The sequence below is a fragment of the Nelumbo lutea genome, chromosome 1, assembly GCF_056320005.1.
Source record: "Nelumbo lutea isolate HS-2025 chromosome 1, American lotus-T2T, whole genome shotgun sequence".
In the NCBI taxonomy this organism is placed as follows: Eukaryota; Viridiplantae; Streptophyta; class Magnoliopsida; order Proteales; family Nelumbonaceae; genus Nelumbo; species Nelumbo lutea.
Genome location: NC_142684.1, coordinates 182,816,331 through 182,888,419, shown reverse-complemented (window position 1 = coordinate 182,888,419; position 72,089 = coordinate 182,816,331). Strand labels below are relative to the sequence as shown.

The 72,089-nt window shown below is 39.6% G+C and overlaps 3 protein-coding genes and 1 long non-coding RNA gene across 14 annotated transcripts; 3 read left to right on the top strand and 1 right to left on the bottom strand.

Annotated features, from left to right (window-relative positions):
• Positions 1 to 6,364: 6,364 nt before the first annotated feature.
• On the bottom strand, positions 6,365 to 7,084 carry LOC148879677 (uncharacterized). The gene has a single exon (XM_088975012.1). It carries the CDS (start codon positions 7,082 to 7,084, stop codon positions 6,365 to 6,367), a length of 720 nt encoding a protein of 239 aa, XP_088831138.1.
• A 16,295-nt stretch (positions 7,085 to 23,379) lies between these two features.
• LOC148879676 (uncharacterized) lies at positions 23,380 to 24,596 on the top strand. Its single transcript, XR_016105888.1, has 3 exons — positions 23,380 to 24,012; positions 24,098 to 24,337; positions 24,441 to 24,596. It is a non-coding gene; the product is annotated as an uncharacterized LOC148879676 (long non-coding RNA).
• A 7,264-nt stretch (positions 24,597 to 31,860) lies between these two features.
• Positions 31,861 to 32,355, top strand: LOC148879675 (uncharacterized). Its single transcript, XM_088975000.1, has one exon. It carries the CDS (start codon positions 31,861 to 31,863, stop codon positions 32,353 to 32,355), a length of 495 nt encoding a protein of 164 aa, XP_088831126.1.
• A 28,715-nt stretch (positions 32,356 to 61,070) lies between these two features.
• Positions 61,071 to 65,976, top strand: LOC148879674 (jasmonoyl--L-amino acid synthetase JAR6-like). 11 transcript variants are annotated; one of them, XM_088961293.1, is made up of 7 exons: positions 61,319 to 61,381; positions 61,880 to 62,067; positions 62,153 to 62,287; positions 62,805 to 63,152; positions 63,266 to 63,367; positions 63,550 to 64,373; positions 65,306 to 65,976. In XM_088961293.1, exons 4-7 carry the CDS (start codon positions 62,860 to 62,862, stop codon positions 65,848 to 65,850), a joined length of 1,764 nt encoding a protein of 587 aa, XP_088817419.1. In that variant the 5' UTR covers positions 61,319 to 61,381; positions 61,880 to 62,067; positions 62,153 to 62,287; positions 62,805 to 62,859; the 3' UTR covers positions 65,851 to 65,976. The 11 variants fall into 11 exon arrangements, with proteins under 11 accessions (XP_088817420.1, XP_088817411.1, XP_088817419.1 ...); XM_088961288.1 differs by lacking the exon at positions 61,319 to 61,381 and adding an exon at positions 62,364 to 62,402 and having other exon boundaries at positions 61,951 to 62,067; positions 62,153 to 62,276; XM_088961286.1 differs by lacking the exon at positions 61,319 to 61,381 and adding an exon at positions 62,364 to 62,402 and having other exon boundaries at positions 61,951 to 62,067; positions 62,697 to 63,152.
• The last annotated feature ends 6,113 nt before the right edge of the window (positions 65,977 to 72,089 follow it).

Sequence of the window (72,089 nt, the reverse complement as noted above, 5' to 3'; positions counted from 1 at the left end):
TTGATAGCACTCTGGATGTGGACTAGGTTAAGGCTTTGGCCAGGTGGTTCCACATACCTCGGTCTTACACACTTAGGGTGCCCGATATTGGTGACTAGTCGTGGACCCCTGAGGAAGGGAAGATTTGCGTCTACCAACACTTCTTAGAGTTCGACCTTAGATTTCCCCTTCATCCCTTGGTCTCGGAGTTACTACAGTGGTATGGGATCACCATCAACCAACTTGTCCCCAATGCCCTTAGGACCATAATAGCCATGTTGGTGTTGTCTCGGCTTTGGGACGTGGAGTTAATGCTAAAGCTATTTTGCGCCATTTTCGTGCCGAGGAAGCACTCCTCCGAGGCCGGCTTGTACTACCTTCAGCCGCAGAGGGGTAAACCCGTTGATAACCCCTCGTCCGTTCATAACTGGAAGGGCAAGTTCTTTTTCATTTCCTACCCTGAAGGTTGGTCGTTCAGGTTGAGGTGGGGGGAGGCCTATATGACAGCTGAGAGGTGTCCCCCTGCTTTAGGACAAGGAGGCCGCTGCCATAGCCCACATACTCGTGTTGGGGAGAGTTCGGGCCAAGCCCTTGGTGGAGGTGGATCTCCTTTTGGTGTTCACGGGGCTCAACCCTGCACCCCTTGGTAGGAGAGGTCTCATAGTCTCTTAGCATGTTTCTCTTCGTCTTCGACTTACTAACTTTTCTTTTGTTTGCTTGCAGAGGTCCCCATGGACGCAAAGAATATGCTTTTGGAGAGTGTTCGCATGCGAGCGAAAGCCCAAGGTGACTGTACATCCAATGGGCAGATGCCAAGGAGCCCTATCGAAGAAGCGACAAGGGGAGAGCGAGCGCTTTCTCCCCCTGCGGTGGTTCAACAACAAGTCCCATGGCAACAAGTCCTTGCCGGCCGAGGGGACCAAAGGAAGAGGTTGACTGAGGAGAGCGGAAGAAAGAGGCCAGCTGATGTGGAGCATGGGCATCCACTAAAGAAGTAGGCACACAAGGAATGTCTGGCCAAGGGTGCGGGGAAGAAGAGGCTCACAACAAAGGGTGGTCCTGTTGGTCCTTCATCTGCCCCGGTGTCTGCACAAAATACAGCCGAGGAGGGAGAGCTCCTCACCCGGGTATTCCATCCCCGGTGGTAGGTCCAAGAGGGGGACTCTATTAGCAAGGAAGGGGTTGGCAAGGCCCTGATGAGCGGGGTGGTCCCTCCGAGGGACCGATACGACATAATGTAGACTGACCCCTTGCTCATTCGCAACGATGGACTCACCTACTTGGCCGATGCAAGTTTCTTATCTTGTACTTCATTCTTTCTCGAGTTCTGCTTGCTTCATTGATGATGCTTGGTGCAAGTCTACCGTCACTTCATCGGTCTAGGGGACCGAATTGAGCTCCTTCGTGATCGTGTCGTGAAGCTTGAGAGATTGAATGTGAAGCTCCAACTGAGGATTGGCATGGCAGAGAGCAGCCAAGGTGAGGCCTAGGTGGCCCTGAAGGAGGAGAAGCAACTTTGGTAGACGTTGGAGGACCACATGAAGTCAGAGCAGGCTTGGCTCGCCTAGGGGTGCCCATGGTTCGGTTAACTGAACCGTGAGGTATTTATTCAAACCGAACCAACCTGATCGTTTTTTTAAATATCCAAACCAAAACCAAACCGATGTAATCAGTTAACCGGTTAACTACAGTTCAGGTTTTTGGTTTTTTATTCACTTAAAATAAAAAAAAAAAACTAAAATTTCGGTGACTCGGTGGTTGCTTTCTGTGTCGATGGTTGCTGTCGGAAGTCTGGCAGAGAAACCAAGAGGAGAGGTGAGAAAGAGAGAAGAGAGATGGAAGTCTATTTAACGGACTTGGTGCTGCCGTTGGTGCTTGCTTGCCGGTGAGGCAATGACTGGCGTTGCTGCTTGGTGTTGCGGCTGCTGCCGTGCTGTTGGTTGGCACACCGTTTGGAGTGGGGATTAGGAAAAAGAATAGAAGCTTTGCATCTACATCCTCCCATCCCCGTACGACCTAGATCTGTAATCGGCCATGAATAAACAAAAATACCTAAAGATTGGAGCGTTGAACTATGGAGGCGATACTAGGGAGAAAGAAGATAAGGAAGTCGAAGAAAAAATTAGAAGAAAAAGAAGAGGTAGGGGTGGCTTTTCTGTGAGTCTTTGTATTGTTTCATTGGGGAATATGAAAAGTAAAGTTAGTAAACAGATGGGAAATTAAAGAAGATTGTCACACTGCCCAACTTTCAATTGAAAGTTTACTTTTTCAAAAAAAAAAAAAACAATTGAAATTTTCAAATTGGCAATGCCAAACTGTGACACTCAAGACTGGCAGTCTGGCACTGTCAGACTGGCAATGCCAACAGTTTCTCAGACTGTCAAACTCCTTTAATCGAATTTCAAAAAAAAAAAAAAAAAAAAAAATATATATATATATATATATATATATATATATATATATATATATATATATATATATATATATATATATATATCGATCGGTTCGGTTAACCGCTGGTTTTTTTAAATGGTTAACCGAAACTATCAATTTCTTAAGACTATCAAACCGAAACCAAACTGATCGGTTCGGTTAATCGATTTTTTGGTTCTGTTTCAGTCGATTTTTTTGGTCGGTTTAGTTTTTCAGTTTTTTTTGCTCACCCCTAGGCTCACCTCAATAGGATTGCTATGGAGGCTCAGAAGCGGGCAATGGATGCTGAGGCACAGGTGGCAGAGGCCGTGGAGATCTAGAAGCAGATGATAGAGTACCAGAAGTGCCTCGCCGACTATGCATTCGAGTCATACCTTGAAGGCATTGCCGACACTAAGAAGGCCATCCTGAAGATGATGCCAAACTTCAAGGTGGATGAGATGGAGGTGTACTCGGATTCCCCCACCCCAGAAGAGACTGCCAAGGTCCCCCACCAGGTTGCTGATGGAGTCGAGGACTCTACTGCCCCTCCCTCGTGGCGAAGCGTAGTTGTTTTTATTTTGTTCTATTTTGAAGTGTATGTACTCGACCTTTGAGGCCAAAGAAAAACTGAACCTTTTGTAAATGCATATTGTCAAATGAATGAAATGAAGAGCATTTTTTGTACATAGTGTTCTCTCCCTTCTCTCTCTCTCTCTCTCTCTCTCTCTCTCTCTCTCTCTCTTTATCGAGGGGTCCCTGCCCCTCCCTTCGAAGAGATCACATGGCAAAAAATAGCTCGCAATGGCTCGTTACACGCTTGTTTAAGGTGACTGGGGGGGAGAGGCCGAGGCAGAGTTATGCAACCGAGGTGCAGCTCGCTTGGCTCACTTCCTTCCCAAGTACTTGCTTCAGCGAGGCCGAGGTGACCGGGGGTCTTAGGCCAAGGCAAACTGCCGAGTTAGTTGGGGTAGTCACTTTCCTTTCATCGCTGTGTGGAACCAAGAGGTCATCCGCCATCGAGGCGGGTGGTGAGGTGTGCGATGCCTCGGCCGTCCTGGTAAACTTACATTTGGCGAGGTGTTGAAGTTGGGTGTTCGTTACTAGCCCGAAGGGGGCCATGTGCCCTGGCAACGATTCGACACAAGCGCATGGTCCTCAGAGGGGGCTGTGTGCATTGGATGATTGCGGAGCCGAGGGGTACTGGGGACTTAGTGAGAACATACACTAGTCACTGAGCCAAAGAGGAACTTTGCATTATTCATTTATTGTTTGTCCATCAAAGTTTACAATTACTAGTAATGCATCCGGAGATTCTCCGAGTTTCACGTCCGAGGGACGGGTCTCCCATTTAAGTGCTCCAGGCGAAAGGTGTTGGGGCCGATGACTTGCTTGACTTTGTAGGGACCTTCCCAATTGGGGCTAAGCTTGCCTACACCAGGCTCGAAGACCATGACCTTCCTGAAGACAAGGTCTCCTTCTCGATAGTGTTTCTCCTTCACCCTTGAGTTGTAGTAGCGGGCCACCCGTTGTTGGTAGGCAGCCACCCTGATTTGCGCCTATTCTTGGGCTTCTTCCAGCAGGTCTAGGTTTGCTCTAAGTGCTTCATTATTATTGGTTTCGTCGTACGCTTCGATACAAAGCGTCGGCTGGCTGATTTCTGTTGGGATAACTGCTTCGGTCCCGTAGGTTAGGCCGAACGGGGTTTCTCCCGTGGCCATCCGAGGTGTGGTCTGATATGTCCATATGACGTTGCTCAGTTCGTTAGCCCATAGGTCTTTGGCCTGGTCGAGCCTGGTCTTTAGTCCGTCTAAGATAGTGCTGTTAGTGACCTCAGTTAGGTCGTTTGTCTAGGGATAGCCCATCGAGGTATACTACTGCTTGATGACGAGGGAAGCACACCATTCCCGGAACCTAGCGTCATCAAACTGCTTTCCATTGTTAGTGACTAACATGTGGGGGAGGCTAAAGCGGCAGATGATATTCTTCAAAGAGAAGCTTTGAATTGCTCGAGCTGTGATGGTAGCCAAGGGTTCAATTTCTACCCACTTAGTGAAGTAGTCTATTGCGACGATGAGGTATTTCCTACCTCCCATTGCCTGAGGGAAGGGGCCGAGGAGGTCCATTCCCCATTTGGTGAAGGGCTAGGGGTTGCTGAGGGTTGAGAGTGTGGTTGCTGGTCGATGGCATAAGGTGGCATGCCTCTGGCACTTATCACATCTCTGTACCATCTCAACTGTGTCCTTCTGGAACGTCGGCCAAAAATACCCCTACCTTAGTGCTTTTTGAGCCAGGATTTGGCCGTCAATGTGGTTGCCGCAGATGCCTTCGTGAATTTCTCAAAGTACATACTCACCCTCTTCCGGACGGAGGCATTGGAGGTAGGGTAGGGTGAACGATTTTCTATACAATTTTCCTTCGAGGAGAGTGCAATATGCTGCCTGACGTCAGATTCTCTTGGCTTTGTTTCTGTCATCGAGCAGTTACTCAATTAAGAGGAAATTGATGATGGGGTCCATCCACAATGGCTTGGCTTCCAATGGTAAGACCTGTGCTTCTTCTATGGATGGCCAAGGTAGCTTCTCTACGCGGGTGGTGCAGTTGAGGGCTGCATCCGAGGTGCTTTCCATCATAGAAAGGGCATCGGCTCTTGCATTCTCGGCTCGTGGGACCTGCTGAATGAGCGGAGCTCGCTAACAGAGTGAACGAACTCGTCGTTGACTTGATTCACAACCAGTTGTGAGTCACTGAAGACTTCGATATGCTGTAAGCCGAGTTCCTTGGTGATCTGCAATTTAGCGAGGAGGGCTTCATACTCGGCTTCATTTTTAGAAGCCGGGAAGTCGAACTTCAGCGCATACTCTACTATGGCATTATCTGGGGTGAGGAGGATGAGGCTTCCTCCACTTCCCTTGGCATTGGACGACCCATCAACAAAGAGCTTCCATACGGGTTGAGCTTCCTCGTTCGACAAATTCCCTTCTTCTGCTTCATTTTTCGAGGCTCGGCGAAGGGCTCAGCTAAAGGTGCATTCTGCTACAAAGTCTGCCAAGGCATGTGCTTTGATTGTGGGCCTCTACTGGTACTTGAGGTTAAACTCTGAGATCTCAATGGCCCACTTAGTCAAGCGTCCTGAGGTCCTGGGTTTGGTGAGGACAACTTTAAGGGGTTGGTTCGTTAGGACCATAATGGTGTGAGCTTGAAAGTACGGCCTGAGCTTTCTGGCCGAGACTACGAGTGTGAAGGCCAACTTCTCTACTTCGGGGTATCTGGTCTCGTTATTGCAAAGGACCTTACTGACATAGTATATCGGTCTTTGTATCCTGTCATCTTTTACCAAGGCCGAGCTAACGACCTCATCCCCGATCGATAGGTACAAGTACAAGATCTCTCTTGGTGTAGGCCAAGCAAGGAGGGGAGGTGAGGTAAGGTATACCTTCAGCTCGTCAAAAGCGCGCTAGCATTCCTCCGTCCACTAAAAATCTTTTAGTTTCTTAATGGCGCGGAAGAAGGGAAGGTAGCGGTCAGTCGACTTTGACATGAAGCGGTTGAGGGTAGCCATCCGGCCGCTGTCTCTGAGTCTCCTTCACCGACCGAGGGGGTGCCATATCCAGTATGCCCTATATTTTGTCAAGGTTAACCTCTATGCCTCTTTGAGTGATGAGGAAGCCTAAGAACTTGCCCGAGGTGAAGCCGAAGGCACACTTGCTGGGGTTGAGTTTCATGTTGAACTTTTGCAAGGTGTCAAATGTCTCGGCCAGGTCCAAGGTGTGCGCTTCGGCTCACAGGCTTTTTACTACCATATCATCCACGGAGGCTTCGACGTTCCTCCCCATTTGATTTTTGAACACTTTGTTGATGAGGTGTTGGTAGGTAGCCCCTGCGTTCTTAAGGCTGAAGGGCATCACTTTGTAGTAGTAAGTTCCGTGCTCGGTGATGAACGAGGTCTTCTCCTCATCTTCGGGGTGCATCTTTATCTGGTTATATCCGAAAAGACATCCATAAAGTTGAGGAGCTCGTATCCTATAGTGGCACTGACGAGGTGGTCTATTCTCAGCAAAGGAAAATTGTCCTTAGGGCAGACTTGGTTAAGGTCAGTGAAGTCAATACAGATTCGCCACTTCCCATTAGCTTTCTTTATCAAAACTACATTTGACAACCAGTTAAGGTAATGTGCCTCTCGGATGAAGCCGACATCAAGTAATTTACCAACTTCCTCTCCTATGGTCTTCCAACATTCTGGTGCAAAGTTTATCTTCTTTTGCTGAATTGGCTTAGAGCTCGGGTTCACACTTAGCCTGTGAATGATGATCGAAGGGTCAATTCCAGGCATATCGACGGAGGACCAAGCAAAGATGTCGACATTAGTTTTGAGGAAACTTACCAGTTTGGATAGGCGTTCTGGGGGAAGGCTGAACCAGACGCGGACTGTCTTCTTGGGCTCGGCCTCGTCCAGGGGAACTGAGACAAGGTCCTCGGCCGGTTGGCCTCGGCTTGCTGGCTCCTCCCTGAGGTCAAGGCTCTCCAGCGATAGTGTTTCCTTGTTCTTGCCCTTCAGTGTTGCCACATAGTACTGGAAGGTGACTTGTTGGTCCCCTTGAACGACTTCGATGCCATGCTCGGTGGGAAACTTGAGGGCGAGGTGGTAGGAGGACATGGTTTCTTTGAGTGCGTGGAGGGTCGATCTCCCCATGATGGCATTGTAGGGCGAGCCGATCCTCACAACTAGAAATTCATTCATCCTCGTCACCTGTTGTGGCTCGGTTCCTACCGTGACGAGTAGGGTGATTCTACCCTCTGATTTGACAAGTAGGGTGATTATACCCTCCGGTTGGAGGTGCTCGGGCGTTATCTTCATTTTCTCAAACGCTTCGTAGAAGAGAATGTCGACCGAGGAGCCATTATTGACAACGATCCTCTTTACTACGAAGTTGGTGATGATGGCTGAGATCATGAGGGCATAATCATGGGGGATTGTGACCCCTTTCAGGTTCTCGTCCGTGAAGGCGAGGGTTTCCTAATGCTTCAGCTTCTTGGGGGCAGGTCCATGGATGTTCAACTGTTTGGCATAAGTCTTGCGGGCCGAGGCCGAGACTCCACCCGAGGTCGTGTCCCCAGCGATGACGCTGGCTACTTACTGGTGTTGCTGCTGCTGGGAGGATGAGGCATTGGGCTCACTTCTGACGAACTACTTAAGGTGCCCCCGTTGGATGAGGGACTCTATCTCATTCTTTAATTCGTAGCAATTCTCAGTATCGTGGCCGGTGCCACGATCGTACTTGAAGGGATGAGAGATCCATCATATGGATGGCCGAACCTTGCAGGAAGGTAGGGCGAAATTTCAAAATTTCTCTCTCTCCCATGTGAGAATCACATTCCCTATTTTAGAAAATCTGCATTTTCAAGGATCAATCTTGACCCAAGAACTGAACCAGATCTGAAACCAAAAGGTAGGAGAGGTAGGTACCTGATACGAAGAAACAATATATCCCAATGAAGGTGTTCACACCCAAGGAAAACTCCAAAGACTGCTCTCACTGAAGATAACACAGCATAGGGTGGAGCAGAATCAACAGGTTCTTCACAAGAACTGAATCCTTTAGTAAGAATTCGATGGAGGGTATGTGAGCTCAACTTCATATCAGTTTTCTCCAAAAACCGATATCAAGAACACTTATTGATCGCTCCTACAATGGAGATCAAACTGGCAATGGTGGCAGTAAGAGGAGGGCGCAAGAGCAGAAGATGACACAGTCTTACTGTAGCTGTCTTCTCTCTTTCTGTGATCTAAGATAAGTTGTGTTGAGATGAATGGAGGTTCGCCCTCCTCCTCCTTTTATAACCTTAACGAGAGCTCCTAATCTCATTAGGAGTTTCCTGATCCAATTATGTATTTGGATCAGGACTTCTCTTTAAGAGATAAGCATAAGCCCTTATCTTATCTGTAGATTAGATCAGCCCTCCTAATCTTATTAGGAGTTTCCAAATCCAAATCTGTATTTGGATTTGGACTCTCTGAGTGGATAGGGATAACTCCCTATCCTATCTGCTGATCCAAATCCCAGATCCGCCCATTCTTTAACTAATCAAAATAGACCAGTTCAAATTGGGCTTTAGGCCCATTAAGTTCATGTGCTCACTAATCTTCCAAACTGCTACCCAGTTGGGTTTTCTTGTATGGTGTGGGACCCAAACATTGATCTACACATCAGCCACATGGGTTCAGCCTAGCCTCTGTTACAAGGCCTGGCCGAATTCACTGTTATGGACAGTGAACCCCAGAGCCCATCACCATGGGCTATTAATGGGCCCAACACTTACACTAAGTGGTCCCTAGGCCAAGCCACCTTATAAAAACCCAGGGACTGTGGGCAGATGCAAGATTAGCCCATCAGGTATTATTCTAAATGGTCTTACACTTAACTTCTTAGCCCATAATGATCAAACACTGTCCGACAAGAGAGGACCTCTCCCTCGGCTGCAAGGAATAGTGCTGCATTCTCCGCTCACATGGATCCCGGGAATTAAAACCCTTTGCAAACATTTTGAAACCGTAATATATATATATATATATATATATATATATATATATATATATCTTTATATAAATATATTTTGCAAAAACAAATTTCAACGATTGAAATCGGCTGCCAACGGCTTTGGTTTCCATAAGAGAGAGTGCATCCCCGATCATTACATTTGTCTGACAAAGGGGCTGATCTTGTCACTATGATGACTCACTCAGATTAATTCTTGGACTCTCCCAACATACCTAGGTTTTGACCCCCTCTAAGGATCTTACTGATTGGCATATCAAAGGCAACCCAATCCGACACCTAATGCAGTATCATAATCGAGTCTAGGGGTCAGGTGTAACATTCCAGTTTCGCCCACTAATCACCAAGGTCCAGGGCAATACTGAAATTCTGGTCCGGTTCATGGTTTCAAGTAAACCTACACTACATGTACCTCGGGTCTCAACCTAGCAGCTGAGACAGGCTACCCCAACCAACTTGGCGGCACATCAGTGTCAGCCTTATCAGGATAAAACTCCCTAGATCTATCCAACGACTGTGAATATTCTAAACTAACACGAGTCTCATATGTGTCCAGTTTAAGGGTATTACACAGAAACACACCATAATAACATGATTCAAATATGTACTTTATTCATTTACAATAAATGTCACAAGGTACATCATTCTGATTGGAGTTAAGGGCATACACTGTCTAATAGTACTTGTAGTATTTTTTTGGACTTCCCCTCTTGGGGTTCCTCTTCATCTTCTCTAGCCACTTCATGTATTTCTCCTCACCGACTTGCATTAGTATTTTGGTTTGGGTGGAGTTGAGTGGTATGCACTGACTATAGGCCAGGGCTGAGACCGGTGGCTTCTTGTTGTCCTTGTTGTTGTGGTTGCGGTGGTCTCCTCTCTTCCTCTTCTTCTCTGGGGGCCTGTTGTTACGCTCGGCTTCCCTTTCTTGGTTGTCTCCGGCCGAAGCCTCCTCGGCCACGATGTACTTCTGGGCCTCCTTGAGGAATTCCATCTTTGTCTTTGGCAGGGTCTTATCGACCGTGCACTAATAACTCTGTAGTTTGATGCCTTAAAGACATCATTTCATGGGTATTTTAGGCCTTAGAATAGTCAAAATGTCTCATTTTCTCGGTTAAATTCAATATTGTGACCTTTGAGGGTCTCTATGCAAATATTGGGGAAAACTGGGGAAGTTTTAAGGCTGAAAATATAGTTTTGGGGAAGTTGGTGTGAATTCCAGCTGAGAGAGTGGGTGTTTTTGTGAAAAACTGAGCACAGGAGGGCGCCTCCTATCTGCTAAACTCAGAATAGTACCCGTCCTACTGTATTAGCACACTCCTCTCTCCCTAGCAAATCCTAGGGCGCCTCTCCACTCATTCTTTTAATCTCTAACAAACCCTAGCCGCCCCTAACTGCTAAATCCTCACCTTCCATCCCTTCCTAACATCTAATCTCCACCCCCCATTCTAGGGCACCCTCTTTCGAGTACATTCTAACCCTAGGGCGCCACCTAACTTCTAATCCTCACCATTTAGCCTTTAGCCACTAGATCTCAACCCTCTATTTCACTATCTATCTCAACCATTCACTCTAGGGTGCCGCCCACTCCTTTTAATCTCCACCTTTCAGCCCTAGGCGCCTAAATCTTCACCATCCAATCTTAAGAGCCCAAATCTCAGCCATACATATTGGACACCCTCTCCTTCTATTCTCAGTATTAAGATCACCTTAGAACAATTCTAACCCTCCATTCTCAACCCTAGGGCACCCATATTTCTACAAAAACTCAGTTGTTGCCCCCCTCTTTCTCTCTAATCCCAATTTTATCTACTTTTCTCTATAAAAAGGACCCCAAGGGCCCTGGAGAGGGGGTTGGTCAATTCACCCAGTTCACAAGGCTAAGGTTTCTTGAGGAGTTCAAGGGTTGTAGAAGGGAAGGACGCCTAACTCTTATCAGGAGGGGTTCTTGCAAGCAGTCCAACCAATCTACAGCTACCGCCATTAGAACTGATCAACCATCCTTTTATTTTCTTTATTTTCTTTCATGTTATTTTTATTTCAGCAATCTTTTAGATTTAATTTCCGTTCGTTTGTGTGTTTTGTAGATTCGAATTCGTCCGCTTCAAGGCTAAGGTGTCTCGAGGGATTCGAGGGTTAAAGAAGGGAAGGATGCCTAGATCTTGTCAGGAGGAATTCCTACAAGCCGTCCAGCCAATCTACAGCTACTACCACTAGATCCGAATTTTGGATCACTTTTATTTATTCCTTTTGTTGATTTTAGTGCTCTTTTATTTTTGAATTTTGATTATTGTCTTGTTTAATTCTGAACCTTTAATTTTAACATTAATAATTTTTTGTTCTTATTTTTTGCAATCCCCAATTCCATTTTCTTTTATTTATCCGGAATGAGAAAGTAATAATTTTTCCCTCGCTTCCCTGTGGTTTCGGCCCCTTCCTCACCACGTACTACGTTGTTTAAGGTTACGTGAGGATTGGAAAAATTTATAAATTATTAAACTAGTGTTCCAAAGTGGTTAATGACACGCTTCTGCCAGCACCAAGCACTTCGGAGCCGAACCGGGGCGGTGTCCATTGAAAGCGACGTGCATGGAGACCATGGGGTCGAAGTCACGGACCTCGAGCTCTTCTTTTTTAAAGCAGTCGATATAGGACTGCAAACTTTTGCCCTATTTTTGCTTGATGGACATTAGCGAGACTACGCTCTTCTGGCATCGCTTGCTACTGATGAATCGGTTGAGGAATAAATTGGCAAACTACTCCCATGAGCTTAATGATCGAGGCGGGAGGCTAGAGAACCACCGTCAAGCAGCCCCCTTGAAGGTGGCTTGGAAGGTCCAGGACGTTAGTGCATCAGAATACCCATACAGTATCATGAGGGCTCGGAAGGTCTCCAGGTGATCGTTGGGGTCTGTGTTCCCATCGTACATCTCTAGCATGGGAGCTTTGAAGTGTTGGGGGAGCGACTCGGAGATGATGTCCAGGGTGAAGGTGTTCATCATCCCCATCTGATTGCTCTAGTTGGCCGGGGCATTAGCTCGACTCTCCCTAACTTGGCGGATCTCGTCCTTGATGGCTTCGAGCTCGGCTCATAGCTTCGCAATCTGAGGGTTGGGCGGAGCTTGTGTCCCGTCCTTATCTTCACGGGCTTGGCAAGGATTGACACGAATCCTAGAGTACTTGGACGCAGGGCCACGCCCTTCTTGTCTCGGACGCGAATCCTAGAGTACTCAGATGCATGGCCATGCCCTGCGGGGGAGAGGGACGACACCGACCCTCTGCTCTTGAGTGGGCGCTTTGGTGTTCGCCTTCGTCTCGGGGGTTTTCCCTTTGCTAGTGATGGTGCTACTTAGAGGGCTGGTGACTATCGTTGGACTGTGCTGGTTGTTCCTCCCTTCGGTTGGGAGGCCTCGCACTCCTCCGAGGTGGGTTGGCGGGGCGACTGCTTCTGGATTCTAAGGGCTCAACTCGCTAAGGGTTAGTAGGACCAAGGGCTTGTGGTTCCATGTACTCGCACTAGCTCTGTAGTCTTGATGCCCTGGCGGGGCGGTCACCCCAAGGGTGGCCTCCTGCCTAGGGGCAGACTCGCTCGACACGTTGGGTGAGGTAGTCCAGATGGTCGAGGACCGCCTGGAACTGTTCATTGGTGACCATGTTTTGGATGTTCTTGGTCATTCGTACCATGTTGTTCGAAGCTCCGGAGGATTCTCTTGGAACTGAGGTGAACAGGGGAGTGTCTTAGCGACATTCCCACAGGCGACACCAATTGTTGTCGCTCAGATTGGCTGACGGCAACACTGTAAATTCGCTCTTGAGGTCCGAGATAGGACGAGATGCTTCAAAGACCCGAGGACTTCGTGAGGGTACTGAAGCCATGGGCTGGTTGAGGCTTGGGGGTATGCCGAGGCTGAGGCAGACCACCTCCTTAAATACTGAAGAGACCGGGGACTAGCGGCCGAGGTGAATAATCTCAGAAGGGTTGGTATTGAAGTTAAGTTGTTCGTCCATGCGTGCGAGGGATCCGAGGGAGCTTTGAGAGGTTGCTCTGCAAGGAAGAAGGGGTCAGAGGCCTCAGGTGAAGACCCGAGGTGGGAACTCTAATGGTCAAGTTAGTAATCGCACGAGGCATGTAGTCGGTTCGATGCTAGAACACCCGGACGAGGTCACTTGTAAGCACTAAGTCCTCGGTAATGAGAATACCAAGAGTTTCTTTTGTTCGAGATCCTTTACCTTGTGGGAGGTGCCTTGTATTTATACTTAGACCCGCCTGGAGGTAGTTGGGCTTGGATGGCCTAGATGCGAGCTGTATGAGGGTGATGCGCGATCATCCGTTGGGGCCACGTGGCATCCGGCGATTGGGCTTGCACGATCTGCACATGTGCGATCATCCGTATGCTCCGCAGTGCATCCCTGATGGCGCTTCTTGGCTGGACACGTGTCAGCCCTGTATTGGCCTAGCTGAATGCGTCCATATCATATACAATGTTCAATGAAAAATGCAAAAAGCCCAATTTGTTGTTCTTCATCCGAGAAAAAAGTTTCTTTGAAATTTGGCATATAGATTTTCTTTTGCTTTTATTTTTGGAGGGGTAGTTAGGTTGGGTTTATGCTTTATGAAGGTGTTTGGAACTGTGGGCGTTTACTGAAAACGCTGCCATATAGGCACCCCATTAGCAAATGTCTCATTATGCGCATTCGTACGTATTGATGTTTGCAACGCGCGCTTCTCCCATTTCAAGAAGCGAGTAGGCATTTATTGACACCTTTGCTGATGTGGTGCCTAATGGCACCTATGTGTCATAAACGCCATCACTAATTGCTTTTCTCGGTTTTACAATCACATCAAATACAAAACGTTTACTCAATAAACACCAATGGAACCAAACACATACTATATGTGTAGTGTAATCAAGGTTTTAAAAATCAACCAAAAACTGGAACCATTCTGGCCATTAGTTTTTGGATCATTTGACCATCCAGTTTTAATGGATGGTCTATCTTAACTTAAAAAAATTAAAAAAATATAATTAAAATAAAAAATTTAACCGCCCAAATCAGAAGATTACCGACCAATTCAACGGTTTAGAGTAAACAGATTACCTGAGATTGCCTGAACGGTTTTCTAACGGAATGGTACGATCGTCCGGGTCAATAACGATTCGAAAACACTGAGTGTAACACAGTTAAAGTGCAATTGGACTTGATTTAAAGCCTTTATGATTATTAGATGATTAGTGATTAGGGCTGAAAAATCTTATGTGGGGTTCGGTTTGAAACCAAGACAACCCAATCAACAAATACCGTTTATTGTTGGATGGATCCATTCTGGAACTCATTATATACGTCTATTTTTTTAACGTTAGACCATCCTTCCCTTTTTCATGGACATATTCCCTTGGCTCAAATTTGTTATCACTTTTTCTTCAATTCTGAGATGAATGACAGGTTGAAAGCTTGGTGCGAGATAAATATATGCAAAATGACCTCGTTTGAATATTAAATCTAAACGAGAAGTCAGCGTATCGTTTAACATTATTCTTGTTTCCATTAGGCTGGGACTGCTATTTCAGCGCCGCTGCTCTCATTGTTCGATTCTGTGTGCCACTTGTCTATTCCCTTTGAGAATGGTATCCAACAGCACTGCATAACAATCAACTTAAATAAAGAAATTAATTACTTTATTGCTTCTAATGCTTGCTTAGATGTATGATTTTTTTTTTCGCTAAAAAGGACTTTCTATTAAAGCAACGGAGATGAACGATAGATTGGAACATCATTTCAAGACCTCTAATACACAATAAGAACGAAATTGAGAAGCTAGCCAACTGATTTTTGTGAAAATATTTATGAATTTTTTTTAGAAAACATGGAGAAGCAAATTGGTTTTAAGGCTCAATTTGGAAATAATACAAATATAAATATGTACCTATAAATATATACAAAATAATACAAAATTCAAGGTTTTGTACTCTATAAATTTATATTTATATTCTTTCCAAACTAAGCTTAAAGTTCATAATTTATCTGTCTGAATATAGCTGGCGAATATATGGACAGCCATTTAGGAGTAGGGGTGAGCATTATTTGGTTAAAACTGAAAAACCAAATAGAAAATTTTGATTTCATTATTTTCAGTTTTTGGTTGTTTCGGTTTTGATTTTTAGGTTTAGAAATTCAGTTAATTGAAAAAATCGAACTAAACAAACTTATTTATCTATAATATGTATATATATATATATATATATATATATATATACACACATATAATACATATACACTATGTATAAAATATATAATTTATTATATATATTATATAATATATATTAAAATATATATAGTGTTGAAATTCAGTTTTAACAAAAAATTTCGGTTTCGGTTCAATTTTTCATTTAAAATCTCGGTTTTAAAAATTTTGATTTATTCAGTTTAATTTTTAACTGAATAAACCGTTTGCTCACCCCTATTTAGGAGAGATCCAGCAATTTCATTCAATTACCATGATCTTTAAATGTAATGCCTTGTCATGACAATATTCCAGTTGAATAAACAGTGTTTATGAGCCTAGGTATGCAGGCTCTCCGGGTAAGCGATAACCTTATCATCACCCTTGTTTATGAAAGGATGCATTGTTTGGGTCTTTTTTTTCTTGTCATAGATTTAGGGGTAATATTGATATTATAAAAGCATTGAAAGTAAGATATTAACAAGTTCGCATCAGCACATCCCAACTATGTATTGGGAACATTTAGGGGTATCAATTGGATTGGATTTGGTCCAATCTGATCCAGTCCAATGTGATTCCATTATAAATGGACCAGGTCCAATCCAATCCATTGAATGCTTTGGACCAATTTGGATTGGTCCAATTCAATGTCTGGACCACTCAATCTGTTCAAATTTATTTTGATCTAGATTGGTTTCAACTCAAACCCGGATCATTGACACATATATTCTTATCTTATATCAATGGACCAGATATTGGCTTAATCCAACCAAATCCAATATAAATTTGTTACAGATGGACAAGGTCCAATCTAATCAAACAAATATTTTATACCAGATTGGTCTGATCCAATATACCTTATTGGCCTGTCCAATATGTCCAAATTGATTTTGGACTATGGGGCATTGTGGGTTGTGGGGGGCTGATGTGAATTCAATATTAACGGCTCTAAACAATGCACAAATGGTGATGTTGTTTATGTTATGTGAGGCTAGTCAATAAGGCATGTATAAATTGTTTTTAAAAGTTCAGGGCATATATAAATAGTTTTTCAAATATACAAGGTATATTATTAATTAATCATTCTCTTATCTATTAAGTATAAGCCCGGCCCACTAGTCAACTGAATGGTGGCTCGGTTGGCACGTAAAGGGGGTAGTCCTTGATGAGATGCAATTTCGAGCCCCGTTATCAGTTCTAACCACTTTGAGATGAGTTATTATTGTTGCTAGAAAAAGTATTATATTATGCCAAATAAATTTGAAATACGCCCTGTGGGGGAAAAGACTAGGGATGGCAATTTTCCCCATCCCTAACGGGACCCAACTTCCCCGACTCCACCGGGTTAGGGATGGGGATTGTTTTGGTGGGGCGGGATGGGGACGATGATTAATAAGAATCCTCGATCGCGGTCCAGATTGGGGGTGGGGATTGAGGTCCCCACCCGACCCCCGATTATATATTTATATATATTTAAATGTTATTTATATTAAATGTATGCTATTTATATTATATATATATATATATAAACATATTTAAAACATAATTTATAATTTAAAAATTTTATTTATTTTAAGTAAATTTAATTTTCAAAAAAATGCTATTATCTAAAAAAAATTTGGAGATTCGGGTCCCCACGGAGAACCCATCTCCGTCGGGGATCGGGGATGAAGGACAAATTTTATCCCCGATGAGGATCGGGGACGGTGATGGAGATTAATTTCATAATCGGGGGCAGGGATGGGGAACATGATCCCCACCTTGAACCCACCCTGTTGCTATTACTAGCAAGGACAAGTGATTCAATACCAAAAAAAATAATAAGTTGTTTTTAAACGTTCAGGGGTATATATAAATGGTTTTTCAACAAGGTACATGTTAGTAATTAATCATTTTCTTATCAATTAAGTATAAGCCCGGCCCACTAGCCAACTGAATGGTGGCTCGGTTGGCACGTAAAGTGGGTAGTCCTTGACGAGATGCAATTTCAAGCCCCGATAAATGGCTTTTCAAATATACAAGGTACATGTTAGTACTTAACCATTTTCTTATCTATTAAGTATAAGCCCGGCCCACTAGCCAACTGAATGGTGTCTCAGTTGGTACGAAAAGTGGGTAGTCCTTGACGAGATGCAATTTCAAGCCCCATTATCAGTTCTAAGCCCGGCCCACTAGCTAACTGAATGGTGGCTCCGTATGCAATTTCGAGCATCGTGGAGTTATTAATGTTGCTAGAAAATGTATTGTATTTATGCCAAAGAAATTTGAAATACGCCCAATGGAAAAAAAAAGCCCGGCCCACTATGCATTGGGATGTGATGAGGTTGTCTGTCCTTGGTTTGTAGACTAACCTAGTGACCATTTAGTTAGGTGCTGATGTTTGGTGTCCAAGCGTGGCAACATCCTAACAAAATATCAAATCATTTCTTCCCCTCCATATAAACTCCAAGAGAACACCATATCTATATCTATAGATTCTATACTATTTACAAAAGTGCAAATAAGGTTTAATTTTCTGAATTTTCATTGGACATAAATTACCCTTTAATCAATGAATTTCTTGGAGACAAATTTGTACTTTGATAAAACAACATAATTAAGACGTTTAATATTTAATTTTCTAGAATTTTCATTGGACATAAGTTGCCTCTTAATCGTGAATTTCTTGGGACAAATGTATACTTTGACAAATCACAAAACACTATAGATAAGACATTTAATATTGTAATAGAGATTGTTGAACCATAGAAGTCATTTATGTGGACAGATGGCACCTCACCCTCCCATTAAAATTCACCCAATCAAAAAGAAATGTACCCTCACCTTCACATACACCATTGTAAATGTAAGGAACAAAATTTACAAATAGGAAAATTAATTATAAATATTATATGGCAGAAAATAATAATTAAAGGAAACAAATCTAAACCTCATAAATTAAGTATCATTATAATATTTTTTTTTTAGAAATTTCACTAAAACTTGGCATCCCTTTTAAAATTGCCCCTATTGATTCAAATAAAAGGTCTATTAAAAAGTAGTTCTAATCCAATGCAATTGGACTTCATAAGTGATTTTTCCAAGTCCTATATTTAAGGCGTTAACTCTTGTACTCTATGATCATAATTTGAGGTATTTTGATTTCTCTCTAACAAATTATACTAATTAAATTAATATCCAATAATTCTAATAATACAAAACCTATGTATTTAAATTTTACATGAAAACAAAACCATCATTCAATTCAAATGGCAAGTAGTTAAATCATTTGATTAAATGGGTCAACTCATGTTAAATAATAAAAAATTAAAAAATAAATTATTAAATTATGAAAAATAGAAATGAAAATTTTTAGTACATTTCTAATATTATATGTTATCATATTAAAAAATAAGTATGATAAATAAGAATAATTGTTTATTAGTGATCAAAATGAAATACAAAATTTAAAAACCACCCAAAAAATAAAACCATTTTCTTATTCAAGTGGTGAATTAATGGTTCAACCTTTTAGGTCAAATGGGTAAAATAAAAAAAAAATTAGAAAAAAAGATAAAAGCACAGAATAGAAATTTAAACCCACTCATAAAGAAAATATTTCTCAAAAAAATATTTGAATAAAAAACATGTATGTATCATGTCAAAAAATGTGTAATAAATAAAGTTATTTTTCTTAATAACTTGGGTTGGGTGGGCCCAAAAGTTTGGCCTTTTCTATTTTTTTTTTGGATTGGGCTTGAGCCTCCTAGCCCTTAGGTAGCTTCAGCCCAACCCAACTATATATAAATATAGACACATTTGCATATATACGTATGTATATGCACACATAAACACATATATTTATGCCAAATTATAGCATAAGCTGATTTAGCAACATGACCTTAGACCCTAGCTTGAGTCCAACCCAAGTGCATCAAATTCTAGTGCAATTAAGCCTAGATTGAACATATTAGGCTTAGGCCCGAGCCTTAGACCCAATTCTTAGGGTTGGGTCTAGGTTAAGCTTAAGTTAGGCCTAATCCACTCAACTTGCTATGGATGCAAATGAATTATTAACAGCAAATTACCATTATACAATATTAACAACAAATCACCATTATACAATATTAACAAAAAATTACCATGTTTAATAAATTATTTAAATTATAATATTGTTATATTAATTACTATAAAATTGCTTTACAATAATTATAATTATTGTAATTAAAATAACAATAATTAAGCTCAACCTAGGCCCAACCGTTAGAATTGGATGTATGTATGTATGTATGTATGTATGTATGTATTTACATGCAAATAATGTGTCTGTATGTGCATGTACATACACATTATATAGTAATTTACTATATAATTTTTATTAATTTAAAATTTATAGTAGTTTTTATAGTAATTTATAATTTAAATAATGGTGATTTGTTATAATTGTTATATTAATTACTATAAAAACTTATAGTAATTTTTATTAATTTAAAATCCAATTAAATTACTAGTATTATATATATATAATTTATAATAGAACTAGTTTTATGAAATTAATAAAAAATAGTAACCTTATAAAATTAATTTGGCTATGAGAAATTTATTAATTTAAATTCTATTTAAAATGATTACATTAATAAAAAAATAAGTATGATAAATGATAGTTGTTTTATTGATGTTGGATATAAAATATAAAATTTAAAACTGACCCAAAAATGAAATAGTTTTTTGGGTGGCTAGTCAATAGTTTAACCTTTTTGGTCATATGTGTCAACCCTTAATCTATGATCTCATAATTAAATAAAAAATTAAAAAGAAAATATAAAAAATATGAAAAATATAGAAACTTTGTAGAAAATATTTAGATACATCTATAATATTTTATATTAATCATATTAAAAATTAAACATGATAAACAAAAAATTGTTTTTAATGATGGAAATAAAATACAAAAATTAAAACTAACCCACAAGTGAAATTGCTTTCGAATTTGGTGGTAGATCAACAATTCAATCTTTTGGGTCAAATGTGTCTGCCCTTAATGTTATAATTAAATAATAAAAATTAAAATAAGACAAAAACATATAAATTATGCATATCTAATATTTTATATTAATTAACTATGTTAAAGAAAAATAAGTGTGACAAAGAATAATTGATTTTATTGATGATGAAAATAAAATACAAATTCAAAACCAACCCAAAAAAGTGAGCTATTTTCCTTGTGGTAAGCCAAGAATTTGACTTTTGGGGTCAAATGTGTCAACCATTGATGTCATAATTAAATAATGAGAATAAAAAATATAAAAATACAAAATAATTTATAGAAATCATTTGGACACATCTCTAATAAAATATATTCATCATATAAAACAAAAAAGTGTGTAACAAATAAATAATTTTTATATACATAGAAATATAAAAAAATGTAGAAAATTTTAGAATCATATCATTACTATTATCATCATAAAAATTTGCCCGGACAGAAGTTCGCAGTTTGAGAAATTGCAGAGTGGGGAGGAGACACGAACTCAGATCTGATATCCAGAGAGAGAAGAAGAAGAAGAAGAAGAAGAAGAAGAAGAAGAAGAAGAAGAAGAAATTGCTAACTTTTTCTCATATCTCAGACCTAGATTTGAGAAAAATTGAAAAATCAATCTCAGATCTGAGATCCAAGAACTCGTATCTTAGATCTCAGATCTGTCATTGCATTGTTACCATCGTCGCCGTCGCTGTCGTTGGTGAGCGTTGAATCATTCTCCTCCTCTTGCTTCTTCTTCCCTCCTTCCCTCTTTCTTTCATTTTCTTTCTCTTCTTTCCTTTTTTTTTTCCCTTTCTCCTTCATTTCTTTCTTTTTTAGCCGACAAAACTCTTCTCCACTCTTCCTTTCTTTGTTTCTCATATACTATTTGCTATCTTGCCCTAATGCAAACTGTCCAAACTGTTTGACTTGGAAACCAGTAGCTAGAATGGTTGCGTTTTCGGGTTAGTTTTTAAAACCTTGGTTATATGTAATAAGCAACATTTTAAAAAATGACCCGGAAATGGAACCATTATGGCCACTGGTTTTCGGGTCGATGATCTGACTATCCGGTTCAAACAGATAGTCCATTCTAATAAACAAATTAAAAAAATAAAAAGAATAAAAAAATGATCAAAACTGTTGAACGGATTGACAGATCGATGATTCAAATGCTTAGATCAATGAATTATTTAACTTTTTCAACGATTTTTGACCAAAAGTAGATTTAGAATAAAATAAAACCGATTATCTGAACGATTCTCGGGCCAAGAGGTCCGACCATCCGAATCAAGGGTGATTCGAAAACTTTGGTAGTAAGAGATATTTGTTGATCCATGCAAAGAAAAACAAAAATAAATATATTTGAGATTTATATTGTCAGACGTAGACCGGTGGTCGGTCAAGCCGTTTGTACCAGTGATTGACATCAATGCATTTTAATACTAACGGAACGTACTATGCAGGTGTACAAATAAATATTAATCATATATATGATATATGACATGTGACATTTAGTTTAGATTTTATTTGAATTATAGATAATGTCTAGTGCAAAAAAAAAAAAAAAAAAAAAAACAACCATAAAATGGTATTTGCCTAAATTTAGTTTCCTATAAATTGTACACGCAATTGTTGTACACTTTGCATTCAATATCTCATGTGCGTGGCACCCGATGATACAGCACAAAACCACAAACTACTTAACATAGAGGAACACCTTTTATGATGCGACACCCTATTATGATTGTAGAAAATGTTTCAATCTTGTATAAAATTGAATAGCAAACAGGATTCATATATCAGACCACATAACGATGATAATGAAAATGTTTTTATGTAAAAGTAGAAAACTTTTTAGGAATTTAGACAACACGAATAGTTTTGTTTGCTGCCTATATATGGTAAAAGTTGAAACCCATTGATATAACTTAAAACAACAAAACGATGTCAATCACCATTGAGGTTTTAAATTTACATTTTCCTCAAGTATTAGTTTGTATAAAGTAAAAATCTACTTTAACATTACATTTCAATGTAAGACAAGATACATAAGAAATCAAACAAAAGACAAAGCAAGAGTTTTGGTGAAAAAATTCAAATTTTGTATAAACTACTTTTCAAAGTAAAAAATGTGCATATATACAACTATGATCAATCAATCAAATAGATCTAATTTAAGATACCAATCTTTGATCCTCTCTCTTGCAACTAATAACATGGGCATGAAAAATCTACGAGAAGGATTGAAAACTTTTAAGCTTGAACCTTTACAATTTCTACCATTTTTTTTGAAAAATGGTAAATATATAAGTTTTACCAATTTTTTTTTTACAATTTCTATTTTTTGCTGAAATATATATTGTTTGAAAAATTATTATTTTCTGTGTTATTTAGAAGCTCTATTATGTTTTGTTTATAATATATCATTTTATTTTGAAATTTGTATTAATGTTTTGTTTATTTATTTATTATTTTTAGATAAAAATGTTTTTTTTTTCTTTTTTGAAAACTTCATCATATCCTATGTATTTTACAATTCATGTTCTTGAATGAAGTATACAAATTTATTTATTTTTCATCTTTATGCTTTTTTCCAAGTTCTAATGTTTTAGATAAAATATATGATGTTGTTCGATTTGAGGCAGCTCGAATCGAGGACGTAGTGAGATGATTCTGCCAACTAGATGAGGCTAAGGTGGAAGGACGAAGGCATGCATTGAGTTGATCTGCAAGCACAAGGAAAGTCAGAGGCCTGAGGAGTTGTTCCTCGGGTAGGCACTTTGATGCTAAAGTCAGTAATAACGAGGGAAATTAGTTGGGGCGAATTGAAGAGAGCAAATTAGTTTGGATTGAGGTGATGAGACTGACACATGGCGTCTTAGGCCAACTCATACACCACCTAAACACCACTTTCTCAGTTCTGAAGTCGAGGAGTGTAGTGCTTGGACGGAGTGGAGCAAAAGAGATCCTAAGTCCTTGGTTGGAGAACTTTAACTTATTTAGCTAGTTAAGGTTTGGTTGGATCAGACCGGCGAGTTGCTCGACTGGTCTAGATCTTCCCTCGTCACCCCTACGGGCTGCATCGTTTCGTCTTCCTAAGGTTATGCACGTGCAGAGTACGATGCTAGATCAACATCGTTGATCTGATTTGATCTCGTCCGTTGGCTACCTCTATATAAGGAAGAGGGACAAGCCATTTCACTTTGTCATTTTTGAGTGAGAGCGAGCTTTGGAGTTTGGAGTTTGGCAGGTGCCCAGTCCTTGGCTGGTGCTTTAAGTGCTCTTCACTACCTACTTCGGTAAGATGTCTTCTTCTTCCTCTTCTTCCTCCTCTTCCTTATCTTCTTTTTCTTCCCGCTGTAGTAGTTCTTCAGGTAGTGAGTTCAAGCCAGAGCCTTAGCAGGAGGTTCTTGCACTCATGGTTCCTGAGACTGACACTAATAAGATTGAGGTTGAGGGCTTAAAAGGCAAAGAGGCCCAGGTCGAGGAGGTCGGGGTTCCTTGGGGGGCTGACGTTGAGGATATAAACGAAGCTGATGTAGAGATTGTGTTTGAGGGGAGCTTAGTACCCCTTCGCAGTTTGGTGAATGCTTCACGTCCTCTCCTTGTAGCCTAACACCTCAAAACTTGGCTTGTTTTAGGGAGTTGTGTTGGAATCCAAAGGAGTACGAGTTGAGGTGTCATGGAATAGGTGAATGGGCTACCTCAGTTCGCCCCGGTGACTTTTGTGTCTATCAACATAGCTTGATTGTTGGGTTGAGATTCCCCCTTGATGTTGGTCTCATGACTATGTTGAGGTGGCACCACATCCAACGGGTTCAACTCATGCCAAAATCTTTTAGGTACCTTGTTGGGCTTTCTTTCTATTGCACCATTCACAACATATATATCACCTTGTTGATATTTACATACTTTCTGCACTTGAAGAAGTACTAGTAGGGATACTACTAGTTTTTAGCTTGACCGAATTCCAAGGTGATCGTTGGACCCCTCCTCGATGAAACACTGAAAAGAGGGGCTCTTCTCTATGCATTGCGGAATTGATGGTCCTTAAGAAGAAAGTGATGACTCTAACAAGGCCAAGTTGTCTTGAGAGGAATTGGTGGCCATTTATTGGTTAGTTAGGGTGTTGGGATGATGGAGCCCCCGGCTGCTTTGTTATTACTTGTAAGTTTCTTGGTATTTCTTCTTCAACTTATGTGACTACATATTTTCCTCCGCATAACTACTTATGGCCAACAATGAAGAGGAAAGTGTGTGGCATATGCAGGTGCCGTGATGAGGAAGGCAGCTTCATACAGTGTTCGGGCAGGAAGACTGACACATGGCGTCTTAAGCCACCTTATACACAACCAGAACAATATATTTTTATCATTTTCTATGTTTTTAGGCTTTTTTGCTTTTCGGTTGATATATATATATATATATATATATATATATGTCACTAATGGGCTGTGAGTCATTAATGGGTGGTTGGTACTTAACCTGCACCACCCAATCCATGCATGTCACCCATACGTTTGCCACAAAGTTCAAATATTGAATTTTGAAGATGTAATAAAAATATACAATCTCATAAAAATTCATCACCGGGAGCCAAATGTTGGAATGTGGAAGCTTTCTATGGCAAATAAAGGTTCGAGGACCTAAATTTTTAGTCATGAGGAGACTTGTGAGGAGGAGATCCGAATTCCATTGTAAACAGTCTGAACCAGGACCAGATATCGTAGATTCATCTGAGTCCCATTATTAAGACTCCGAAGTTTCATTTTCCTCTTACTGGAATTGCCTGATTTCCTGAAGATAAGTTTATGAATTGATCCTTTATTCCCAAAATCAGATTAAACACACTACTATTCAGGGCAATACACATTAATAAAAGATGATTGGCAACAGTTATTACCAACACCCATTAATATAAAAGAGAAGTTTTAGCAATAGTTCTTTGCCAAAGCGACAAAGCCCAGCACATGGAACATAACTTCATAACGGGCAGCTTAGTTATTCATGCGCATATGGTTCATAGTTTAGTTTAGTTTTAGACGTTTATGGTAAAGGGAAAACCTTTTCCTTCACCATAACATTTCCTACACTACCCGGCGAGCCCATCTCTTTCTCTTTTCCCCGGAAAAGAGATGATCTCCTCACTCTAATGGTAGCAGGAATTGATCCCCTGCAATAACATATCAGATATCCTACCATCTGGGCCAATTATCAGTTGATCCCGCATGGTTTGGTTTTATCCATTGAAAAGATGGCTTGAAATAAGCAAACGATGGTTGCCAACAAAATTTGTATGGGCGCTCCATAAAACACATCCCATGGCCATGGGTGTTTCAAATACATCCCAATTGTGTATTAAAAACATCTTCTAATAACAAATATGGGAGATGTTCCCAATATATGCTGAGATGTGGGCATACAATATATGTGGGGCGCACTTGTGGGGTGCAATTATGAATTCGTCACCAAGGGGCCCCAAGGTATTGCGTGGTGGAATCCTCCAATCCCCACTTCAAATGCTGAGGATTAACTGGTTTTAAAATAATTTGGGTTAGCTGAACGGGGAAATAGCAGTAATAGAAACCATAGGAGAGACAAGGTAGGTAGTAGGGCTTGAGGGTTAATGTTGTCGGGACAGTTAAACCACGAGAACCAACCGGCAACAGGCAGCCAAAATGGCCTCTTATTTTTCAAAAGGGTCCGATTCAGTGTCGACTTCGTCAAAATCCACCTCAGACATCTGTTCCGACCACGTCAGCTTATTTTAATATAAACTAGTTATAACGTTAATTTGAAAACCATTCGTTATATTAGGGGCTGTTTGGCATAATTGCTGTTTTCTGGAGCAACGGTGCTACATCAGCATCACATCGGAAAAAATGGTGCTCCAGGAAACAAGCATTTGTTTGGAACCGTTTTTCCACATAAACGATGCTCTAATCCATACCTCGGAAATCAGGAAGCCATGGCTTGGAGCAACGCCAAATTTGGCATTTCTTGGAGTTGCAACTCGTTGCTGCCAACAGGGCAGTGATGTGGCATTGGATAATGGGTACTAGTGCTGAAAACATTTCCTGGAGCAATGGTACTGAACAAATAAAGTTGTTGCTCCAGGAGACGTCCTACCTGGCAGCAATGATTCCAAACAAAAATAAAGGTACTGTTTTCAAAGAAAACTGTGCTCCAAGCCACACACATCAGCAGCACCACGGTGCTGCAACTACAACATCGATGCCAAACATATACTTAATAAATTAAAGGTCATGTTTGGGAGTGTTTATGTTAAAAATTAAATAAATGCTTAAAAATAAGTGTTTCTTTGAATAAACACTTATTTATATTTGGCATCCATCTTTTTCAAGTGCTTATTTTAAAAAATAAACACTTATTTTATATTAGATATTTGGTGGTTTTAGTGGTCTTTTTCTCTAATAAGCACTCGTGATTCTTTTGTCTTTCATTTTCTTTCAAATTTTTAAAATATCCAATCAAAAGTGAATGAATAAAAGTACTTTGTTAGAATTGCTTTTGTAAAAATGTTTTCACAAAAGTATTTTGATAAAAATACTTTTACAAAAGTACTTTTGTAAAAATGCTTTTATAAAAGTACTTTCGTAAATGATTAATGGACCATTCTACCCCGTGATCCAATAATGGAATTGAGTCTGAAGACATTGCAAGTAAGATTAGTGTGAATTTTGAATGACGTAAAAGTGACTATAAATTTTAGGGAGAATTATTGTTCAGCCCACCGTTAGAATTCTTAGCTCCACTGTACAATTGGGTTAGATGCCAATTCGGGGTAATTTACATTTTGAATTATTATAGTTTTGCAACGAAATTCAGAATTTTAAAGTGGGGTGCAATGTATTTTTCCGTAAATTTTATTTACCAACTTTTATTTGTTGGACTGGTAAGGTGACAAGTGGCTAATTGATGAGATTTATTGTTAGTGGTAACGGAGATTTGGGATTGAATCCCGCTTCATGGACTACCCCCGTTGTGTAAGGATCTTTTATCTTTTTTTTTGGGCTGGTTTATTCATGTATGTGTTATCCATATAGAGTTCTTAGTTGTAGATTGGGATCAATCTTGTAAACTTACACGTGAAGCTTCAGTCTGGATTTCCTCCCAATAAAATACATTCTTCACATCTCATTTTCCAATTCAATTAACCATTTAACTTAATTAAACAAAATCAATAAAAATCCTCTGTTTTTCAAAATTACTTAAATATACATTGTTAAAACTTTGGGCTTTTTGCATAAAAATTAACAAAATTTGTTGAATTGACAAAATTAAATACGTTTCAAAATAAATTGCAAAAGTCGATAGCGAGAAGAAAAAAGTCTTTAGTGGGACCAATTTGCCGCTGGTTTAAAAGCCCGCCATTCTCTCTCTCTCTCTCTTCAAACGATTCTTCTCACTTTTTCTCGTCTCTTTCTTCTCACTATTACCTACACCTCTCTCCCCCAATCTCTAATTTATCTCTCCCATAAGCAAACCTACTTCATGCCTCTTGGCATCTCAGTCTAAAAGAACAAAAGCAAAAGGGGAGTTTGTATCATTTTTCCATGCCTCTGTTGGTTCTTAGCTCGTCTCTGTATGCTCAAAAGACCGTTTTCTTTGAAGTAACATGTTCTGCTGTTGAGGGTGTTTTCTCTTTCTATCTGTGCGTCATTGTTTCTAGCTTCTTAATGGAATATAAATCTCATACCACCTTGAATTGACAGAGGTCCCATTTGACATGAATTCATTGATAAAAACCACCCTTATTAGATTCTACTTTTAGCATAAATTCTTGTAGATGTCTTAAAAATGGTGTCAATATAGGTCAAATAAGTCGCTAAAACTTTGGTACAAGAAATCACTTATGCATTATTGCATGGAAAAAAATTCTGGACTCGGTTAACAACTTAACAAGTAGTGCTTCAAAGGGAAAAAAATGTAGGCATCATTAGACAACAAATAGATTGGATGGTGTTTTACAGGCTAATACTGAATGGTTGCTTATAGTTTCGAATCATCAATTGCGGTTGCAAATATCTATCACTTAGGTGACAAAATAGTATTTCCACTCTCAAATTCATCTAAAACCCAACAGTCTACAAGGTTTTATATGATTCTCGCAATTGTACAGACTATCCGGTATAGTGGAGACCGGATGATGTTTTATAGACCTAGAAACCATTCGGCATTACACAAGCCAAATGGTTGCTTAATTATAGTTACAATCATCAATTATAGGGGTGCAAATGGGTTAAATCATTATCCAATCCGATCCGAGATTCAATCCTATTTGGTCGAATTCGGATCACCCCTATTCGAATCTTTGAATTGGGTCGAATAATAGGATCCAATCAGAAACCGGATTGGATTTAGATAACCCCCTATCTGATCCGATATATGTTATATATTTATTTATATAAATATACATAATACATATATATGTTATTTATTTATTTATAAATATATTATTTATATTATATTTTTATAAATTTATTATATTATTTATTTTTTTATAAAAAGCATGAAAGTAAACTTCTAATTGGATGTTGAATAGCAAAGTGCATGGTTATAATTCCCCCTACCAGACCATACATTGGACTTTGCGTTCTCCTAGTGTTGTGTTCTCCAAAATCTGATGTGTCACATTTGGGTTGGAGAGTTCAGCTTATTATGCCTAAAGTGAATATATATATATATATATATATATATATATATATATATATATATATATATTTATTTATTTAAATATAAAATATTTAATATTATTAATTATAAATATTAAACAAATGTAACCCAAGTTGGATGTTTTCACTAATGGTTGGTTGGTTTTTAGTGACCAACTTCCCAACTTGGCCAAGTCAATTTGGTTGGCCAAACAACCTACAAATGAATCAAACCAACCCGTGAACACTACTAATTTTAGCTAAAATAATAGTTTAATTTCTAAAAAATAACAATAGTCTAATCGCCAATAATTATTGACAATTTTCTATTAAATAATAAAACAAAAAGAGATTTATACATAATTATTGAAAATATATTTATCACAAAAATTCAATAAATAATTACTAAAAATACAATAAATATAAAATTTAGTATATATAAATATATAATAAATATAGATTAAGATTTTAAAATTATTATTTATATATATCAATTATTATTAATTGATATAGAAATTATTATTATATTTTTAATATCTATTAAAACCATATTTTCAATGTTATTACCTGTTTTTGTTATTTGAAAGCTTCAACACCTCTAAATTATTTGATATATTTTTCATTATTTCAGTGATAATTAAATAACATTTAAAATATGATTAATTAATATTTTTTTTTAATTTTTAAATTATTTAATATTAGTTATTTACAATATTTTTATATATTTAAATGATATCATTATCTTGTTATTTTAATATTACTTATTTATTGAATTTCATAATCCATAAAATTATAAGTTATACTATTATTCCATAATTTATTTATTAACAAAAATATAACATTATTATTAATAATTTTAAATATTATGAAATCTATTATAATGATTTTCTACTTTTAATAAAATTTTTAATTTTATTACATAATTTCATAATTTTAGTTGTTTAAAATTTAGTTATGCTAAGTATTTTGTTATTTAAAATATTTATATGTTTAAGTATTTAAACTATATTTATTTTAATGTTATTACATAATATTAAATATTTTGTTATATAACATTTAACTAATTTTAATATTTTTTATTTATAGTATTTAGTTATTGAATTTTTAAATAATATTTTTTAATTTTTAATTTTTATTATTTGAATAAGACTTAAATTGAATAGTTCATAAAATTATAATTGATATTGTTAGTACATAATTTCATTATGAATTTTATAAAAGTATAAAATTATTTATAATATGTGATGAGGGCAGATTTGGCCCTCTGCTGACATCACGACACGTGGCGTCTCAAAATAGCTAGTTGACACCACAAGGGCGATAACTTGCCTTAGCCAAAATGATGGAAACCCAGGTGTCAACCTATTGGAGACCTAGCTAGTGACCTACCTCCACCTACTTGATGGAATCCCAACTGACGACCTCATACACAACTCGGGCACCTCTATAGGGCATCTAGGAGCACCTCGTATAGGGCCAACCTGTGGTACATTTTTGTTACCGGTCCGAGGGACCTTGACGCGAGGAGCAACCTCCCTCGAGGACTTGTCGACTCGACTGAGGTCTAGGTGGTGACTCGCAAGACGTGCTCACTGACATCCTTCGTGTGTGCACATCTCGTCACTCCCGGGTCTTCCAGAAGTCATCTCCCACACTGAATGTTTCGGAGGAAATTGAATAAGGCACAAAGCCTGGTCTACGTGTTCCACCTACCTCCGAGGACTTTGGACTAGACAGCCACGTCTTCCCGAAGATCTCGAATGCGGTGTGTGAAGCCTGTGCCAAACAACGCTTATATAAAGGTCTTATTTCCAACCTTAAAAGGTACGTGCAACTTAGCTATCGAGCTCTCTAGCTCTCTAGCATTTTATCTCTCTCTAAGATCTTCACATCACTGACTTAAGCATCGGAGTGCCCATCACAGGTAAAGCAACCCAGGCACTCTAACACTATTTCTTTGCAGATCGACCCAACAAACTAGCCGACTTGGCATCCGAGCCACCTTCTAGCAAGGAACTCACTAGCTCGGCGTCTAAGTTGTCCTCTAGCAGGGAGTTGCCAGATTGTCACAAGTGACTCCTTCACTGCACCATTAGGCACCTTCAGCCGTACCAACAGAGTGCCTACCACATGCCTTCATGGTGTCATCATGTGTGTCAGGGGTGGGTTATGTATGTATCTTGTAAGGGGGGACTGCCAATGGCATTACTGTAATTACTTAGTATGAGTTTCCACTATTTTGATGTTTCCTTTTGTCACTCCCCCAAAAGCTTAACATACTCTTTGAGGGGAGGTAGGTAGTCGAGTAAGTCATAAGCGTGTAAAGGTTAAGAACGAGATCCCCTCGACACTATACTATGTGCTTGTGCTTGTCACTGATTAATGCAATACAAGTTGACTTTTGTCTAATTTGTGTGCTTTCTTGTTGCCTTTTGTGTGTTGTTGCTTGCATTTGTAGGATTTCTCGACCCCCTTGAGTGCCGCATGGGGCCTCGTCGATTAGCCCCATGACAGTTGGTATCAGAGCAGGTTGCTCCTCAACGCACATGACCCTTGCATAGAAACACTAGTGGTGGCACAATGGAGCACAACGAGGAACTCCCCGACGAGATTCAGCATGGCCTTGCACATGCTAGAAAGACCAATGAGGCTCTAGGCGATGAAGCCGTTACAGAGAAGGCCCCGAAGGGTTGCACATCCAAAGCCAGTAAGCACGACAAGTCAGTTGAAAAGCTTGCTGCCTTCGACACACACATCCTTCATTGCGAAGTGACCGTTGGGGAGATGCGTGATCGAGTAGAAGAAATCCACCTGAACATGGAAACAATTGAGAGCTCCCTGGTGGAGCTAGAAGCCCGTTTAAATGGCATTATGAATGAGGTCCAAGACGTCCTGAATGGCACCCTCAAAGAAGTCCTCGGCACTACATCCCGACAAGAAGGGAGCTCATCTTGATCCAACATCCAAAACCAGGTCGATGAGATGAGAGCTGAATGGATGGCCATGAAAGTAGCCATGGCCGCTCCGATGGACCTCCAGACACAATTAGATGAACTAAGAGGAGACATGCCGCTCTTCAAGAGATTAGTGGCCAGCACCCCAAGCCCCTCCACAACACTGGTCCCTACTCGTGTGAAGATTCGGGAGCCCACACCTTATGCCAGCTCCGAAGATGCTAGAGAACTTGACAACTTCTTGTGGAAAATGGAACAATATTTCCTTGCCGCTGGCATTGATGATGACCTAACTCAGATTCGTACAGTGATCATGTATTTGACTGACATTGCTATGCTTTGGTGGCGCAGGCGATGCCAACACATTGAACGGGGTACGTGCACCATTAAGACATGGACTGATTTCAAGCGAAAACTAAAGCGGCAATTCTACCCAGAGAACGTGGAGTACCTGGCGCGGAAGAAGTTGAAAGCACTCAAGCATGGGGACTCACTCCACGACTATGTCAAAGAGTTTTCATCCCTTACCATCAAGCTATCTACACCACTCCGGTAATAGAGTTCGTGCACGTCGACAACCATCAAGCAAAGAAGAAGACCCAAGCCTGTGCCCAAGTTCGCCCACACCTACTACCACAACCACTGGGGAGAGCGAGTGCCACCCAAGCCACTTAGGGACCACTTTCGCACCATCCCTTAGACTAAATCACGTAGTAGCCCTGTGAGTCACCCTTGGGAAAAAATTCATGGGAACCAACACCCCAACAATCCAAAACATCATTTTGACCCTTACCTGGTCCAAACCTTCCCTATGGCCAAGCTGAATCAGCCATTATCATACCTTGAGGCCGCCGGGAAATGACTTTTTCATAGGAAACCCCAACAAAACAAACAAGATAACCCAACCATGCCATCCAAATCTACACTTCGGCCTTGGACGACAGCTGGTTCGTGGAATAACAGGAGAACCTTCCTTCCGCACCAGTGACTCTAAAGGACCAGCCAAAGCCGATATCCGAGGACGTAGATCGAATTGAGTGGGGGAGACTGTCACAAGTGACTCCTTCACTGCGCCATCAAGCACCTTTAGCCGTACCAACAGAGTGCCTACCACATGCCTTCATGGTGTCATCATGTGTGTCAGGGGTGGGTTATGTATGCATCTTGTAAGGGGGGGACTGCCAATGGCATTACTATAATTACTTAGTATGAATTTCCACTCTTTTGATGTTTCTTTTTGTCACTCCCCAATGGCATTACTGTAATTACTTAGTATGAATTACTTCCTGTACTGTATGCTTGTGCTTACCACTGATTAATGCAATACAAGTTGCATTTTGTCTAATTTGTGTGCCTTCTTGTTGCCTTTTGTGTGTTGTTGCTTGCATTTGTAGGCTTTCTCGACCCCCTCAAGCGCTGCACGGGGCCTCACCGATTAGCCCCGAGACAAGATTACGCATCATCAGTTGGCGTTGTCTGTGGGAAACACTACACAAAAGCTAAGTTCTTGCCCATGTTCTAAGCCTCAAGTAATGGCATTTTCAAAGCAACAACAACAACACCTAGATCAAAGGAACCCTCACAAGGTGCAAAATCAGAAACATAAGCCTGAACAAGTTCTAGCAACCAATAGACTATGGATCTTCCCCCATAGGACGAGCCTTCCATTGTTCCCGTGGGAGTTGACAGCTAACAAACTGTGGAGTCGCCCTGCCAACCTCAACTCATTTTAAATTTACACTTAAAAGCCAAGTTCTCAACTCATTTTAAATTCGCACTCAATGGTAATCTGCCCAGATGAGTCTCGTCAGCTCTGTTCGCAAGGTTGCCTCTACAGATCAAGCCCTTAGCGGCTCCCGTGGGAGTCGGCAGCCAACGGACTCTGCGGTCACCCTTGCGTGTCGAGCCTTTCAAGGCTCTTGCGTGAGCTAGCGGACTACAATTAGTAGAGTCGCTCCCTGTAGGTTAAGCTCCCAACGGCTTATCATAGGAGAAGATGACTAGCATTTTCGAGAGCTGACGTAGTGTAGCCGTGGCATCAATCCACCATTTAAGCGCCAATAGTGGCACACATATCAACACTACTATCACAAGGGGGGCAGAAACTAGACGACCAGCCCGGGTGAGCTTCAATGGTTTGGCCCAAATTGTCTCCTAGCCCAACTGCAAAGCCTCACTACTGATCGAGCCCTCCATGGCTCCTATAAGAGTTGGCAGCTAGCTGAATGTGGAACCGGCCTCACAAATCAAACCTTTCATGGTTCCTATGAGAGTAGGTGACCCGCAGGTAGTAGAGCCACCCCTTAAAGGTGAGCCCCCGATGGCTCTAGTTAGGGCTGTTCATAACAAGACCCAAACCGACCAAACTAAACAACCCGTTCTGATGCAACCCGAGTCGGTTGGTTTTTCTTCACACTAGTTGGTTTCGGGTTGTAAAAATTGGTAAACCGATGGTTCGGTTCGGTTTCGGTACTGAAACCAAACTGAACCGAATCGAGTTATTTAACTACTTATTACTTATTAGTTATTACTTAACTAGGTTGTCTCTATTCTAGTTACAACCTAACTTAGTTCCTAGTCTTTTCTTTAGGAATGCCATTAATGGCAAGCATTGCAAGGCAAGGAATCCCTAGTCCTACTCCCTACACCTTTACTGCTTTAGAAATATTAGCTTGATAGCTTATTGCATTTTTTGGAAAGGTTTAAATAAAGGGTCTCTACTTTCTATGGTCTTTTACACCAAATAGGCAATGGCAAATAGGTGTCATTTTTTTTCTTAGATTAGAAGTCTTCTTCCAATTTCCAAATTTCATTCTTCTTTCTCTAACTCTCTTTGACTCTTCTTTTCTTGGTATTGGCATTGATTTGAACTTCAATTACCTCTTTTCTTGATATTGGATTTTTAAGGCCAAGAGATACCTTGAATATTGCAAAACCTACCCAAAATGACCCAAACTGACTCAAACCGACCAGGTCGGTTTTTCTTAGCACAGGGTCAGTTTCGGTTTCATACTTTCATCTTTCGGCAACCCGACCAGGTTGGGTCGGTTTGAAAAATAGTAGTAAACCGACCCAACCGGCCCGTGAGCAGCCCTAGCTCCAATAGGCGTGGGAGGCCAGTTGTTCCAGGAGCGGGTGTAGTACATGTGCGACATTGACCCACGAACGTAGATTTGGGAGAGTCAATCCCACATGATGCCATAGATGCAACAATGTTTAAAGCTACAACAAAACGACATGCTTTTTGCTATGGCCCCCTATGCCGACCTTGAGATACATCGGCAGCTCGACAGCTTGGCACCGTTTTGATGGCCGAAATTATGACCATCTGCTTTGGCGATTTGGTCAAATCAAATTAAGGGGAAGCCAAACCAATTTTAGCTAAGGACCCCTACACTGACATTGGGATACTTTGGCAGCTTGGCGCCATTTTGGTAGTCGAAATTATGACTATCCTCTTTAGTGACTTGGTAAAATTAAATTTGAAGGGGAAGCCACCCCACTTTTTAGCTAAGGCCCCCTCAAGTTGACCTAAAAACACAACGGCAACAAGTAGACCAATCTAAGCAAGTTGACATCTATTAGCTTAGAAACGTTTTGACTACCGCTACTACACTTAAATTGATCTCAAAGGACGTCTGCATCTCACCTCTTACCTGAAAAAGAGGAAAGAGAAATTGAGGAAAGGAAGACTAGTTCACTTTCAGCATTGTGGCAGACATGCAAACTTGGCCGATTTCTTCATAGTCGCCCTCCACCTCGGTTTCATGTTCCGCATCGACCTTGTTGGTTACTCCTTCAAGAACAGGCTTAAGGGACTTTGCGTTGTAGTCTACGTAAGTGGAGTGACTTGGCAAGGCAATCACGTAGTTGGAAGCCCCTCTTGAGGATGGCATGACGAATTTCCCTCTTAAGGTATTTGGCCAAATTGCAGAACTCCTTGACGGTTGTATCCCTAGTAAGGTAGATGTCCTTGGGGTGCCTACTCCCCCTCTCCTTGAGCAAATGAGTTCGCTCCTGTGCTCCGATAATCAAGATGGAGAAGTCTTGCGTAAGGTTGCATTCAACCATTAAACTCTTCTGACCTGAGGAGCAAATTGGACCGACACCTATGAGCTCATCGAACCAATCATTCCAAACCAAAAACCTACAACAAGCTACTGCCTTCGCCAAACCAACCTCATCTTGGGAGTGATGAGGGTAGTTTTGGCCCTTCGTTGACATCATGACACGTGGTATCTCAGAACAACTGGACGACACCTCGACACCACAAGGGCAATGACTTACCTTAGCCAAAATGATGGAAACCTAGCTGCCGACCTATTGGAGACCTAGTTGGCGACCTCATACACGACTCAAGCACCTCGACAAGGCAACTAGGAGCACCTCGTCCATGGCTGACCTGTGATACCTCATTGTTACCGATCCAAGGGACCTCGACACGAGGAGCGTCCTCCCTCGAGGACTTATAGACTCAAATGAGGTCTAGGTGCCGACTCGCGAGACGTGCTTGCTGACCTCCTTCGTGTGTGCATCTCGTCACCCCGGGTCTTTCGAAAGTCAGTTCCTGCACCGAATGTTTTGGAGAAAACCGAATAAGGCAAAAAGCCTGTTCTACATATGCCACTACCTCAAGGACTTCCGACCAGCCAGCCACGTCTTCCTGGAGATCTCAGACGCACTTATCCAACATTAGAAGGTATGTACAACTTACCTCTCACAACTCTCTAGCTCTCTAGCACTTTATCTCTCTCTAAAATCTCCACATCGCTGATTTAAGCATCGGAGTGCCCACCTCGGGTAAAGCAACCCAGACTCTGACATTGTCTCTTTGTAGGTCCACCGGCAAAATAGTAGGCTCGGCATCCGAGCCACCTTCCGACAGGGAGTTGCCAGATCGTGCATCATCAATATGAATATTATTAAATCTATTATAATTTTTTGTGTTTTTAATAATAAATATTTTAAAGTTATTACATAATTTCATTATAATATTTAGATAATTTTTAAATTTTTAACTCAAACTTTCTTTTGATAGATATAGATGAAAAGTTGGGTACGATAAACAGGAATTAGAGATAGTTTAGGAGAGAAACTGTCTACTAAATTAGAAATAATTTTGGAGATAATTAGGAATTATATATAATTTAGGAGATAAATAGGAATTATAGATAATTTAGGAGAAAGTAGGGATAGTAGTGCCACTTGGCTAGATTAGATTAGGCATGCATTTTGTTCCGTGGGTGTTTCATGATAGGTGTTTATCAAAACGCCACCATCTCATCGCCAAATCAGCATTGATATTCACAAAAGTGGGTTTTGATTTATGTGCCACTTGGCTAGATTTATGTGCACACCAACCATTGGGGGAAGCTTCATTTTGACGCTTCCCCCAATGGTCGAGCGTTTATTCATTGTTCTGCTAATGTGCACCTAATAGTGTCTAGTTGTCCATAAATGGTTTATCGAGTACTTTTCTCAGTTTTGAAGACAAATCAAATACAAACGTTTACTTAATAAACGGAAGCTAATCTAAATACATACTAGATTTTGGTAGAGAGATTTTAGGAATAATTTTAAAAAGGGATAAACATAAAGGGAAAAGGAATGGACAGTCTTGCTGAGATGTCAAAATGAGTGAGGGAGAAGATAGTGATGAGGTGGCTCCGTAAGGGAGCAAGAAAGAGTAAAATGACGTTTGAGAAGAGTTATGTGTTACATTGTCACAGATTTGTCCTCTCAAGCCCACAGCCCACTGTCACGTCTTCACAAACGTCAACCCCACGCAGAATTACAATGTGTACTGATAGAGTTAGTTTGTTTCTTTCTTTTTGCAGTTAATATGTTCCAGGCTTACAGCTTGAATTCCATGAGTCTAAAGCTTATAACCATTTTCAAAAAAGAAAAAAGAAAAAAGCTTATAGGGTTTCAATTTCGATGGATACTTGAGCTGAAGGGTCGTTATCCTGTAATCTGTATCTATGGGCTGACTTTTTCTAGAGTCCATGACAAGATGGCGATGCGTACCAAAATTCGTTATGCCGTTTATTATATCAACTCTTTGGCATCTGCAAGGCCCATCACGATTTGTTACCAATTATCATTTCTTTGTTCAAATTCCTTAGTTTTAGCATGGTGGCAGCCTTACTATATTGAGAAAAGGACGGCCTCGAAGTTTTTCCAACGTTCTAATGGAAGTCATTGTCATCCAATTGTTAGTTCGGAAATTAAAAGAAATGAAATTATTTATTCTCTAACACAATAAGCACAGCTTCACCAATTATCTTAATGGAAGTTTAATTAATTATAATGGGGGCGATGTAGATAAGAGAGTAAATTATTTGATCAAATGGCTCTAATACCATTTCAGGAAACTTCTCAGCCAAAAATATTAAACTCTTAAGCAAGGTCCCTGGGTACTGAATAGAGGTTGTGTTCATTGAATTTGCCACGTCTGAGAGTCAAGATTAGTTGCACTTGATGGGTGTGTTAGTGGAGATCAGTTTGGCGCTCCACATGCGCATCCAATGGGCGGTTACGTGTGGAAGCTTATGAATATGTATATATATATAACAATCATATTTTTAAAAATATTAATATATATACATACATATGTTGATGTATATAGACCTGTTTATGGGTCGGGTTTTGGGCCTAATTTTATATTGTCTCGGGCTTGGGCTTTGGGCTGGGCACATTAGAATTTTGACAAAAGTTAAGTTCGAGCTCGGCCCACGAACAGGTCTAGACGTATGAAAACATATATGCATATATATTAGTAGAAATCCTCGCAGAACAGGGAATGAGGTCTCCACAGGGGAAATCATCCCCATCCCTATTCCATTTTGGGCAGGTCCTCACAAGGATTGGAGAAATGGGATAAATTGTCCTCCCTATGAATATGTGTTAGTGAGCTAGAAAAAGAAAAATTGTCTTATAAATATATGTAAATTAGCACGTGTTTCACGTTTGAACTCTGAAATCCACGTGGATCAAACAGTAATTTTTGTGTGGATATGAATGAGAATGGGTTTGATAAAGTTTCTGTTTATTTTAACTAAACATTTGTACTTGATTTGTTTTCAAACCCAAGAAAAGTATCAACCATTCATGACACATAGGCGCCACTAGGTGCCTTTAGGTAGAGGTGTAAAGCGTGTTGGGCCAGGCCCATGCTAAAAGCGGGCCATGTCGTGCTGGCTTGTGGGCCGTCACGCCCTCCCTAGTGGAAATTTTGGGGGTTGGCTTGGCATGGCTCACTACCCAAGCCCAAGCGGGCCTGTGCCGTGCCGTGCTGTGGACTTGGGTCGGACCAAGCTGTAGGTCGTGCCGGGCTGGGCCATACGGCGGGCCTTGGGCCTGGGCTGAACCGGGCTAGACTGAATGGATTATGGATAATAGGATACGAATAATAACAAATTTACATTTACCTAAAAAATAAATAAATAAAAGTATAAAACAATTCAAATAGGTTTTTAAGAATTTTATTTTATTTAAATTTGAATGAATAATGACACAAATTACAAAGTATACAATTACACAAATATTGAAATTATGAAATATACAATGGTTGGATACTTCATACTTGGATGAATGAAATATGAAAATGGAATAAATTAATAAAATATAAAAAATACAATATAGAATTATAGACTATATAGTTACAAATTAAAAATACAAAATTACATTAATAGCAAATAAATTAAATAAAATTAAAACAAAATTTACAATAATTTGACAAAATAAAAAATTATGGGTTATTTGTTAAAATTTACAATTTAAACAAAATTTACATATACATTATGATGAAAGCATTCACACACACTTTCATCATCTGCTTCAGGTGAAAAATGAAATATCCGATGTATGTAGTAGTTTCATGTCCTCCTTTGTTTTTTAATTGTAAAGTTGTAATTTATATTCTGCATCGTGATTCATGACTACATCTAGCCAACCTTGGTACAGTGGTAGTGTCGTACCTATAGGTCCTGCACTAAAACAACTAAACAAGACTCCAATGGAACTGTAGCTTGTAGACACCGAAGGGGTTAATAGGTCACGGATCACGTGCCATGGCGGGATTGGCGGCAAGAAATGTTCTCTAAGACTCCAACTTCTCCCAATATTTTTAAAATTTATTTTTCATTATTTCAAAAATTCATTTAAATTGTGGGTTACTTCTTCTTCATTCTCATGAGTGAGAAAATGTCTAGTCAAATGGCTAGTACCACCCTTGTTACAATAGCTAAAGTCTTTTCTACATTTTGGCAAACTGCTTTTTTCCCCTTCCCCTTAACATCCTCTATTTTAAATATTCTCCAAACTGGGCTATTAAACTTGGGGTTTTGGGAAGAACTGGCTATCTTTTTTCAAATTAAAAAAAAAAATTTAATTGGACTTACCTCGGATTGCCAGTTCAGAATCCCAACTTAATTTCAATGGTTAAAGCCTTTCAACGTGACAACGTCCAAGGCTCCAAGCCTCCCAAATTGCTAACTTGGAGAATCAGACAATCAACCAATCAGACTATGAGACTATGAGACTTCACTCAGATTGCAGAGAATGCATGAGAGACTGAGAGTCTGAGAGACAGAGTCACAAAGAGAGTGAGAGAATGAGAGACGAAAGACTGAAGAGATTAAGAGAATAATTTAATAAGAGAATTGTTGAATGTTGATTGTTGAATTGGTGTGATGAGAATGGTGGAGGATAAGGCTATTTATAGGAATGGAACATAATTCAATTGCCCAAAATAACCAAACAACTATCTATTATTTAGTTATCAGGAGGGGTATTTTTCTTATCGTAAAGTTATTATAACTTTACCCAAAAAAACCCCCTAAACTAGTTGTTATATAGCTATTGGGGGCATTTTTGTCATTTTTAACCCCTCATAAGAAAAATACACAAATACCCCCCTAATATGGCTGTTTAGTTGTTGGGGGGGGGGGGGGGAAGGGGTATTTCTATAAACCCCCCCAAAAGCTGAAACTAGCTGTTGGGCCCCTTGGGGTGGGGGTGGGGGGGGGGGCAACGGCTTACGGCTATACCTATATTCCGGGCAGGCCGTGCTCGACCCGCTACGGGCCCTGCGGGCTGTGTTGGTGCTAGCTCGTGAGGGGCTGTGCTGTAGGCCGTGTCGCGAGCAGCATGGAACGAACTATCATGCCGTGCCGGCCCATGGACCTCGAACCCTCAGCCAAACATGACACAAACCTTTGTATCGGGCTTGACACAGCCCATGGGCCTTCGTGATAGGCATGCACATAAATCAATGCCAGCTTTTGTGAGTATTTATACATATTAATCATCATGATGGGCTAAATACTGATTTGATAATGACATAGTAGCATTTTGATAAACGTCTATCACAAAACGCCCACAAAACAAAAACATGCTCAGATTTTGATTTGGGAACAAGAATTCCCTCCCCCACCCACTCTTATGTTGTCACCTGTCATTGTTTAATGGACTCCAAAAATTTATGCAACTAGAAAGAGGAACTTTGCGGAATTTTTTTTTTTTGTCGGATCCTCCAACTTTTATAATGTAGTGGGACTAAAATGCAACACTAGTCATACACCCTTTAATACCCCAATCGTTCTTAGGATTCTAAAGTGGGAAAGTCAATTAATAGAATTGTGGTTTTCATTGACAGATTTTTCATATTTTTTTTACCTATTCACTAGCGGGCCTTCCTGCAACCTTCCTGCAACGTATCAAAAAAGATGTTAGGGTTTATAGGGCTTAAAATTTATTGTTGTCTTGAATGAAGGAGATAGGGAGTGAAGTCCACGCCCCATATATATATTGCATCGGATCAATATTCGAGGCCTCAACATAAGTCCAATTTGAGTTTAGTTTAAGCTTGAGTTTTTTTGATTCAAACCGATCTTAAAGTTAAAAACTCAAACGCAATTTGTAAAAAAACTTTGATTGAATCGGGTTGGGCTTGAATTGGGTACACCCAACTTGCATCCCTACCTCGATTGCTTGAAACTGTTTTACATAATATAAAATAGTTGTAGGCTTGAGTTTAGTTTAGGTTTGAGTTTTTTTTTTTACTCAAGCCTATCTTAAAGTTAAAAACTCAAACCCAACATGTAAAAAAGCTTTGATTGAACCGGTCGGGCTTGAATTGGGTACACCCAACTTGCACCCTACCTCAATTGCTTGAAACTGTTACATAATATATAATAGTTGTAGGCAAGGTTCTAAATATTGATATGCCTGATACGCTGGTAAGGGCGTATCTAGCAGTATTGGTACTGTTTTTTTAGTTTTTTAACTTTTTTTTCAAATCTGGTTCATGGGGCCAGTTTAAGGTTCCTCCACCCCTTGAACCGGTCAAAACCCCGATACACTCTCTGTAGGGGCGTATCAGGGACCAGTTTATGGTTCCAACACTTGGAACCAACCTCTACAGGATAGCTTCTAGGTTTTGCCTCAGAATTAGCTGAACCAATCCATGTTCATTCCTAATTCTTGGGGTGAAAAAGGAATTGCTTTGGGATGGAATTAATAAGAGTTGGTATCTACCGGAGGGTTGGCAATGGAAGGAAGATATGAATACGGTCAAATGCGTTGGATGCCATCCTTGCCTAGTCATAGAATGATCAGCCCAAAGCCTCATCATTGCAGTCTTTAAAGCAACTAACCAACTAATCGTTCAAAACCCACCCTAGTGGCCTAGTGGGATAAACCTTGGCTTAGGCAATTGTTTTGTACAAAGGTGATAATGGCTATCATTGTTATTCCATTCGGTATTAGGAGCTACAAGGATAGTTGTTTTCTTAGGTTATGTTGGGTTTGAAGAAAAAGGTAGGGAAAGGAAGGGAAATGGGGATTTCTTCATGAAATCATTTGGTATGACAAATGGAGGAAAATAGAAGAAGAATCCAATCTTCCTGCACCCTTAGTAGCACAAGCCCACAGGTCTAGAAGCTTATATTGCAATTGAAGTCGAAGGTTTACCTTAAATTTCAGAAGTTATATCTAAAATGTTGTATAGGAGACGTTGCTTGAAGTTCAATTTATGAGCTACAATAGTTGCAAGAATGAGCAACAAAGCATTATGAATTCGGTAGATGGATGTCATTTTGCTTGGGCAGTGTGGTTTAGTAGCCCCTCAATTCATGGATGATGATAGAAGTCAAGAATGTTGTGGTACATGCCATTCTTAATTTGTTGGCATATATGGAAAGCTAGGAACAATGAGGTCTTTCGACCCAGTGGACATAGTGATGCAATTCCCTTGTAATAAGAACTTAGAGGTTGTTGGAGATGGAATGGCACAAGGTTAATTATGATGCTGTTGATTGAGATTCTTGAAGATGTCAAGTTGTTGATTGCCTCGACTCAGGGATGAGGGCATCTTTTGTGAACCGAGAGGCAAATAGGTGGTTAACGAAGTGGCTCGAATAATCCATATAAGAAATGTTAATCTCTTTGTAACTAAATGCCTAGATCATCTATGGTTAGTCCTTCCTTCTAGAGGATTTTTAGACTTAATTTATACTCTTGTTTTAGTACGTTCTTAGAGATGAAATAAATTTCTAATTTCTACCCAAAAATGTCCTTTACAAAATAAAATCATTTTTATGCACCTAGGGTCCGTTTGGTTCTGTTGGGAATCAGAATCGGAATTGGAATGTCCAAAATTTTTAATTTCCATGAAAGAAGGAAGATGAGAATAGATTCCAAATCTGGGCATCGGTTCGGCAGAAGAGGGGAAGCAAGAAGAAAGGTGAGGGGAGGAAGAAGCTACTACTGCTGTTGCTGCTAATATTGGCGGTATTAGCAATGATGATGGCAACAGAGGGAATGAGGAAGCGGGAGAAAAAGAAAAGGGGCAAACGAAGAGAGAAGAGGGGAGAAAATGAGGAAGAAATAGAAGAAGGGAAGGGATACAAGAGCAGGATGGCCAGTCAATGATCGGTTTTACCTTGCCGAAGATGGTGGTGGTTGGTGGCTAAGTTGTATGGAGGAAGGCTTGTGAAATATTCAAGCCTTTGGTCAAATGGGGATTTGGATCGAAATGAGGAATCCCAAAGGGACAAAATGGCTATCCCTCCATATTGAGGAATCCCATTCCAATCAACAATTGGAATTGGAATGGGCCAGTACAATTGCGATTCCAAGTGCTTATTCCCACCAACCAAATACACCTTTGATTTTCATTCTGGATCTTGATTTCTCAGATTTATTTAAAAGACAAAATTGCAACTTAGTGTAAATGTTAGGCTCATTAAGAGCCCATATTGATGGACTTAGGGGTTCACTGTTCTTATCAGTGAATTCAACTAGGCTTTTTCATAGAAGCTGGGCCGAACCCATATAGGCTTATGTGAGGTCATTATTGGGGTTCCATGCCATACAAAGAGTGTCAAATTGGCCAGCAACTAAAAGGGGACGTGAGCCACTTGCTTAATGGGGCTAAGGCCCATGATTAATTAGATTAATCAGGATGTCACATGACAACTTAAGTAGTCATGTGACTTGGGCGAATATGGTTTGGATCAACTATTAGGATAAGAGGATAACTCTTATCCACTTAAAGAATTGAGATCCAAATAAAGATTTGGGTTAAAGACTCATCCAATTTGGACTGGGAGTGTTGATCTTTAAGGCTTATAAAGGGAGGAGAGTGCGGTCTACTCCAAACATACTTATGCTCTTGCGGCCCAAACCCTAGTTTGACCTCCAGTTCTTGGACTGATAGAAATCAGTTCTGATATCTGATTTTTGCAAGAAAACATCAAATCCAATTCGTGCTCACATCCCTTGCTCGACCCAAGCTATTGGATTGCAGTTCTTGCTAAAGGACTACGTTGCTAAACTGGCTTCAATTCAAGCTGTCCCATCTTTTGTAGAAGCTAGTTTTTATACATTCTTTGGGCGTGAACTACCACTTTGGGAACTATACGTGTGGATTCTGTATCAGGTATTCTTCTCCCTTTCTTTTGGTTTCAAATTTGGTCATGTTCGGTGCAAGAACGATCTTTGAAAAATGTAGTTTTTCTAAAACTAGGAATGCGAAAAAGAAGTTTTTGAAATTTTGACCTACCATCCAGCATGGTTCGGCCATCCATATGATGGATTTTCCCTTCCTTCAGTGGTATCAGAGCCAAAGGTTCAATCTTGAACCAAAATTAAATCAGATATGAAACAGACCCAAATTGGTAGAACTGTTCTACCCGATTTGTGCAGTTTGCAGTATATAGAGAAACCAGTTCTCAGTTTTTGGGCGATTTGATCTAAAATTAATTTTATTTTGTTGTACAATAAATTTAGAATTGTTCAATCATTATTTCTTGAATTTTTTGATTGTTGATGTGATGGAGATCAAATTCTTTATTGGCACCAAGATTTGCGCACCCAACTTTTTATTTATTTGATCTTTCGTCTGTAAATAATTTTTTTTTTTATTTTTAGACAAAATGTATTAGGATTTATTCTGATGTAATTAATAAAAAATTAGGGTTTTTCTATTTTTTTAATTAGAAGACTTCCTAGAGCGCACGGAGGAGAAGAATAAATTTTGCAAAAAAATTCTACAATTTGTGATTAATAATTCTTTTTTTGCAGGTTTGTAGTTCGTCTGGATCAGATTCGGACTATCACACTTGCAGCCTTGGATTATGTGTTTTTTCTATGATTGATTGTCAATATTCAGCTGTTAATAATTTCATATTGAAATCTTGATAATTATAGCATGTTTTGGACACCGAACCCTAGGCCAAAGTACCTAGTTTGGTCCAAATTGGTTGGACAAACCCATGGTTTGGTGGGGTCTGATCTCAGCTCCATGGGTCACATTTCAGGTGGCTCAAATTCGGTTATGGGCCAAGGGTTTGATGCCCATCACATGGTACAATTCAGCCCTCTCTTAAAAAAGCTAATTTTTAAGTTAAAGAAACATCAACCCAATTTCAGCATAACTACTATATGGGCTAAACTGCTTTTTGTAGGTTAGCCCATATGCCTAGATGATATTATTTGATAATTCATGGGCCTTATTGGGCTGATTGTGTATTAACTTAAATTAATTAGGGTTTTACAAGTTTTGATTGATTGGATCAATTTGTGATTATGTGAATGCTTGTGATGTGCTGAATGTGATTCGTATATGAGACATAAGTGCTTGGTAAATGTTTAATCATATGTGGCTCTCTAAAAATGCCATGGCTGAATGCACATCATTGCCATAATGTCCACAGATCATTAGATGATTTCCCTTCTCAATAGGCTCCTTGATCGGATTCCTCCCCAAGAGGAACCCTAAAAAACCCTAGCTCATTTTGGGCCCAATTGAATATGACTTTATGAAAGTCAGTGGAAGCCACTTTGGTATGACCTAAACCAGACCTAGGGACTGTTTTAACTTGTTCCCTCCAGATTAATATAAGCTCAAGTGATAGGAAATATCATATGATAAATTATCTCCGTCATTGGCATGAAGGTGAGCTGAATTGGTGGGTGGAGATGCACCATAAAATTGGGTTATCCATTTGTTGGTCTAGTCGGTTGGATTGCTTCATGAGATGATAGAGGCATCATATACCGATGTGGGAGAGGCCTATTCTAATATGGAAGAGTCTTTTACGGTACCTTGGGGTCCACGATATGACGGGTCCGCACTTACTAGACATAAATGTTTAACCTAAAATGGCAATGAACATTGTCTAATAGAGGCCAAAGGAAAAGCTCATAGGATGGGTGGATATGATTCTTCACAAAAACTGGTGGGGTTTAGAAGTTGAAACTGTTGGATCCATGCACCTATGTGATTTCTCACATTTCTAGAGACATGCATCGTATCTCCGTTACTAAGATAGGAGTGAAATATCAGAGATGATCAAATGGGGATGGAGCATAGATAAAAGACCATTCTATGTGAGATAATATCAATCTTTTTTAGGTCGTGGACTAATATCTGTTGCCCTTTATAAAAAATGGCAAACGGACAATTCGCCAAATTGTTGGATGATAACAAATTTAAGGACCCAACTATGTTGACTGGTACCGTAACCTTAATCTAGTTTTGACATTCAAGAAATTGGACATGGTTGCTAAGGACCCTGCTCTAGAACGTCTGGGTGATAGGGCTTTTGAGGCTTGTAGGCAGGAATATTAGGACTAGGAGGAGAAGAATTCTCTTGTTCGGCGTTACATCGTAGCATCTTTAGACAATCAAATTCAGAGATAATTCGATAAGATCGAAGTGTCCAAAGAAATTTTGGATAGTCTAAAGACTATGTACAAGGAGCATAATCGCTTTGCCTATCAAAAGGTCCTCAAACTATTGATGACCACACAAATGACTGAGAGCCAATAGGTCCATGACCACACCATGAAAATGATGGGGTATATTAACGAACTAGAGGCTCTTGGGTCTCAGCTTAATGAAGACACCAAAAATGATGCCATCCTAAACTCTCTACTTCACTCCTTCAATCAGTTTGTCATGAACTATAACACGAACAAGCTAAAGGTTAGCCTTCAGGAACTCAGCAATATGTTCCAAAGGGCCGAAGAACTGATTAAGAAGGACAAGCCGAAGAACTTAGGTCCATTCGGGTACAAGCTAGAGTTTCATACTATCCACGTACTCCTCAAACACTTTTTGTGTCAATGGTTTAGTCAATGGGTCTGTCACATTCTCTGCTGATGCTACATTTTGAATTTGAACATCCCCTCTACCAACAATCTCCCATAGTACATGATACTTCTTCTTGATGTGCTTTGACTTGGAGTGGGTTCTTGGCCCCTTAGCTTGAGCAATGGTTCCAGTGTTGTCGCACAATAGTGGAATGGGTGATGTTCTAGATGGAACAACTCTTAATTTGTGAATGAACTTCTTCATCCAAATTGCTTCCTTGGCAGCTTCATTTGCGGCAATGTACTTGGCCTCGGTTGTAGAATCTGTTATGGACCCTTGTTCACTGCTTTTCTAGCTAACTGCACAAGACCCCATCATGAAAATGTATACAGATGTAGACTTTCTATCATTTGGGTTTGACTGGAAATCGACATTAGTATACCCGAAGATTTATAGTGAACTACCATTGAAGACTAGACAAAACTCTTTTGTCCTCCGAAATTATTTGAGTATGTTCTTTACAGCAGTCCAATGCTCCTGTCCTGGGTTTGACTGGTATATAGTTACTACACTCACAGCCTGAGCAATGTCTAGCCGAGTGCACAACATGACATACATGATGTTCCCTACAACAGAGGCAGAGGGAACCTCTCTCATGCCCATGATCTCCTCGGGAGTCTTGGGAGACATACCCTTGGAGAGAGTGACTCCGTGTTTAAAAGGGACAAATTCCTTCTTGGAGTTGTCCATGTTTTATCTGTTGACAATCTTGTTAATGTAAGTAGATTGGGATAGTCCTATTATCCTTTTTGATCTATCTCTATAGAGTCGAAGTTCCAAGATGTAGGAGTCTTCTCCAAGATCTTTAATAGAGAATCGCTGCGAAAGCCATACCTTCACTGTAATCAACATTCCTACATCATTCCTATTGAGTAGAATGTCATCTACATACAGAACCAAGAACGTAACCTAATCTCCCACTGATTTCCTGTAAACATAGGGTTCACCTGTATTCTGCTCAAAGTTAAACTGTTTGATGGTAGAATCAAATAAGATGTTCCAACTTCTTGAACCTTGCTTAAGTCCATAAATGGATAAGTTAAGTTTACACACCAAGTGTTCCTAACCGATAGCAATAAAACATTGTGATTGTCGCATATAGATATATTCTGTAAGATCTCCATTTAGGAACACGGTTTTGACATTCATTTTCTAAATCTCATAGTCCTAATGTGCTACTACAACTAACAGGATTCGTATGGATTTAAGCATGGCCAGTGGTGAAAAGGTTTTCTCATAATCGATTACCTCTTTCTGAGTGTATCCTTTTGCTACAAGATGATCTTTGTAGGTCTCAACCTTTCCATCAGGGCCCTTCTTTTTCTTGTAGATCCATTTGCAACCAATTGCTTTCACCCCAGGGGGTAAGTCTACGAGAGTCTAGATTCCTTTCGTTTCCATTGAATCCATTTTGGCTCTCATGGCATCTATCCACTTCAAGGAATCTATGTCCAATATAACTTTCGTATAAGTTAGGGGATCTTCCTCACTGATCGTGTCTTCCATCAGGTAACTTTCTTAATCATAGCCATAACGAACTGGAGGTCTAAAAACCTAGGTAGATCTTTTAAGTTGGGTGTTATCTAGAACGTATGGGACATCTCCCACTATCCCTGAGCTCTCATCATCAAGAACAATTTCCTAATGATGATTGTCCAGGATGTAATATTCTTCCAAGAACTAAATATTTTGACTACGGAACACATTTTTCTCTCTAGGGTTATAAAAAAGGTATCCTACAGAGCCATTAGAGTAGCCTACAAATAAGCAACAACTGGTCTTGGATTCCAATTTGTCAGCACTTGTTCTTTTAACATGTGCTGGACAACCCCAAATCTTCAATTGTCTTACACTTGGTTTCTTACTGGTCCATAGCTTTTAGGGAGTCTTAGGAATGGATTTTATTGGAACCCAATTCAACATGCATATAGTAGTCTCCAATGCATATCACAAAATGATATAGGTAATTCTGAGTGGACAAGATGTGATCGGACCATATCTAATAGAGTACAGTTTCTCCTCTCTTACACACCGTTTAATTGTGATGTAGCAGGAGGAGAGAATTGTGATACAATCCCATTGTTCTTTATGTAGTCCCTGAATTCATCGGAGAGATATTCACTTCATTGATCTGTTTCTCAACTGTTTCTTGACTTTTTGTCTAAACTTTTTGAAAATTTCAAAGGATTTTGACTTATGTCTCATTAGGTACACGTAACCATACTGAGAGTAATCATCGGTGAAAGTTATAAAATAACAGTGCTGATTGTGTATCTTAACATTCATGGAACCACATACATTAATTTGTATAAGGTCAAGCGTGTCCGTAGATCTTTCAGGCTTTCCTACAAATGGCTATTTCATCATCTTACCCTGAAGGCAAGGTTCACAAATTGAAAGATCTTCTACAAATAGAAAATCCAAAGGACCATTCTTTACCAATCTTATGGTATGATCTGTGTTGATATGGCCAAGTCAGTAATGCCACAAGCACATGGGTTTATTTCGGTTATCTTTGTTTCTGGAGAGTGACGGAGGACATAGAGGCCATTCTCAAGTTCTCCGTGAGTAAGGAATTTGTTATTCAATTTAGTAATAATCATATCACTAAATAGAATAGAATAACCATCATTGCAAAGTTTTGAAACAGAAATCAAATTTCTTCTAAGTGAGGGTACATATAGACAATTTTTGAGTCTCACAAATCATTCTTTGAAAACTAAATCTACAGTTCCTATGGTTGTAGCTGCAACGGTTGCAGATGTCCCCAAGTAAAGGATCACATTGTCATCACTCAGCCTTCTGTTTTTTTGAACCCCTATAACGTATTACATTCATGAGTAGAAGCCCTGGAGTCAATACACTAGGATGCAGAAGTGACCAACATATTGGTCTTTATGATAAGAGATTTGATATTACCTTCTTTATTCTTGATTTCAGATATTGAGGATAGTTCCTTTTCTAGTGTCCGATTTGTTTGCAAAAGTGACATGCATCCGATGCTTTGTCTTTCTTCTGCTTTTTTGGCTTGCCTGCTTTCTTCTGAGGCCTCCAACCAGATCTCCTACCCACGTTTATCGGAGCAATACATGGAGAACATCTCATCCTCTACATAGTATTATGTAGGGGGAGATGTTCCCAATTCAAGGGGGTAGTGTATTGTGGGTAGGCAAGGGCAGTGTTCTCATGGGTAGGAGATCCAAAGTCTTCTTGCCCTTCCTCTTTCTCTTGCCTGATTTGCCACCTTCAACAAGCATGGCTATCAGCTTGTTTTTCTTAATTAGTTCTTCAGCCCTCTACAACATATTGCTGAGTTTCTGAAGGCTAACCTTTAGCTTGTTCATGTTGTAGTTCATGAAAAATTGATTGAAGGAGGGAGGTAGAGAGTTAAGGATGGCATCGATTTTTAGTGTCTTCATCCAGCTGAGAATCAAGAGCCTCCGGTTTGTTAATGTACCCCATCATTTTGATAGTGTGGTCATGTACCTATTGGCTCTAGGTCATCTATGTGGTCATCAAGCTATTGATGACCTTTTGACGGGCAAAACGATTATGCTCCTCGTACATTGTCTTCAGACTATCCAGAATGTCTTTGGACACTTCGATCTTATCGAATTGTCCAAAGATGTTATGATGAAACACTGGGCAAAAAAATTATTCTTCTCTCATTCCTGATACTCTCTCCTATGAGACTCAAAAGCCCTGTCACCCGGATGTTCTGGAGCTAGGTTGTTAGCAACCTTGTCCAATTTCTCGGACGTCAATATTAGATTAAGGTTATGGTATCAGTCAATGTAGTTGGGTCCCTTAAGTTTGTTATCATCCAACAATTTGGTGAATCGTCCGTTTGCCATTTCGGTTAAAGGGCAACGAATATTAGTCCATGACCTAAAAATTGATTCATGTTATCTACATAGAAAGGTCTATTATCTATATTCCATCTCCATTTATTCATCTATGAGATTTTCCTCCGATCTCAGTAACGGAGATACGGTGCATGTATCTGGAAATGTGAAAAATCACATAGGTGCATGGAGCCAATTATTTCAGTTGCAAAACCCCAACACTTTCTGTGAAGGATCATATCTACCCTTCTAATGAGCATTCCCTTTGGCATCTATCAGATAAGGTTCATTTTCATTTTAGGTTAAACCTTTATGTCTAGTAAGTGTTGTCTATCATATCGTGGACCCCAAGGTACTGTGAAAGATTTTTCCATTTTAGGATAGATCTCTCAGATCGTTCTATAGCGCCCCTATCATCCAATGAAAAAATCCAACTGACTGGACTAGCAAATGGATGGTCTAATTTTACCGTGAAAGAGTATTTCAAAAGCTTCTTTTTACCCTTCCGGAATCGCATTAACAGTTTTAGAAAAATTGCATTTTTGAAGGACCGTTCTTGCACCGAACCGGACCAGATCTGAAACCAAAAGAAAGGGAGAAGAATACCTGATACAGATTCTACACAAGTAGTTCCCAAAGCGGGTGTTCACACCCAATGAGGATACCAAAACTAGCTTCCACTGAAGATGGTGTAGTTTGAATTAAAGCAAGTTCAGCAACACAGTCCTTTAGCAAGAACTGCAATCCAACAGCTTGGATCGAGGAATGAATGTGAGCACGAAGCACATCTGATTTTTCTTGAAAAAATCAGAAACCAAGACTAATCAAGATCAATCACCAGCTGGAGAACGAACTAGAGTTTGGGCGGCAAAGCAGAGGGAGAAAACTGAGAGCAAAAGTGTGTAATCTGGAGCAGTTCGCCCTCCTTTTTTTTATAAGCCTTCAAGATCAGCTCTCCTAATCCAAATAGGAGCTTCCTAATCCAAATCTTTATTTGGATTTGGACTCTTTTATTGGATAAGACTTATCCTCTTATCCTAAAGGCTGATCCAAACCCAAATTTGCCAAAGTCACATGACTGCTTAAGTTGTCATGTGACTTCTTAATTAATCCAATTAGTTATGTGCTTTAGGCCCATTAAGCAAGTGGCTCACGCCCCCTTTTAGTTGTTAGCCAATTTGGCTCTCTTTGTATGGCGTGGGACTCCGACAATGACCTCTCATAAACCCATATGGGTTCAATGCAGTTTTTGTGACAAAGTTTGGCCAAATTCAGTCTCAAACACAATGAACCCCCGTGTCCATCAGTATGTGCTCTTAACGGGCCCAACATTTACACTAAATGGTCATTGAGTCCAGCCATCGTATGAAGGCCCAAGGACAATGGTCTTAAGTGAGATTAGCCCATCAGGCATAACAACCCTAAATGGTCTTACACTTAACATCTCAACCCTTAATGATCAACCACTGCCGGACCGGGAAGGACCTCTTCCCTGGCTGCAAGGTGTAGTGTTGCACTCTCTACTCGGATGGGTATCGATAATTAAAACCTTTTGCAAACCTTTTTCTTGTATATATATATATATATATATATATTATCATATAAATATATTTTGCAAAACAAATCTCAAACAAGTTTGAAATTGACTACCGACAGTTTTGGTTTCCATTAGAGAGAGTGTAGTCCCGATCATTCACTATGATCCTATCACTATGATTACCCATTCGAGTGAATTCTCATAATGCCCCAACATACCTAGGTTTTGACCCCCAAAGGATCTCATTGATTGGCATATCAAAGACAACCCAATCCGACGTGCAGTGCAGTACCATAATCGAGTCGAGGGGTTAGGTGTAACTTTTTAGTTTTTCCCACCAGTCTCCAAGGTCCAGGGCATAACTGAAAAATGGTCTGAGTTTAGTGTTTCAAACAAACACACACTACACGTGCTTTGGGTCCAACCCTGGCAGTTGAGACAAGCTACCCCAACCTACTTGACAGCACATTAGTTTCAGCCTTGGTAGGATAAACTTCCCTAAGCCTATCCAACCGTTGAGAACATTCTAAACTAACACGAGTCTTATAAGTGTCCAATTTAAGGGTAATTATACAGAAAAACAACAAATGTAACATGAATCAATTATGTACTTTTATTCATTTACAATAAATGTATATTTACATCAATCTGATTAGAACTAAGGGTATATAATATATAACGATGTTAGACTGCCCCAAGCCCAAATCTGCAAAGGCACTCCATAGATTTTTGGGACTTATGGGATATTATCATAAGTTCATTGAAGGTTATGGAAAGATTTCCAACCCATTGACCCAGATGATTAAAAATAGCTCTTTTATATGGACTACAACAGCTGAAGATGCATTTCATCAATTCAAATAAGCAATGAGACACTCCCCTGTCTTTGTGGTGGAGTGTGATGCCTCAAGACCAAGCATAGGAGCGGTTTTGATGCAACATGGATGGCCAATATCTTACATCAGTCAAGATATTCAAGGAAAGAACCTCTTGCTCTCCATTTATGAAAAATAGGTATTTTCCTTGATACTTGTTGTACAAAAGTGGCAGCATTATTTGTTGGTGCGCCTCTTCATTGTCTCCACAGATCAAAACAGTATAAAATATTTGTTGAACCAACATATAACCACACCAGTCCATCAATGTTGGTTATATAAGCTCATGGGGTTTGATTTTTGTATTGTATTAAAAATGGAGTTGAGAACAAGGTGGTAGATACATTATCAAGAAGAGATGAAGGCGACAATCTAGAAGATCTAAATGGGCCTACTCTACTAGCACTAACACAACCCATCCCACATTAGATTGAAGCTATTAAATCTGACCAGCATGAACATGCTCAAATAGGACATCTAATACGACTCTATGAGCAACATGAACCTGTTGGGCCATGGAAACATAGAAGAGTATTATACTTCAAAGGAAGAATCCACTTGGCTTAAGAATTTGAGTTGATCACACTCATTGGGCCAATTCCACAATGCTACTCATGAAGGGTACCTCAAAACTATTAATAGACTCAAAACAACTTTCGTTTGGAAGGGAATGAAGGCCCACGTGAAGAAGTTCATCAGAGAATGCACTATCTTCCAACATAACAAGCAAGAGCAAGTCAGACCAGTTGGGCTTCTCCAACCCCTACCAATACCGAAGCATATATGGGTAGATGTCTCTATGGACTTTGTGGAAGGTCTACCTAGGTCCAATGGCAAGACTACTATCCTGGTTGTAGTGGACCGTTTATCCAAATATGCCCACTTTGTCCCACTGGGCCACCCTTACACAACTCATAAAGTGGTACAACTCTATTTTGATCATATTTTCAAACTTATTGGTATGCCCAAGACCATAGTATGTGATCGGGATCCTATATTCATGAGTTCATTTTGGAAAGAGTTGTTTGAACTGCAAGGAACAAGCTTCAACTTCACTTCAGCTTACCATCCATAGTCACACAGTCAAACTGAAGTGACCAATAGAACCTTGGAGATGTATTTAAGATGTTTTATAGATTCTCAACCTAGCATGTGGGCTAAATGGTTAGGCTGGGCTGAGTTCTATTACAATAAAAGCTACCATTGATCTATCTAGCACACACCATTTGAAGTTGTATATGATAAGCCGATTCACTCATTGATCCCATATGTACTAGGAATAGCTAGACATGCTTCAGTTGAAGGGGCCTTGCTTCAATGTGATCGGACATTGCTAGAGCTTAGAATGAAGAAAGTCTATGATAGTAAACATAGAGACATGCAATTTGAGGTTGGAGAATGGACATATTTGAAATTATAGCCATACAGACAAATGCCAATGGCTACAAGAAGGAATATGAAGTTGGCACCAAAATTCTATGTGCCTTTTCAGATCATAGGCTGAGTGGGCCCGGTCGCATACAAGTTACTTCTGCCTAAAGGGTCCAGAATCCATAATGTATTTCATGTGTCACTGCTCAAGAAACATTTGGGTTCCCATACTTCTCCCCAGTCAGAACTACCCCTTACTCTTCTACACCTTGAAGGGGAATGCCCACAAATAGTGATTGATCGAAGGGTCAGGCGAAATTATCACCAGTTGAGGCAACGTAGGAACTAGTTGATCACATGAAGCAGCAATTTCTTGAATTTTCCCTTGAGGACAAGAGAAATCCTTAGGAGGGGAGAGTTGTTACGGGTCTATTGTGCACATGGATAACATATAAGCCTTGCATGGGCCCACTAAACATTCTAACGGTTGAAAAGGAAAACCAGTCAATGTTGTTAGGCCTACCATTATCATTTTTACATTAACTTTCCAATTAGTAGATGCATATGGCGACTTTCTCGCCATTATCACTTGTTAGTAGGAGTTTGCTTTTATCTGTAGAGTTGTTTTTGGTTGTGGGGTGTAACTCATTTAAATACCCTTACGTTCTTGACTGAAGGATGCCATCATCATTATCTATTTTTAAACAGATTTTAACTTGGGAGCAAGGTCCAAAGTATCGATATGTATCGGCCAATACATATCGTGTCGATGGCTTCCCGATATGTTCTTATAGGGGGTGTATCGGGGTTCTGATCGGTTCAGGGGGTGGAGCCTTAAACCGCCCCCCTGAACGGATTTTGAAAAGTAAAATAAAAAAAGGCAAAAAAAAACATTATCGATATCGCCTAATACGCTCCTACTGGCGTATCAAGCATATCGATATTTTAAACCTTGTTTGGGAGTTTTTTTTTTTTTGATTTGCCTCGAACTAACCCAGGAATACTAATTTTCTTGCAAAGATAGGGAAGACTAACTGAGAACATCTTCTCGTAGACTCTTTGGTAACCTATTCCGGGCAATGTATACTAGTTTTGAGTTCCTCACAAGACCAGCTTGATGTGGCTCTGTGAGGTGAAGTAGTTCATTCTCATAGGGAATGTATACTTGCAAGGTCGACTTGGTATGGCCTTACAAGGTAAAATAATTTGGGTTTGTAGGACTTGGTTCTCATCTTTTCTTTACTTGCTTTTATTAATACTAGTGGGAGTGCACGTGTATGTTTCAGTTGCCAAAATTAGGGTGTTCACGGTCCAATTTAGTGTGATTTAGAGAAAATCTCAGACCAAACGGGTAAATTATGGTTTGAGAATTTTTTAAACCGAACCAAACCGTTTTGGTATGGAAACTAAACCAAACCAAGCCAAAGCATTTTATTACAGTTTGGTGCGGTTTCTAATAAGGTTTGGGGACTTTGGACCATTCTATGTTCTTTTGGGCTTAACCCAATTAGAAAGCTCAAATAGCTTCCCTAAAATTTAAAACTTAAAAACTTTTATTTATTATTTTATTATAAAATAAAGTGTATATTATATATTTATAATTTTATGTATTCCATTTAGATATAATGTATATAATATTTATATATCAAATATTCATATATATATATATATATATATATATATATATATTTGGTTTATAGTTTATGGTTTGGTTTAGTTTATAACATTAAATAAACCAAACCAAAACTGTAAATCGTAATTTAGAAAATTCTCAAACCCAACCAAACCATTTATAGGTAATTTTGCAATTTGAACCATATAATGAACACCCCTAGCTAGTCAAAATAACATATTTGAATTGAAGTGATTTAAACAAAAAAGAATTGATTTTCAAGTACCAAAAAAATAATACACAAAACAACCCGACAATGATAATAATGATTAAATTCACCATGAATTTATAATCCAACTTTAGCGTTATAATCATTATTTGAATAGTAATTAATCAAAGCTACTAAGCTAGCAAGTGAACATAATGAAAATGACTGAGCAGAACCACCTAACAACTGAACATGAAAAAAGAACACAAATGGAAAATGTAAGTTCAAATATTTTCGATCATTCTCTAATTTAAATTCCTCTTCATTACAAAAAAAAAAAAAAAAAAAAAAAAAAAAAGAAACTGCTCTTCATGTCAAAACAGAAATAGTAATCTTATTCACAAAGTTGTTTAAAAGTGAAGAGTCGAACCACTATCTTAGTTGCAAGTTATAGGGTTGTATAACCTTTCTCTTCATATAAACTGCAATACACCCAAAACAAATTAACCAAAGAAATAAGCATAAAAGAGAAACCAAAAGAGAGTGCAAGTTAAATCAAAATTTAGTATTTTAAACAAAATAAAAAAATAATAATAAACTAACTACTTTGTTGAGTGAATTCTTATTTTGGATTCTAAATTGATTGTGTATCCAAATAAAACGAAGTAGCATCCAAATCCTATAACATACTATACCCCCTTTTAGGTTCAAATTTGGTGGATTTTTCTAAATATGATCACATTTTTATTAAAAATGGGGAGATACATCCATTAAACTTATCAATTAAGTTTATTCTTGAAGGAGAAATTTTGAACTTATCATGATGATTTGATTCCATTTAATATCATGAAAATAATCCAGAGTAATGTGAGAGTTGTTTAGCCCAAGGTTTTTAAAACCGACCCAGACAACGAACTGGTCAGGGGTTCGGTTCCTGGGTCGAATGGTCCGACTGTTCGAAACGAATGAACGACCCAACCAAACCATTGAACGGTTCAAACGGTTTGACTGCGTGGGTCAGCGGTTTGTTGACCAAATCTATGGTTTTCGGGGAAATAACGGTTCTGGGGTAAAACAGAACCGATCACTTGACTGATTCCCGGTTTTTCCGGTCCAATAACCATGGTTCAGTCACATTGATATTTGATATAAAAATTTAACCAACTTTTGACTACCACTTTAGGGTAACCATTGCGTGGAGAATTTGGATGCCCACATATTCATCTTTTTAGGGCACTTGTGTCTGTTGTATATAAGGGTAAAATAGAAACTTGTGAATTTGCTAGATTGGCTGTCAACCCATTCATAGTTGTATTATTAATTGGGGAATAAAAACCAGGGTGTTCTACCAAAACAGATGATCATTTTCTTATTTTTAAAATTATTAAGTAAGGGGGTATATGTTAGTTTGACTGTTTTGTATTATTAATAGGGGTAAATTTAGAAATAAAAATTTGGGTGTTCAACGCATAGCGATTGTTCATTCTCATTTAGGAGCCATTAGTCATTCTCATTTTTAATAGTGGTAATAGATTAGTTTGGCTGTTTTGTATTATTAATAAGGGCAAATTTGGAAATGAAAATTTGGGTGTTCAACGAAGAGCCACTGATTATTCTCATTTTTAATAATGAGATGAGAAAATAAATTTATATTATTAATAGAGGTAAATTTGCAAATAAAAATAAGGTGTTCAACGAAGAGCCATTAATCATTCTCATTTTTAATAGTGGTAATAGAAGGTTTTTCTTTGGCCTCACATTGTTCCGTTTCATGATATATTGTGAGGCAACTATATCGTCATTAATGTATATTTGATGTCTCACATCTATGAAAGATATTGTACTTCCTTTTGAATTATAAACTTGGAGGATATTGGTATCAATGGAGTTTATTTGATAAACTTCAGATACAAATTTGTCACATGCATCAAATAGTACAAAAAAAATGCCCCAAAATGAAAAGTACCACGTTTAGTGTTTATCTGATAAATGGTTGTTACATAAATTCAGAGAAACATTTATCGGTTAAATGGCTCAAGCAAACAATAAATTAGGTATTTCTTTGTTAAGTATGAACTATTTTATACACGTTAAAAAATAAATAAATTAATCATTTTCTAGCAATCCTATTTGACGAGGTTTTGTTGCATAAAATCTTAAAGTTGAGCCATGGATGCCGGTAGTAGTATACTCTCCGAGGCGTCTCCCTTCGCAGTTCGGCTTTCATCGGTTGGAACAGTCTTCATTTTCTAGCAATCCTGTAAAGTCGGTGTGAGGCGCCTTACACACCCCCTAGTCCGTGTTCCCAATGTTCTCATATTTACGTATTATTATTTATTGGGAGATATTTTCATACAAAGTTGTTCTGACGGTGTGAGCACGGACTTGCGCTGACCGAAGTCGATCTCTCCTTCCATAGTTTTCGTCCATCTACGTATTAACATTTCAGTATTTTTTGGGGTATTTAACATTTTCCGCGTGTAAAACTTATTACTGTTAAGAGTCTACAAAGTACAACTAATCTTCTTATACTTCACCTACTACAAATTTGTCTACAAAAACTTAGCCACGTGTATAAAATGACATTTTAATAGGTAAATGTTACATCAACCATAAAATATTATAATTTGAATACATGATGTAATATGATCATACAACAGATGATGCGGCCCGGGGACTAAAGATGTGGGCCATGTGGCCAACTTTAATGCTGCGAACTGTGCGAGGTGAAACTTTCTACATTGAAAACCTTTGTCCCCTTTTCTTAAACAGCAATGATTTGAAGAAATTTCTTTTTTTTTTCTCCCAAACCCTTAAGACTGCATTTGACATTCTTTGTTTTTCTTATTTTCAAGATTTATCTACCTTTTTTTTTGGTTAAAATACTTTTATAAACATTGATTTTTTAATTACAAAAAGAGATGCAACTTTAACATGTCGGTGGAAGGTTATTTCATCAATTCAATCTAATTGCAGTTTGATAATTTCTGAACATTCTGAGCCGCAAAACTTCTTGCTTTGTACTTTAGTGTATCAACTTTTAAAAGGTTGTGGGCTCCACAAACTGAAATAGATTATCAAATGCTGTATTTGGTTGTAGTGCGATTTTATTTGTATAAGTATAAATATATGAGAATGCAAATGAAAGGATATAAATTTTGGTTTTATTTTAGCTTTTATTTTACTTCATTTTTAATGCAATCAAATACAATAAGGTAAAATTTCAAAACAAAATAAAATAAAAATTGCATCCAAATCATTTGCATTACCATAGTTTTGCAATCCAAAGTTTTATATTTTGTATATATACATATTTATATTAAACTCTTTCCTGACAAATAAGGCATTCAGTTCAACCCCCAGACCTTTATTAAATTATATATAAAATATTATTTAATTTTCTAAGTTGAACATAAATAGAGAACCCATTCGAGATTTTCCTTGATTTAATTGTAAAGTTTAAACAAATACAGAAAAATTTAATTGTAAGTTTAAACGTAATCATAGATTTGCCCCTTCTTTTCTTTTTTCAAATGGATAGACTTCCCCTTTTCGTAGAGGTGTAAAACGGGCTGTGCTGGTCCAGTACGACATAGACCACGTGCGGCCTGGGCCATGTCTCCCTCCTCTGAGATATTTTAGAGAATCGTCTAGGTTGGTCCATGGGTTAAATCTTCGGTCAAGCCAGGCCATGGACTGGGTCAAAGTTATTTATTTAAAAAAAAAAAACTTTAAACTTTTAATTTTATAAATTTTGAAGTATACAATTATTTATTTTATTAATATATTATATAATATATAATATTATATACATAAATAAATAAAATATATATATATATATGGGCCATTTCAACCTGCGGGTCAGGAGTGGCACAATATGACAGTGCGGGTGCCAGCCCGACCCGCCGACCTGAAACCCTAAGAACCATCGGAAATCAAAATCGTGGCAGGCCGTGGTTTCCCGATTTATACACCTCTACTTTTCCAACTTTCGGAGGGCGGATAATGAATGAAAATTTATAAAGTCAAAGGTCACAATAAGGAAAAAAGAATAGTAAGTATGAATAAGGGTTCGACTATAATATACTGCAAAACGAGGGGTATACTCAGATAAGTGCGACAAAAAGTGGAAATCTTATGCCTCCCAAGCCTGAGAAGCAGAAGGGTGAAATAATTGTAGTTTTTAACCCACTCGTTGTCCAATCTCTAGTCTCTGCTCTACCACCGTCCAGCGTAAAGACTAAAGACTGAGTCGTCTCTTGCAGAGATCGAGACGTTGGTGTCTCTTCAGAGTTCAGACTCGGAAAGTAAAGCAGATATGCACATCCGCACGTGCGGGCTTTGTCTTTATAAAGCAGACTCACACGAGGACGATACGCACTCACTCCCACACTAATAACTCCCCTCTTCCCCCTCTCTCTCTCTCTCTCCCGCTCTCTGCTTCGAGGTCTTAGAGCAGGGGACTTCTCTAAGGTACTGATCTCCTTTCACAGCTCTGAATTTGCTTATCAATTATCACCGTTTTCCATATTGAACTACAATACAAGAAACACTTCAAGATTGATTGCTTGCTGCTTTTCTTATTGTTTCTAATTTTATTTTTGTATCAATTACTCGAGGGTGCTTTGTAAGAAAGAATTTTGCTTTGTCCAAAGAGTTTGAAGTTTGCTGTGCGGGCGATCGGCTTCATTTCATGATTTCTTGATGATAAATTCAAGTTTCTAAATTGTAATCGTTCTTGTATAAACGGTGTGGTTGAACCTTGGATTGAATGATCTTTTATGCAGGACTCAAGAGCTTTGTAATATCTGACTTTCATTTATTAGTTGCAACAACAAGTTTGTTAAGCGGTTTTAGGCTTTTAGCTTTTCTTCTGGTCTAAGTTCGAGACTTGTGAGCTCAAATCCTGCTGAATCACTGCCTGTTTTTTGGCTGACATTCTTATTTTCATGCGTTTTGTGTTGACTTCAGTCAACGGTAGTGGACAAAATTCCAAATGGAGGAGCTCACCTTTTGCTTTGCAATATATGTTTGTAACACGCGGTTTGGGAAATACTGGATTATTTTTTATCGTTTATGCGCGCATGGGTTTGACGCGTCGGCACCAATTTCTTATTTCCAGTTGTTCTTCTTCGTCCGCCTTTCCCCTCGGAGAATAAGTAGAGCCTAAATGCATTTTTTTTTTTCGCTAAATGCATTGAACGATGTCTCAATCTCTTCTACTTGTTCTTCTTCGATGAACAGTAGGGCAGAAAGTTGCAATTTTCTATCTAGCGTCGAAGCCTCTGGTAGAAGGACTTTGAGTGCTCTCCAACAATCTAATCCATCTCTCGGTCTCGCCTCTTTTTTCCCTTTCGCCGGAACAGAGGTGGAGATATGGTATCTTATTTCGTTTCTTTTCATTCTCGTACGAACTTTTTAACTTTCTTCTCTTGATATTCAAAAATCGATGTAGGCAATTCAGTTGCAACAGCTGTTTACTTCCTTTTGAAGGGTAAATAGAAAATCTCTCTCTCTGCTCCCATCTCGATTTTTAGATTTTAATAGAAAACCGATAATATACATGTTGGAAAGAATATCTATTATCTAGTGGGCTGGGGTCTTTGTACCCTCAGACTCGAGTCAAATTTTATTAATCATCTGTGGCTCAGAAGGCTTCCCAGTTCCGTGAGGGCCGGATCTTTGACTCCCCTTACCTCTTTCCCCGATACTTTCAGAGCTCATATTCTTTTTTTTTTATTATTTATTTTAGAAATAAACTGTCGATGACTTCCTTTTTGCTTGCTAGCCTTTTTGGTTTGAAGATCTCGAACAATGTCAACGGAGATGACTTGTTCCGTCGGGATTGTTCGGCAGTCTTCGAATTAAGGTCCAAGCTGGTTTTTATTCTCTGCAGTTGAGCCATCGGCCTCTGTCAAGGATTTGTTAGCTGCTGCGAGGAGTCTTAAAGAATGTTGGAGAATATGGAGCAATTCGATTACGAGAAGGTGATAGAAGAATTCGAAGAACTGACAAAGGATGTTGGGAGGGTTCAGATAGAAACCCTTAAATGGATCCTAGAAGAAAATCGAGAGGCGGAATACCTGCAGAATCTGGGCCTCAACGGAAGGACCGACCCTGAGAGTTTCAAGGCTTGTGTTCCACTGGTCACTCACAATGATTTAGAATCCTATATTCAAAGAATTGCAGATGGCGATGATTCCCCTATTCTCACAGGAAAACCCATAACGACTATCTCACTCAGGTGTTGTTTCTCTCTCTCTCTTTCTAAATTCCTTGGTTTCTAATCTATACAAGAGACCCCTTTAATTATGATCATACGATGATGACGACGACTCGGTGACATATTGCTTGCAGTTCTGGCACCACCCAGGGAAGACCTAAGTTCGTTCCCTTCAACGAAGAATTGATGAGAACTACAATACGTATATACGAGACGTCATTTGCTTTCAGAAACAGGTAACAAGTTCAGAATTTCAGTTTTTTTAAGAGTGTAAATTATCAGCTTTTTTTTTTTTTTTTCCTATTCTAGGATACGAGTGTAAATTGTACGGTGATCCGTGACCCCTAAAAAAAATCGAAAAGAGGGGGTAATTTGTTGATTAACCACTGATATTAAGAGGAAAAACTGTAACTTGCAGAGAGTTCCCCGTTGGAAATGGAAAGGCTCTACAGTTGATCTACAGCAGCAAACAATTCAAAACGAAAGGGGGTCTTGCAGCAGGCACCGCCACAACCAATGTCTTTCGAAGCCAACAGTTCAAGAAGACACTCGAGTCAATACGATCCCAATGTTGCAGCCCCGATGAAGTCATATTCGGCCCGGACTTTCACCAATCCTTGTACTGCCACCTTCTATGTGGACTCATCTACCGGGATGAAGTGGAGCTTGTGTCTTCCACCTTCGCCCACAGCATTGTGTTTGCATTCCGAACGTTTGAGCAAGTGTGGGAGGAACTCTGTGATGATATCAGAACCGGGGTTCTTAGCAACCGCATCACCGTTCCTTCTATCCGAACTGCTCTGTCGAAACTTCTCAAGCCCAATCCTGAACTGGCGGATTTGATACACGACAAATGCTCGGGATTGAGCAATTGGTATGGCTTAATTCCAGAGCTTTTCCCAAATGTTAAGTACATCTATGGGATCATGACTGGGTCCATGGAGCCTTATTTGAAGAAGTTAAGACATTACGCCGGGGGATTGCCCCTGCTGAGCTCTGATTATGGGTCTTCTGAAGGGTGGATCGCGGCAAATGTCAATCCGAGATTGCCTCCTGAGTCGGCTACCTTTGCGGTGCTTCCTGATATCGGGTATTTCGAATTTATTCCTCTCAGGGAGAAGAAGAAGGACCAGAGCCTGGATATTACTGCTGTTAGCTACTCTTTTACAGAAGCGGAGCCCATCGGCCTGGCCGAAGTGAAGATTGGGGAAGAGTATGAGATCATCCTCACCAATTTCGCAGGTATGACTATAATGTTAGCAATAAAATAATTTTCTTTAGGATTCTACCCACTTTTTCTTTTGTTAGAGAGAGAAAGTGAGCAGTTGGGCTAGCTGTCATCTCCCTTGTTACTTTATGCAAGTTGATTTTTTATTTTATTTTTTAACATACCCTATCCAACAGTAGATTCCACCTCGGATATCTAAATGGGAATATATAAGATCAGAAAAATGGGAAGGTGGATTCTAATTATTCACTCCCAGTCTCCCATATTTGTAAGATGAGGAGAACTGGAGAAGTGTGGGTAGCGTGATACAAGAAAGGATTTTGGGATAGGTTATCAGAATTATTCAGCACTTGATAGTTAATTATTCAGAAGTTGAATCATGAATGACCAAACTGGTAGATGATACCCAAATGATGTGGAATTGTGGACACTTGTAGCCACCAGTTTTGAATGGTTTTCAACTTACATAGGGGAGGAATCTTTCCCCAAAATCACACACTCGTAATCTGTTCACATTTGAGAGTAGAATTATTTCATTATTTCACTCGGTAAGGCTATAATTAATCAGTCTGAAAAAAAAAGCTCTCTTGTGTCTTGTGCTTTATTTGTCTCCTTGCTCTCTTTTTGTCTACATCTGTGACAATTACCCTTTTCTTCACATGATATGCGCAGGGGCTGCTACCTGCTACTGCTAGTTTTAACTTTTAACTACTCAGTTTTCTAATTATCTAGAATAACTTACTTTGCCAGTTGTTGTTGTTGACATAGATTTTTCATTTTTGTGAGTAAAGCAATGGAAAAAGGGGAAATCAAAAGCTTTAACATATAGCAATATTGAAGTGTCTCTGTATTATTATCAGTTATACTAGAGAAGAGATTAAAATAGAATTAAGGTTCCCTGACCTGGAAATTTACTTATATCTTACCATTTTAATGTGACATGCAGGTCTATACCGTTACAGGCTTGGGGACGTGGTCAAGGTAGTGGGCTTCCACAATTCTACACCAGAGCTCCAATTTGTATGCCGGAGGAATCTGCTACTAAACATCAACATCGATAAGAACACAGAGAAAGACTTGCAGCTAGCAGTTGAAACTGCTGGGAAACTGTTGTTGGAGGAAAAGGTAGAGGTAGTCGACTTCACCAGCCATGTGGACTTATCAACAGACCCAGGACATTATGTTATCTTCTGGGAGTTGAGCAACGAGGTCAGCGATGCGCAAATCCTAAATGAATGCTGCAACTGTTTGGATCGATCTTTTGTAGATGCAGGATATGTTAGCTCCCGGAAGGTGAATGGAATAGGGGCGCTTGAGCTCCGTGTGGTGAGGAGGGGAACCTTCCAGAAAATTCTTGATCATTACCTGGGCCTTGGATCTGCTGTCAGCCAGTTCAAGACCCCACGATGTGTGGGCCAATCCAACAACACCGTGTTGCAGATCTTGTGTAACAATGTGGTCAACAAGTATTTCAGCACTGCTTTTTGTTGAACTTTCAAATTCCATGTCATAAACTTTGTTATTGTTGTGGCAATGAATTTCTCTATATATGTAGTCCCCACTCGCCAGTACTTGAGCCCAAAACTCAAGGTCTGGGTTGGCTGATTCAATTCCTTACTTCTTTGGGCTTTGTCTGATGAGTTTATAAAACTAGGTCCAAGTGCAATGTTTGGTCAAGTAAAATGCTTCAAACACCCAAGTGGGAACCTCCAGATCACATACTACTGCAAAATTTGGACCTCCAAACATCATACCAACAACAGTACTTATATTTATTGCTTGCCTTTTTGAGTACAGTTGACCAATCCTGATCTTGTCTGTCATGTCCCATGACCCATGTACTAGTTGGTAGGAAGCTTCACCATGTTTTTGGGCCAGCAGCCCAACCAAGGTACCATCCCCAAGAGCTTGTACATTGAAAGAGAACAAATCCATTCAAGTCCAAAATGCATTTTACCGGGCTTTGTCCCTTCCGTTTGTTTATATTGCAATTTACTTTGCACCAGTACAAATGTATGAATACAAAAATTCTGCTTAACTTTTGTTTCAGGTTTTATTTTATTTTATTTGGAATGCAAACAAACAAGCCAGACTAAAACATAAAACAGAATATAATCCAGAATTCGTACTAGTATATTATAGCACCAGTTCAATAATGGATATGACACAATAGAAATAGAAAAGCAAAAAATTAGGATCCGCATGACATTTAACGTAATGGAATGATAAAACAGGATTCATGTAGCAGGCCCCATTGGGACCTATCGGATCTGCTCTTCACACGGACCTCACATACACATCTTATCATGTTTTGGGAACATTTTCCATAGTAATGTATTATTATTCACGGGAGATGATCCCAATACATGGTAGGATGTGCCTGTGAGGACGGTATGAGGTGCCCTGTGTGAGAAGGAGATCCCAATTCCCATTATTGGGATAAGGCTTAGAAAATGATGATATTTTTGTACCAATGAAATTGAACTGCAATAAAAGATGGAAAGCATAAATATGCAAGTATTAACCTTATATGAGATAATGTTGTGATCAAACCCTTAGGCAGTGCTTGGATGTAATGCAAATAAATTTGCTCTGATGCAAAATTATGGCAGTATAAATGATTTGAGTGTAAATCCTAACCTATTTTTGTTTCAAATTTTAGTTTATATTGTTTGATTGTAGTAAAAATAAAGTAAATTAAGACATAAAGCGGAATAAAGTAAAACCTAAAACAAGATTAAATGAGAATTTGCATTTTTTTCATTTGCACTCCCATCCATGCATTTGTACTAGTGCAAATAAAATTGCACTACAACCAAACACAACCTTATGAGAGAAAACATTACCTGCAATCGTGGTTGCAGAACAATCCTGAGACCCCCTACTATATTGAAACATAAACATGTACATCACATTTGTTTTAGACAGTGTATGCCCTTAGCTCCAATCAGATTGATGTACTTATTGTCATATATTACAAATGTATAAAATTGCATAATTGATTCATGTGATTTAGTGTGTTTCTGTATAATACCCTTAAACTGGACACTTATGAGACTCGTGTTAGTTTAGAATCTTCATAGCTTTTGGATAGATCTGGGGAGATTTATCCTGCCAAAGCTGACACTGATGTGCCGCCAAGTTGGTTGGAGTGGATTGTCTCAACTACTAGGGTGAGACCTGGGGTACATGTAGTGTGGGTTTTCTTGAACCCTAAATCGGACCAAATTTCAATACTTCCCTAGACCTTGGAGATAAATGGACAAAACTGAAATATTGCACTTGACCCCTAGACTCGATTATGGTACTTCACTAGGTGTTGGACAATCTGAGAATTCATCTGACTAGGTGATCATATTTATAGGATTAGCCCCTTTGTCGGACAAAGTGAATGATCGGGGAATGCACTCTCTCTGATGGAAACCTAAGCTGTCGGCAATGGATTTTAAATGTGTTTGAAATTCAGTTTTGCAAAATATATTTATATAGAGATATCCTTATATATTATGGTTTCAAATTGTTTGCAAAAAGGTTTTAATTCCCGTGATCCATGTGAGTAGAGAGTGCAGCATTGTACCTTGTAGCCGAGGGAGGTCCTCTTTTGTTGGGCAGTGTATGATCATTAAGTGCTGAGAGATTAAGTGTAATACCATTTAGGGGTAATAAACCTAATGGGCTAATCTCACATAAGGTGGCTGGACTCATGGACCATCTAGTGTAGATGTTGGGCCCATTTAAGAGCCCATATTGATGGCTTCAGGGGTTTATTTAGCCAGGCCTTGTAACAGAGGCTTGGTTGAACCCATATGGCTTTTGTGGAGATCAATGCTAGGGTCCCATGCCATACAAAGAGAATCAAGTTAGCTAGCAGTTACAGGAAGTGAGCTTGAAAGCTTAATGGGCCTTAAAAGACTGCATCGAATTGGGTATTTAATTAGGTTAAATAATAGGGGGCGAATTGGGTTTATAATTAGAATAGGATTAGCTGATGGATAAGATAAGTATTATCCATTTAAGAGTCCTGATGAGTGCAAATTTGGCCCTCTAGTGAAATTATGACACGTGGCACCTCGTGACAACTAGGTGACAACCAGGCAATAACTTACCAAGTTGGTGTCCCATCGGGGCACCGGCATGGCCAACCTGGCGCAGCCTGGCGTGACTTGCACGTGGCCTACGCACTACCTGGCGCGACCTGGCGTGGCTTGTGTGCGGCCTACACGCGGCCTGCACGTGGACTAGCGGGCCTGCGCGCGGCTTGCACGACCTGGCTGACCTGGATTAGCCCGGCACATGATCCGACCTGGCTGACCTAGCTGACCTGGATCAGACTGGCACACGACCCGACCTAGCCAACCTGGCAACCCATAAGACGCCCACCGGTAAACTCGACATGCATACCCCACAAGCTCGGCAGCTCACCAAGGAGCTCGGTAGCTCACCAAAGAGCTCACCAAGGAGCTAGGCAGCTCTCCAAGGGGCTCGCCACCAAGGAGCCAGGCAGCTCGGCAGAGCTCGCAACAAGCAGCTCAGCATAGCCCAAGGAGCTTGACATAGCTCCCCCGGGTAGCTCGCCACTTGTAGGGTAGCTCAGTACAGAAGAGCAGTTTGGCGTATCGCAGGAAGATGTCTTGCTTGACAACCGTACCTGACAGATCTGGAGACTTGCGCCCACGTCTCTCGCCAGGCGGTGCCTTGCCTGGCAGAGCCGTACTCTGCAACAGTCGCTTGCACCTGCCGCCTCAGCTCTGACAGCGACGACTGCGACAGAGAGACAGAGGCGGTTGTACCTGACTTGACAGAGGTGGTCACGCCTGATTTGATAGGAGACCGCTATATAAGGACTCCAACCCCCAAAGGCAAAAGAAAAAAGGAAGAAATGGAGGTAATCCTTGCTCTCTAGCTCTCTCATTCCTCTAATATCATCATCAAGCTCTCGACAATCAGAGTGCTAACTTAGGCATCGGAGAGTCCCCGTCGGGTAAATACCCTCGGGCCCCCTGGTTCAGTTCTCGCAGGTTCCTCAGCTTCCGCCGCCTACAGAGAGGAGGAAAAGATGGAGTTCCTGCAGGTCCCTCAGCTCCCACCGACTACAAAGAGGAGGAAAAGATGGAGTTCTCGCAGGTTCCTCAGCTCCCGCCGCCTACAAAGGAGGAAAAGATGGAGTTCTCGCAGGTCTCTCAGCTCCCGCCGATTACAAAGGAGAGGAGATCACCTCATGCAGAGGGCAGTTGGGTTGCGCTACACCAGGGAGCTCCACCATCCTCTGAGTTACAGGTCGCCTAGGAGCAGGTCAAATGACGAGTCCACCAAGGTAGCTCACCACCAGGGAGCTCAACATAGCTCTCCCCTGGGCAGTTCGCCATTAGGGAGCTCGGCATAGCTCTCCCCAGCTTGGTATAGCTCGGGCAGCTCGGCATAGCTCTTCCCAGCTCAACATAGCTCGGGCAGCTCGGCATAGCTCTTCCCAGCTCAACATAGCTCGGGCAGCTCGGCATAACTCTCCCCAGCTCGGCATATCTCTCCCCCAGGCAGTTAGCCATCAGGGAGCTCGTCACCAGGCAGCTCACCACTAGGGTGCTCATCAACAAGTAGCTCGTCACCAGGTAGCTCACCACCAGGGAGCTCGTCACCGGGTAGCTCACCACCAAGGAGTTCATCACCAAGTAGCTCACCATCAGGCAATTCACCACCAGGGAGCTCCACCATCCTCTCTTGGGAGTAGGTCAAATGACGAGGCACTTAGCCAAAAAAAATTTGATATATCACAAAAAAATGATACGTGACCAGAAACGGTTACATCAAGTCCAGATTCAAATGTAGATTTGAATCAAAGGAATTCTTTCCTAATTAGATTAGGAAGTTGATCCAAAAGAGGATTATAAATAGGAGGGCAAATTCTCTTCATAGGGCACTCAACACTAAATTCTCAGTTCAACTTTTCTCCCTCTATTCTTGCCGCCACCTACCCTATTTGATCTCCATCTTGGACTAATCAAGATTTGATCTTGATATTATTTCTTGCTAGAATAAGTAATTTGAAGCTACCCTTACATCCTTGGTGTGATTCTTGCTAAAGAATTGGGGTTCTTGCTGAAGAACTTCCCTGCTGATCCTACCTCATCCTAAGCTGTGTCATCTTCAGTGGAGGACGGATTTGGCACTTTCTTTGAGCGTGAACACCTATATTGGGAGGAGCATTTGCATGGATTCCTTATCGGGTATCTCTCTCCCTAATCTTTGGTTCAGATTTGGTCTAGTTTGTTTCAAGAACAATCATTGAAAAATGCAGAAGTTTTTCTAAAACTGTAAATAGAATTCCCAGAAGGGAGAAATAAATTTTTGAAATTTCGCCCAACATTCCTGTATGGTTCATCCATCCATATGATGTATTATAATTAGATTAGAAAGTTGATCCAAAAGAGGATTATAAATAGGAGGGCGAATTCTCTTCACAGGGCACCCAACACTAAATTCTCAGTTAAACTTTTCTCCCTTTATTCTTGCTGTCACCTACTCAATTTGATCTCCATCTTGGACTGATCAATATTTGATCTTGATATTATTTCTTGTTAGAAGAAGTAATTTGAAGCTGCGCTCACATCTTTGGAGTGATTCTTGTTGAAGAATTGGGGTTCTTGCTGAAGAACCTCCCTATTGATTCTACCTCATCCTAAGTTGTGTCATCTTCAGTGGAGGACGGATTTGGCACTTTCTTTGAGCCTGAACACATATATTGGGAAGAGCATTTGTGTGGATTCTGTATCAGGTATCTCTCTCCCTAATATTTGGTTCAGATCTGGTCTAGTTTGTTTCAAGAAAGATCATTGAAAAATGTAAAAGTTTTTCTAAAACTGTGAATTGGATTCCCGGAAGGGATAAATAAATTTTTGAAATTCCGCCCAGCATTCTTGTATGGTTCATCCATCCATATGATGGATTTCCCTTCCCTTCACTTTGAAATTAAAAAAAAAAAAATAGTTGATATAATGCCTTGTGTGAATTTCTCTTATGAATGCATTGAAATGAAAGCAAATATCCGCATTAAATTGGTACAAATTAACAATATAAATATAGACATAGACATAGACAAAGAGATTATTAAGCAAATGAACAATATTGTATGTAATTTAGAATCTTTCAAACCCTTAAAAGAAATAAAACGAAAAACACATGGAACCTTCCAAATGAAGACTAACTAGCATTCTACCCATAATGGTTTCCCTTAATCAATAGAAATTACATGTCATATCACATATGGAGCCACTTGAGCTTTGATGATTCAATTACGAAATTCAATGACTAATCCAGCACATGCATTGTTTTAAGGTATGCTCTTGAAATTCTTTTAAGATATGGCCTTTTCAACTTTAAAGTCTCAGGTAATAGTTGAATATCCCAATTTGTATTAATCAACCCAAAATGTTTCATGTGATAACAAATAAATAAACCAAAGGATAGAGTAGATAATCAGATGGGCAAACTTCCAAACCCTTATGGGAGCCTATAAACATAATCAAGGCGTAATTTGAACTCATTTATTACGGGCTAGGACCGGCACCAATCGCTTGACCAGAGAGAGAGAGAGAGGGATACCAAACTACTCACACACATTCAAGCTATGGTTATTGTTCAACCGTTCATTGATGGTCAATTCTAGAATATATATGAACGTCCAGTGACAGCGACTCCGAATAGCAACATCATTGTTTCTTGACAAACCAAATAGT

Excerpts from the sequence above, each read along its gene's own strand:
- LOC148879677 (XM_088975012.1), bottom strand. The coding sequence starts at position 7,084 with ATGGGGAGATCGACCCTCCACGCACTCAAAGAAACCATGTCCTCCTAC.
- LOC148879675 (XM_088975000.1), top strand. The coding sequence starts at position 31,861 with ATGGCCGCTCCGATGGACCTCCAGACACAATTAGATGAACTAAGAGGA.
- LOC148879674 (XM_088961294.1), top strand. The coding sequence starts at position 62,860 with ATGTTGGAGAATATGGAGCAATTCGATTACGAGAAGGTGATAGAAGAA. Across the intron at positions 63,153-63,265 it reads ATAACGACTATCTCACTCAG|TTCTGGCACCACCCAGGGAA; the intron begins GTGTTGTTTCTC and ends TATTGCTTGCAG. Across the intron at positions 64,374-65,305 it reads CATCCTCACCAATTTCGCAG|GTCTATACCGTTACAGGCTT; the intron begins GTATGACTATAA and ends TGTGACATGCAG.